The sequence below is a fragment of the Cetorhinus maximus genome, chromosome 6 (assembly GCF_964194155.1).
Source record: "Cetorhinus maximus chromosome 6, sCetMax3.hap1.1, whole genome shotgun sequence".
Classification (NCBI taxonomy): domain Eukaryota; kingdom Metazoa; phylum Chordata; class Chondrichthyes; order Lamniformes; family Cetorhinidae; genus Cetorhinus; species Cetorhinus maximus.
In genome coordinates this window covers 49,935,757-50,007,845 of record NC_135884.1, presented here as the reverse complement: position 1 = coordinate 50,007,845, position 72,089 = coordinate 49,935,757, and positions in this window count along the sequence as shown.

Sequence of the window (72,089 nt, the reverse complement as noted above, 5' to 3'; positions counted from 1 at the left end):
TTGTTTTATTTTTTCAAGAGCTGTAGAAGATCCTTAAGTCTATCCTCTTTTTTTGCCTTCTGTACTGGTGTGTGTGACATATGAATGTTGGTTGTGATTTACCTAGTCTTTCTTTTAATTTGGAAAATAGTTTCAATAAACTTATTTGTTCTTTGTTTAGCCTAAGAAAATCTGTCTGACTAATTCTTTACAACCTGAAAGTGTAAATCTTGGGACATCTACAGAATTGGCAAAGTACATCATCTCTAAATTCACTAAAAAACCCTGCTCTGGTCAGACGTGGAGCTGGAGAATGGGGCAGTCATTTCACCCTTCCTCGCATGATCATAACAGGAACCTATGTAGTCATTAGAAAAGATGTGAAGGTGCCAATGTGTGCAAAGGTGGTTAATTAACAACACATTCAGTTTAAAGTCAAGGCTTGTGGAGCATGCATTCTTTGAAGATTTCCTTTAAGTGCTTCCTGAGAATAACTACAAGGTCAGTAAGACTTGCTATGCCAGACGAAGGAAAACTTGTCTCTATGTACAAATAATCATGCTTATGGGCAGAATATTCTGGATGGCGGGAGGGACAGAGCAGGAGTGGGCGTGGGCCGGCACAGACCCAATCGCCACTCGCAATTGGGTCTGCGCCGCCATTTTATGTGGGTGGTCCAATTAAGGCTCATCCAGCGTACTTCATGACTCCCTTGCATAGCGGGAGTGGGCCTCTTTTCTTCTGCATATGTATGGTTTCCAAAAATGTTAGGAGTGCTTTGTGGGACATTCAGCTTTATTAACACGGCCTTTGGTTACTATTTCTAAACTGGAAGATTTGGCATTGGGTATCGAGTATGGAGCCTACAGCCCAGGCTTGTCCTGGAGGTCCATCTGTGGTGTGCCAGCTGAAGGTTCGTTGGATTAAAGCTTCCCGGGTATCCCTGTCTCCCTGGAGTATGCCCGGGTCAGCGACTACCCCCTCAGCATTTCCCTGTGCCTGCTCATCCTCGGACTCACTGCTGGACTCATCGTGTGCAGCTACAGCCACTGAGTCGATGTCTTCATCGTCCACTGCGTCTCCCCTTTTCGGCGCAGGATTGTGGAGAGAGCAGCATGCAACCACTATCAGTGACACATGATCTGGGAGTACTGGAGTGCGCCCCCTGAGCCCCCTACCAAGGAATCTGCACAGTGATATCCATTAATAGGCAGCAGATGTGGCAGCAGGTTGCATTGTCTGCATCGGAAGCGCATCTTGAGAAGACCAATGGTTCTCTCTGCCACAGCCTTTGTGGAGGCGTGTCTCCTATTGTGCCGCTGCTCAGCCTCTGATCTTGGATGGCGGAGGGGCGTCATGAGCCACCTCCTGAGGGGATAGCCCTTGTCACCCACCAGCCAACCATCCAGCCGAGCCGGAGCACTGAAGAGCCCCGGCACCTGAGAGTGTCTGAGGATGTAGGCGTAGTGGGAGCTGCCTGGGTACCTTGCACAGACTTGTAAAATCAGCATCCTGTGATCACACACTATCTGCACGTTCATGGAGTGGAAGCCCTTCCTGTTGACGAAGGCACCGGGCTCACCTGCTGGCACCTTGCTGGCCACATGTGTGCAGTCTATTGCACCCTGGACGCGGGGGAAGCCAGCAATGGCCGCGAAGCCTCTAGTTCGCTGTGTCTGGCTTGGTCCCAGCGGAAGTGGATGAAGGTCAATGCACGCCTGAACGGAGTATCTGTAACCTATTTGACAGAAGTATGGACAGCTGATTGGGAGACACTGCAAAGATCACCCAATGACCCCTGGAAGGAGCCAGAGGCACAGAAGTTGAGGGCAGCTGTGACCTTCAGAGACACTGGCATGGGGTGTCCACCCACAAAGTTTGCGGAGATTTCAGGCCCAATCATCTGACAGATATAGTTGACTGTCTCCCTTGAGAGACGGAGCCTCCTTCGGCACTGCACCTCAGACATATTGAGGTAGCGGCTTCTCCACCTGTATACTCTGGCAGCAGGATAGTGACATCTTCTGTGGCCCCTTCTGCCTTGGACAACCTCTTGGCCCTGCGCCCATTGTGCCTGCGCCTGTCCTCCCACATGTGGCTCCACTGGAGGCTGAATGTGCACTCCTGGCCTCCTCCCCCTTCTGGCCCTCCCTTCCTCCTCAGAGGAGGCACCTCCAGTGGAGAGTCCAGCTCCCATTCCCAGGCTAAGGGAAGGCTTCCTGAAACCTGCAGACCCAGAAAAGATTCCTCACTGCAGAGCGCTGACCTGAGGGTTAAGAGTCCAGACAAAGCAGCTGGTATGCGTTTTGCAGTACTGCAGATCACATAGGCAAGTTTCAAAAACTTTGAAAAAACAATATTTGACAGTGCACACTCGTGACCTCATTGAGCCCTCTTATCCTGCCCGTGGATGAGGTTTATACAAATGTGTCCTACCTGCTTGCCCATTGCGCCCGTACACCGACCCGTAGATTGCACGGGTGCCGAAAAATCGGCGTTGATTGGCAAGACAAGGGCCTCAAGTGGCCCATTAATTAATTGCACGGGCGCAGCGGATATCATTGTGCGCCCGCCCAATGAAATATTGCGATGGTGCGCGGTGATGTTGAGACGCTTGCCCGACGTCACTGCATGTCATTTTACGCACAGACATGCGGGGCCCACCCCCAAACGCCAAAAGGAAAATTCTGCCCTATGTTCTTATGCAGCACTACAACGACTAGCTGTACTCAGTCCTAGAATTAGCCCCTATTTGATAGAATCAAGAGGTGTATCACACTGTCATGCAGAACTCAGTGGTTGCATGTAGGAAGTGTGTGTGGGCAGCACTCAGAGACCAGGTGGTAAGACTTATATCAGCAGGATGACTTGTGACTGCTTAAGCTGCTGTGTCTCTTCTCTCAGCCTCTCTATACTTTCTTACAGGGTAGAAACTGGCTATGACACCCAAAGCACCCAAGGCAGCAGGGTGACCAGCATTGAATTTGCACACATTGGTTGTATCTCAGCACCAGGATCGCAGGTGAGGATGGGGGCGTGGTGGGGGGTTGGAGTGGGGGGTGGTGGTGCAGAAGCTAGTCCTACATCCTCCATACCAAGGAATCTGCACAGTGATATCCATTAATAGGCAGCAGATGTGGCAGCAGGTTGCATTGTCTGGGAAGCACAACAAGTAGGAGCAGGAGTAGACCATATGGCCTGTCGAGCCTGCTCTGTCATTCAGTATAATCATGGCTGGTCTTGGGCTTCAACTCCCCCCCCACCCCCCCCACCAAATATTCCTTAATTTCCTGATAGATTAAAAATCTGTCTATCCCAGCCTTAAATATATATCCTTCCTTCTCTAAAATGTCACAATATGCACCCCTCCAAGCCACAAACTTTCCTGACTTGGAATGACATTGCCATTCCTTCACTGTTGCTGGCTCAAAATCTTGGAACCCCCTTCCTAACTGCACTGTGGGTGTTCCTACACCAGATGAACTGCAGCAGTTCTAGAAAGCGCCTCATCACCACCTTCTCAAGGGCAATTAGGGATTTGCAACAAAATGCTGGCCTAGCCAGCAATGCTCACATCCCATGAAAGAATAAAAATAATTGAAAAAAAAACACTGGCTGTTGAATAATCTCGTCAGGTGCCAATTGTGTACTGCTTACACCAGCTGAGCTGATAGAAAGACAAATGAGCTGGATTTTATGCAATGCCCACAGGCGGTGTTCATTACTGGGCAAGACAAATCCCAGGGCGAAACCTGGTTTATGGGCCACGACCTTTTTTTTTGTATTCTGATAATGAGAAGAAGACGTACTGACATCAGCATTAAGAGGTCCAGTAATGCTTTGGGGTTTTAAAAAAATTATATGTACAAGTTTATTAACAAAAAAAAACTTAAGCACACAAGATTACAGTTACACAATTAAGGTTAGTCTTACAAAACATTTCCCCAAGAATCTCTACTTGGTCAAACTCACAAGTAACCACTTTCCAGGCAACATTCCCTTATAGATGTTTAACTATGAAATCCAGTAACATTACATAATGCAAACTGCTGTAGCTTCAATAAAGGTGTTCTACCTTTATGGTGGTGGAATCCACTTCAAAATAAAATTGCTTGCTGCAGCCCAAGACTTTTCCGGCTTGACTGGATAGGTGATTCAAATTGCATTCCCTCCCAGCACACAGCTCCAGCCATCTCCAGCCATCTCTAGCGCAACAGATATCCAGCTCAACAGCTAAAAAACAGCCACCCACAGTAACTCTAATATACCTTTTTCCCTCTTTCATCTCAGTTCCACTGTTCTCGCACCCCTTTGAAACTCAAACCCTTCCAAATATAAGAGATTTCATGTTTCCATCTTGTCTTTGCTTTTGGGTCAATAAAATGTTATATCCCCACTACTTGTATATCTATGAATTCCTGCAAGGTGCAAACATTTTCCTTTTTACCTCTGATTCCTCTTTGATATTCAAACAACCTCTCAACTTATCCAAAAATGCAAATGTTAGATCTAACCTATTTACCTGTACCTCAACTTAACACCTCTATCCTTTCCATATTTCCTATCTGACTCCTGACTCCTATCAAACTCTTGCCCAGCATAATTAAATTACATACACACAGGCACAGACACACAGCTTTCTTTACAGAATAACACAATATTCCCCCAAAATATTAAAAAAAAACATCCATTCTCATATATACTTGTTGCCATGTATGTGCTGTCATAACAATATAACTGACATTCAAGGAAGACCTTCATGCATTTCAAAGCTGTTGAGGTGTGAAATTCAGGGGCCCTCTGAGTGAGGGGGGGGGGGCTGCACCCCCATTCATTTCTGGCACAGCTTGCATGGCGCCACTGCTGGAAAGGGCATTCACATGGGCATCCCCTGTATGCACTGGAAGCCCCTGGTGCTGCATTGACATCGCTCAGCCCTACCAGCTCATTTGATGCTCTATTTGTGAATTTGGGCCATGCAGGTTCATTCAAGTATTTGTTTGTCACTCACCAATGGACATACGTTCAACTGCAAGAGGATCACCTTGAGCATAATTTAAAGGGACCAGTACCCAACTGGGTCAGGTAATATGGAATTACAAAATTTGGATAACACAGTCTCTGGAAGTACTGTGATGTGTTTTTGGAGATGCTGTGGTGAGTTCCTGGATTTGGCAGGGAGTGTTGCCATAAGCTCCACATCATATTGTCTGCCAAGTTGTAGCTGGACTCTTTCATACTCCTTGATAATGACAGGTTGCTTCTAGCAGGCCAGCCAATACACTCAGCATCTCAGAGTGCATCTGCATCAGACTGAGGACTTGGTCTGAGTGCCCAGAGCTTATCTGTGATTTCACCCTCTGGTGAGCTGGCACATGAACTATCTTTTCCCAGGGACTGGTTGTACCCCATTCGTGCTCGCTAACCCACCAAGTGCAGATCCCAATTCTATACTGTACTCAAACATGCCAATATCTGAGCTGGTGACTGCAAGTGTCAGATTAAGTGAGTGTTGTACCAGTGCTCTTTCTCCTCCTCCTGGAGCTGCTTTGACTGGGCAGATGACAGTTCTTAAGTGCCTGAAAGCAAAAACCCGAAAGGGGAAGGATGGGGTGAAGAAAAGAGGTTGGGGATGAAATCAAGAGGTTCAATGATTGCACCGTCATCATGTCAGATAGCAGGCTGAGGGTGAGGTGGGAATTGAAAAGAGGCATAAGGCAATCAGAAGGAAATATTCGTTTGAATAGTGACTTGTTGACTAATATCTATATCAACAGAATTGAAAGCTACTTCCTGCTGGCTGCTGAAATGCTTTATGTTGGCTGTGTTAATCATTAATATATGGCTGTTAAATAAAAAAATTAAGGGAAGTTGAAAGTGACATTACTTTGATAATATTAATTGGTAGCCATTTTTAAGAAGAGTGGCCTACACATGCACAGAAAGTCTTGTCAAAGGCATCAGGGGAGATGAAGACAAATATGTTCTTGGCTCCATCCTTCGGCCAGAATGATGAGGTCATTGGGCAGGCGCAGCAGGCAGGTCTGGAAGCGGCTGGGAAATTGTCCGCTGCCTGTGATCAGGCCCTGACAACGATTTCATGGCTGACGGGCCAATTAAGGTCCGCCCAGCATGAAATACAGCTCCGCACTGACCGAGAAGGGCCAAGTGGGGGCGGGTGCCTGTCAGCCACTGGGTCCAATGGCGACCCGGCAGTCAGTTTAAAAGCGGCCCAGGCAGCCCCTGGAAGGCTGCCACAAAAGTACAGAGAGTCTCCTGTACTTTCACTATGGACCCGAGTGCGGCTGGACATGGCAGGTAGGGAGGGCAGGTCAGGTGGGCACTCGGCCCACTGGTTTTCTGATGAGTGCCTCGCCGCCTTCCTGGAGGAGGTGGCTGCCAGGAGGGACACCCTTGACCCAAGGGTTGGGGGAGGAGGCCACCACACCTCATCAAGGAGGGCATGGGAGGAGGTGGCAGCAATGGTGAGCAGCCATGATGTGATGCGGTGGGTGCAGTGCCGGAAGCATTTCAGTGACCTGCTGCACTCAGGAAGGTTGAGTACCATGTTGGCGTGAGTCAGTGTGATTAAGGTCTGGCCTTCCCCACCGTGGAGCTCAGGAGTGTTAGAGTCTGAGTATCAACTGTCAATGATTCTGAAGCTAGCCAAGGGGGTGAACCCTGGCTGTTTGGACTGAGTGCATTGCGGCTCGATGCCCGCGACTCAGATGTGCCCTGCCAAGTGCTCCTCAGCTGGGGTTGGCCAGGCTGCAATGGCGCTGCAGGCACAGAGCGGACTAATCAATGCTCCTCTGTTGTTTCAGGAGAAGACGACCCACAACAATGTAGAAAGGTCGAGGATTGGTGAAGGCCCTGCTGGCCTCCTAATCTTGTCCAGATACGAGCAAGATGCCCTGGAGCTTGAGAGCTGGCACGCGCCACATGCAAATGGGCATGGAGAAGCAAGGGTGCCAGGCAAATGTAGTGCAGTGAACAGAAGTGAAACTTTCGGCTTGTACAACCATTCTAGTGTAGTCTCTTCACTGATGTGAGCCTCAAACCTGGAGTCCTCATTGATCATTAGAAGACAATGGCACTGTGTTGCTGATCTCTATTGTCTCACCAGGGTACCTGGCATGCACAGTGACAGTGTGGTGACTTTAACTAATGACATGTCCTTGTTCTCCCTTTTAGATTCACCAGCAGGCGTGGAATGTGGAACACCCCTGACACCGGAGGACCACTGAACTTCTGTTGCACCTGCATCACACTCACTCTCTAAAGCAGGCACCAACGTAGATACCAGCACCTCGGTGGCCATTAGATCGGCGGCTAGCATCTTGGTGCACAGCGGTGAGGGCACTTCACACTCGCTTGAAGTGCAGGTGGAGGCAGAGAGTGCTCAGGGCACCGGCAGTCGGAGGGCTGCTGGAGACCAGGACGATGCTCAGTCGAAGGCTGATGATGAGCCTCTGGAGTCATCCATTAGGCGGCAGATGTCCAGCGAGGTGTGCAGGAGGATCTGGAGGAGATCCATGAGGGTGTGCATGCCATGGTCTCCGTGATGCGGAGCGTGAGCACTGTATTGACCGTCATGGCCGAGCGCACTGCCTCCTCCATTGAGAGAGTGGAAACTCTCATGGAGAGGCAGCTCCAGGAACAGAATCAGGGGCTCCTGGGGTCGCACTCGGACCTGCAAGCCCTCACACAAGCACTGCCCTCAGGTGGTCAGTGTCAGTGTGGGAAATGGATGAGGCACTCAGTATCCCAGCTAGGTGCCCATCCATCAATGGTGAGCAGGGAGGTCCAGAGCGACCTCATGTTGGCACATGATCTGCTTGTCATTTCTGCGGGCTCCTCTTATGGTGCCCCAGATGACGGCAGCAGCTCCTCCACCCCTCTGCCAGTGACTGTGCATCTGATGAGGTTGCAGCAACTGGGGAGATGCCAGCTGTGGCACTGGCCACTCGGGGCCAGCAGAGGCTCTACTGGCCAGAGGACGACCGCCAAGGTCACAAAGGCCAACAAGACGGCACAGCCAGCAGACTGTCTCCAATGCCAGTGCCTGCGAGGGGGGAGCACCAAGACGTAGCACTCACAAGCGGAAGTTAAAGGCACCATGAGCAGAAGAGGGACAGGGTGATTTTATATTCATTTATGTTGACTTTATGTATACTGGTCTGGGGTTGAAGACCAGAAACGTTTATGTAAATATTATTTAACTGTCAGAATGAGATAAATTGTGTTTTTGTCATCATGGACTGAGTATGCTTCACCTTTTCATTCCATTGGTGCAGGGAATGCCTGTATGTAATGCTGGACGTAGGTGGCCCTGAACTTTATTGCACAAGCACTTAATGTTCTTTGGGTTCAAATGAAAGGGTCCTATCAGACATCTGGGATGGAGGCAGCAGCCCTGGCATGTGGCTGAAGCTGATCTTCGGTAGCCTAGCTGAAGGAGCGTTGGATCAAGGTGTCTCTGCCTCCCTGGAGGTTATCGAGCTCTGCCTCCACGCCCTCAGCATTCTCCTCACCATGCTCCTCTTCGGACTCACTACTGGATTCATCATCTGTGGTCTGTGCAGCTGTGTCAAGATTCACTTCCTCCAGAGGCTACCCCCTTGCCAGTGCCAGATTGTGGAGAGCACAGCAGGCAACCACTATCAATGATATCCCCTCTGGGGGTATTGTAGTGCTCAACCTGAATAGTCCAGGCATTGGAAGCGCATCTTGAGAAGACCTATGGTCCTCTCTACCACCGCCCTTGTGGAGGCATGGCTCATATTGTAATGCTTCTCTGCCTCTGTTCTTGGGTGGCAGAGAGGCATCATGAGCCGCCTTTTCAACGGATAGCCCTTGTCACCCAGCAGCCATCCATCCAGTCGAGCTGGAGCACTGAAGAGCCCCGGCATCTGGATGTAAGCGTCATGGGAGCTGCCTGGGTACCTTGCACAGACTTGCAGAATCTGCATCCTGTGATCACACACTATCTGCACGTTCATGGAGTGAAATCCCTTCCTGTTGACAAAGGCACCTGGCTCATCTGCTGGTGCCTTGATGGCCACATGTGTGCAGTCTATTGCACCCTGGACACAGGGGAACTCAGCAATCGCTGCAAAGCCTCTGGCTCACTCAACCTGGCTGGCCTAGTCCATACGGTAAAGGATAAAAGTCTGGATCCACCTTAACAGATCTTCTGTCACCAGCTTGATGCAACTGTGGACAGCTGATTGGGAGACTCCACACAGATCCCCCACTGACCCCTGGAAAGAGCCAGAGGCATAGAGGTTGAGGGCCACTGTAACATTCAGAGCCACTGGCATGGGGTCTCCACCCACACAGTCGGAGCTGATCTCAGGCCCAATCCTCTGGCAAATGGAGGTCACCGTCTCCCTTGAGAGGCAGAGCCGCGGTCGGTATTGCGCCTCAGACATATTGAGGTAGCTGCATCGCCGCCTGTAAACCCTGGCAGCAAGATAGTAGCGCCTCCTGCGGCCCCTTTCACCTTGGACTTCCTGCTGGCCCTGTGCCCCTTGTGCCTGCGCCTGTCCTCCCATAGGTTGCTCCCCTGGAATCTGCATTGGGATACCTGGCCTCCTCTCCCTTCTGCCCCTCTCTTCCTCCTCAAAGGATGTGCCACAAGCAGAGACTACAATCCCCATTACAAGGGTAACGGAAGGCTGTCTGATACCTGGAAGGATCCACACAGTCTGAACCCTTTGGGGGCCTTGCAGACACCAATAAGTTCTGAGATGAAGCCTGGAAATGCTAAGAATGAAGCTCCGAATAGAGATGAGGCTGTCAAGCATCAATAAGCAACCAGCAACAACCTATCTCTAAAACTCCTCACTACTGACACTGACAATTCTGCTCACCCCTTTTATCCCACCCATGGATGAGGTTTTTGAAAAGGTCAGCTGGCTGCCTGCCCATTTTGCCCATGCAGTGAGTGCGAAATCATACGGGCAAGGAAAAATTGCCATCAGTTGGACTGTTAAAGGCATTAAGTAGCCTCTTAATTAATGGCAGGCACAGCTCTGGCACTCGTGCTCGCCTGCTGCTCGAAATATCACACTCACCCAATGTCATCACGCGCAATTTTACACCTGATTGGGTCGGGCACACGCCCGCCTACATGATGTAAAATTCTGCCCTTAGCATCATCAGTTTGTGTGTAACAAAGCCATAACAGCGGCTTTGGGCCTGACCTAACCTGAGGATGTGTGACATTGTGTAAAGAATAAACTGCCTGCAGTGTTGCATGTAACAAAAATAAATTACCCACTGTCCCATTTATTAATAAATTACTTTTGGTTTGTACAACAGTATTCTATGCTCCAGTCAAACCTGAGGCATGGTTACAGTGAACACAAAGAGAGCTAAACATGTTGAAAAGATCCATCTGAGTCCCCATCACAATTCTGCATAGGTTTACTGAGAGGAAGCTCCAGAATTTCATTAACCATTACCTTCATCTTTCCTTCAGTAATACAGCAGCAGCCTGTGCACTGAGATGACCCATTTTCCCAGGAGACCCTGACAAACAGTATGCTGGAATAAAAAAAAATCACCTTTTATATATATTTTTCAAACTCACTTTGATCCTCTGCATAATTTATTCAGATGATTCACATACTACAAAATTCAGCTAAGTAAATGTCAGAGAGGACTGTTTTGGGTTATTCATGGCCATCCCTGGCCTTTGTTTTTGCAACTAATGTGTGTTATCAGTAAACAATCTAAGCTGTTTCTTCAAAGTTGTACATGAAAATCCATTAGTGACACTGTGCAGCAGTTAATAGGAGTCAAGGTTTAAATAGCACACACTAACCTTCTTTCATAGTACAGGTGCAAATAACATACATCTGTGGGTAAATGTAAATCAACAATTCCAGCAATCAGCTTGCGAACAAGACAACCGCATCACAACAACAACTTGCATTTATACCACAAATTTTCAATACAGTCAGGCCTTCTGGTCTTAATACAGATACTAGGAAGCCAACCAATGTTTTATTTGACTAGTTTTGCTATGTAGGAGTGAATCATTTCCTCTGGGTATGGATTGCAGCCAGAGTTTTCATTTTAAGATCAAGTTGCTCAATTCTGTGCTCAGATAAATTGAGATTTCTTTTTAATTTGCTGAAAGTTTGCATTTATGGATGGAAGCTCTTGATACAGGAAAATGTTGATGAAAAGCTACAAAGCCAGTTACACTGAGCACGCTACCAGTGGGGGTAATTTTGAGCTTGGGTGTTTGTGTATAATAGGCGTTATTGATTCAGACATCCATTTTAGATCTCTCCCAATTTTAATTTCCACTGATTTTGATATTGATATTGATATTGCTCATGATGGATCATCACACAAAGTCAAAATTATCAAATCCAAAGTCATTTGAAAATCAGAAGAATTTTGCTCTGGGTTAGCTGTAGAAGTTCCTTTGTACAAATGACCTTGCCCATGTTCAGAAGAACGGTTTACTGGTTGCTGCTCCCCATGACATGTAAAGTATTACCATTTGTACCTTTGTGTTTATCATCAATGATGTCATGAACCCAGAGATGTGTGGTCAGATGGCTATGTGATTTCTGCTCAATGTTGGGCTAAAAGCAGTGGGTCTGTCATATTCCTTGGAGTTTTAATAATATTAAACATGGAATTATCTTGCAATCTAGTGACAGATGTTTCATGATGATTTTTTTTTCAAATAAGTTTCTGAACTAGTAGGGTAAAATTCCCAATGTTGGCCTTAATTACTCATTCAAGGTAAGCTTGCCTCACTGAACCTCACCTTTAAAAAAATAGACATTTTTGTGAAGCTTTGTTTCTTTGTTACTGAATTTAGAGATTTCATAGATATCGTTACACTTTACACCAAACTTGGTGTAAACTGAAAACTTTTCAGTTCATAATTAAACCACAATTTTATGCCCTTTTGTAACCTGTAGTAGTAGGGTCTGGTACAGACAGGATTAATGTGGGACAGAGTACAATATCGCTCACACAATTCTGAGAAGGCACGTGACCCAGACCAGGGGCAGTCTAGAGATGGATAGAGATCTGTAAAGACCTAGGATGGACTCAGCTCCATACCTGTACCCTCTACTATATATATGTAGAATGTAATGAGTTGTTAAAAAAGACTTACTGTTAATATACTCAAGACTACGAAGCCTACTTCCTCGTGTCCGAAGCAGGATTTTTCATGGTAATAGTGTCCGGATCAAAAACCCTTATCCTTACAAGAAACCAGAAGAACTAAGCAAAAGGACACCTTCAACTGAACCTGAACTGAAACAAGCTCCCAACTGAACCTACAGACGCAGAGAAAATTCAGCAGACAGAGAAAACTCCAGAGGGAGAAGAGCCTGGAAGTAAAAAGGTAGAAGTTTTACTCCAGCGTAAGACTCCATTGAATCTCCCTTTTTATTCATTAAGTCAGAAGCGCCGTTTGAAAGCAACCCATTGCTAATCCCAATTCCCAACTCTGAGTCTCAACACGTGACTTCCGAGTTCGGCAAAAAAAAAAAATTAATTTAATCTATTTCGGGTACCTCATGACCATCCTAAACAGCAAGTCTGCAGTTCTTCTCTACGCGCCCCAACTCACAATGCTAAACCACTGATTAAATTAAGTCGGCAGCCATCCAACCCTTGCAGCAATTACGAACCCTTCTTCTTCAGGCAGAAGCATGCCACTACTGGAAAGCCCAGCAAAAACCAGCAAGCAATTGTTTAGCAGTGAATGGCAATGCCATCTTGGAAGCTTGCAATCTCTTAAAGCTGGACCTACACCTCTGAAAACCTTCAAAATGGAACACAATTCCACATTTCCAGCTCCACTGGGATTCACCCATGGCCCAGGCCAGTCACAAAATTGGAACCTTTGGAGGAAAAGATTTCTAAGATATAGCATTGGTACAGGTCTAAATAAAAAATCAGAAGCAGAACAAGTCAATATACTTCTTTACTCGATTGGACCAATTGCAGATGACATCATTGTACAACAAGCTATTAATGAGTCATCTGCCAAATTTGATAAAATCCTTTCAAGTTTATTTTAACTTGAGTTCCAATAAAATATTGAACAGAACCAAATTTAATAAGTGCCCAACCTCCAAGCCAACAGCAAGAACTAGAACCACTAGAGCCTACCGCTCTCCCAACAGAACGGCAAACAAGATGTTAAAGGGTTAGATGGCTTCCGGGCCCTCTGAACCTCTAACCTCAAGGACTTGAAGGGGCAAGATGTGGTAGAGAGAATGTTGTTAACTTTAATTCTGTACTAGCAATAATGTTGGAATAGCATTAAGGTTGTAACAAGAAGGTAAGTGCACAATACTTATAACAATGTAAGACTTGAAGTGAACTAAAGTAACTCTTTATCCATGGAAAAAAGACTTGGGGGGAGATGTAGTAGTAGGGTCTGGTACTTACAGGATTAACGTGGGACTGAATACCACACAGTGATGTAAAGTACATGACCCAAAGTCAGGGGCAGGCTAGAGATGGATAGAGATGTATAAAGACCTAGGATGAACTCAGCTCCATACCTATGCCCTCTACTGTATACATGTATATAGTTATGAGTTTTAATAAAGACTTGCTGTTAATATACTCAAGACTACGTAGCCTACTTCATGGTGTCCAAAGTGGAATTCTTCATAACCATCTGATGATTGATTGCATATTGTAAACATGAAAAAATGTATGGCTGTTGTGTTTTCTAGAAGCTCAAAGTCACAAGTCCTCAAGGCTAGCTGGCACCAAGATAATTCACGGCCATTTTTTGCAAGTGGCAAGGTGGAGGTGGCAGGGACAGCAGAGACCCTGTCTTTCCTAGGTGTCATTGCACATATCTGCTCCTTCTGGCCCCACCAATGAAAGTTTTTGATTTACCTTAATTAGCCTTCCCTTCTTCCCCATCATTTACTGAGATTTTACAGAGGTGGGCTCCTACTGTTGAGGTCCTTTGTACATCATGGGGCCTCAATTAGCGTAAATTACTGAGGTTTCCCCCTGGGCTAGGTGCACACCTTGGCCATCTCTCAAAAGGTTGAGTTAAGATTGTGATGGAGTGAATCGAGTGTGAACGGGGGGATGAGCCCCTACACAGCTATTTTAACAGCTCTCTTTCCATGGATTATAATTCCCACATTAATTTTACCACCTGCGATAAATGGCAGTGACAGTCAGAAAATAAACATTAATCTCCCCTATCATAAAAATAGCAAGGGAGTAAACAGATTCTATAATAAAACCAAAGTTGTATATAGATTGGTTTCCACTCAGCTCCAATATCTTTTCTCTTTCCTTGTTTATCCCTCGAGCCGTCTGATAAAATCCATTATAGTGATGCATCTTCCCGGATGCTTTTATCGTTAAAAGTACAATTACAACAACACATTAAGATTTCCCTGGTTTCACAGTTATTGACTCAAAGTCAAGCCACTAAACATGATGAAACCACTAAACAAAAATCAAGAGTGCCCTGTTATCCCCAGAAAAACATCCTAAGATTTACCATAACACATTTCAGACCCTTAAGCACCTCAAAGCACTTCACAGATAACAAATTATGTTTGCAGTGTTCTGCTATTAATTTTTAGGCAAATGGTCTGCAATAATGTTACACAACAACAATGTGATGAATGACTGGATAATCCATTTGTTAACTTACTCATCGCAGCGTTCACCTGAAGGTTGAATACAAACATACAAATTAGGAGCAGGAGTAGATCATTTGGCCCCTCAAACCTACTCCACCATATGATAAGATCATGGCCGATCTGATTGTGGCCTCTACATTCCTGCCTCTCCCCTGTATCCTGTGACTTCCTTGACAGTCAAAAATCTATCCAATTCAGCCTTAAACATATTCAATGACCCAGCCTCCACTGCTCTCTGAGGAAGAGAAATCCACAGTCTGATGACCCTCTGAGAGAAAGAAATTCTCTTCATCTCCGTCTTAAATGGGAGGCCCCTTATTGTTAAACTGTGCCCCCTAGTTCAGGTCCATCCCACAAGGGGAAACATCCTTTCAGCATCCACTCTATGAAGTCCCCTCAGGATCTCATGTGCTTCAATAAAACCACCTCTCATTCTTCTAAACTCCAATGGATACAGACCAAACCTGTCCAACCTTTCCTCATAAGGCAGCCCCTTCATCCCAGGAGTCAGCCAAGTGAGCCTTCTCTGAACTGTTTTTAATGCAATTATATCCTTCTTAAATTAGGAGACAAAAACAGTACACAATACTCCAGGTATGATCTCACCAATGCCCTGTACAACTGTAGCAAAAATTCCCTAATTTTATATTCCAATCCCATTGCAATAAATGACAACATTCCATTTGTCTTCCTAATCACTTGCTTAGCTGCACACTGACTTTTTGTAGTTCATGCACCAGGACATCCTGATCCTCCTGTACTGCAAAGTTCTGTAATCACTCTCTATTTAAATAACATGCTGTTTTTCTATTCTTCCAGCCAAAGTGGATAAATTTACATTTTCCCACATTATGCTCCATCTGTCAATTTTTTGCCTACTGTCTTAACCTATATATATCCCTTCACAGGCTCCTTATGTCCTCTTTACAACCTATTTCCCTACCTATCTTTGTGTCATCAGCAAATTCAGTGACCATACAATCAGTCTCTTCACCCAAGTCATTTATGTAGATTGTAAATAGTTGAGACCCTAGCACTAATCCCTGTGCCCTGTAGCATCAACTCAATACATCTTGCCAAACTAAAAATGACCCGGTTATCACTACTCTCTCTTTTCTGTTAGCTAACCAATCCTCTATCAATGCTAATATGTTATTCCCTACACCATGAGCTCTTATTTTGTGTGGTAAACTTTGATGTGGCACCTTGTCAAATGCCTTTGGGGAATCCATGTGCACCGCATCTACAGGTTTCCCTTTATCTAGCTTGCTTGTTACTTCTTCAAAGAACTCTAATAAGTTAGTCAAACACAATTTCCCTTTCAGAAAACCATGTTGACTTTGCTTGATTGGATTAAGATTTTCCAAGTGCCCTGCTTTATAATAAATTCCAGCATTTTCCCTATGCTAGATGTTAGGCTAACTGGTCTGCAGCTTCCTGCTTTCTGTCTCCCTCTCTTCTAGGATATTGGAGTTACATTAGCTATTTTCCAATCTGATGGGACTTTTCCAAAATCAGAGTTTTCTCTTTCTGCTCTCTTCAGAATCATACCGCCTCTTTTGAATTCTCTCTCTCTTGAGGGCATTCCTATTGCTGCCATCTTTCAGTCAGGGTTGGATGGACTTATATGCACAGATTCTGTTTTTGAAAAAATACCACATTTCCTGCCTCAAACTTTGCAACACATAGGAGTTGTTTGCACAGCTACAACAAATATCGCTCTGTGTTGGGAGTTCCTGCCATCATGGTAATATATTTTTCAAAATCATAGGCACCCTATTGGACAGCAAAATTGAGAGAAAAAAATTGTCCTTCTGTTGTCTGGGATAATTTAACCATCAATCTGGAGTGTTGGAACCCCACTCATCCAAACAAATGGAGAGAATTCTACTGCACTCTGGATTGTAGCCTTTGGGGAATCAGGAAGCGTAGAGTCATCACAGACTACATTGTCTCTGACCTGCTCTTGGAGCCACAGTAGTTATATGGCTAGTCCAGATAACTTTCTGGTCAAAGGTAACCCCAGGATGTTGATGGTAAGCAATTCAACAATGGTAATGCCATTGAATATAAATAGCAGATGGTTTGAGTCTTTCTTATTGCTGCCGCTTATCAGCCCAAGTCTGAATGTTGTCTATGTCTTGCTGCATACGGGCACAGATTGATTTACTATTTGTGATGCTGTGAATGGAACTGAACATTGTACAATCATTAGCGAACATCTCCATTTCTGACCTTATGACGAAGGTAAGGTTATTGATGAAGCAGCTGTTGATGGTTGGGCTGAGGGCACAACCCTGAGGAACTCCAGAAGTGATGTCCTGGGGCTGAACTGTTTGGCCCCCAATGAGCACAATCATTTTCTTTGCGCTAGCAATGACAGCAACCAGTGGAGAGTTTTCCCCTGGTTCCCATTGACTTCAGTTTTATTAGGCTCCTCGATGCCATACTCGGTCAAATGCTGCCTTGATGTCAAGCGCAGTCATTTTCACCTCACCTCCAGAATTCAGTTCTTTTGTCCATGTTTGGAGCAAGGTTTTAATGAGGTCTGGAGCTTAGTCACCCTAGTAGAAGCTAAACTGAGGTCTGGGGAGCAGATTATTGGTGAGGCAGTCAGTAAGTGTGAAACATTGATTTAACACCAGCACTGCCACTATTGAAAGACCTGCTCTAGCCTACACCCTCTCTTAATTCAATACAACATTAAACAGCATGAAGGATACCCCTCTCCCTAACTGCCACCCCCCCACACTCCACCACCAACCAGAGTTAATTAAAAGGATCACGTAGTTTAATTGCTGGGTGAATTCTTCTGGCTATTGGTGGAATTGTACATGTCTTTGGAATTTTCCTATACTTGGCTAAAGTTTCAATACCCACAGGCTGTAGGCTAACTGATGCTGAAGTACTTTTTGGTTCATTTAAAAGCTTGCTTCCAGATATGGGCAGCCTGATAGAGTTTCCTATGGGAATGGAACATGATTAGGAAAAAGAAGCATTCCATTTAAAGCAGAACAAGATGCTAGAACTGCATTATCTGTGGCTGTCAAAATGACCATAGCTCTTAGCATTTATGCATTTGGCTCCTTCTTGTTGCAATATAAGCAAGATCTTACAGTTTGCAATACTCTGCTGCATAATGGAGGTCACCACCTCATCTCATTCTCTTTTGCCAGAGACAAGTATGCAGAGTGAGCACAAGAGTTAGCTTGGATTGCAAACTTCCCCAGGGTGCCATTGACTTCATGCACATTAACCTGGTTGTGCCTCATGAGCTGTTACTTTCTTAAATTGAATTCCACCCCCTCAATGGACAGCTGTGTAACACCACATCCATTGCAACAGGTGAATGCCTATTATCCTGGCACCAGTCATAGTTCCTTCATTCAGTGGCAGCTCTCTATGACACCATATTTGAACCATAATAGCATGTCATGGTCTAGTTACTGGGTGATAATGGTTATCTAGTCATGACATGGTCACGACTCAGGTCCTGAACGCATGCACACATGCAGGCCTAGAATGAGAACTAATTAGTCACAAGGAAAGTTATAGAGCAAGTTGTCAGAGTCCTCAAACAACACTTCCATTTCCTGGACTGCTCTGGGGGAGGGCTGCATTACTCAGCTGAGCAGCTATCAAGATTTGTGATTAATTGTCAGTAACTCAACCACACCTCCCCATTCGCCATACTCCTTACCCTTCCTCTATCATTGATCATCTTACTGCCTTCTTTTCAACAACAGAAAGATAAAAGACAGCAGAAAATGCACATTTCAATCCAAGTTTATAAGTTCAATCAATGTATAATGAAAACAAAAATAAACTAATCACCTCTGTGCATTTCCTTAGCATCTGTCTTCCATGTGTCTTTGTCTATCAAGAATTCCTGTGAAGTGCTTCCCCAGTAGTTGCAGCATAGGTGGTGAAGGCTGCTGACTTTCAATGAAGGAGACTGCAGATGGCCTAGGAAACCTTGAGCTTCTCTGGGCCTAGGTGGCCTGATGTGGACTACACCATCTCATCTGGCTACAGCAGTCTGGGCTGGATAGAGGATAGGCAACAGCAAAGGAACAGGTGAGGTGGCAAGGCGAGGAGCAACAATGCTGTCATCCTTGGAGAGAACAACAGGTTTGTGCTCATTGGGGCCATTGCCACTCTCCCAAAATGGTTCTTCAGCAATCTTGGTGATCTGTTGGAGAACAGATCGATGGACTGCTGTAGCATGCTTAAAACGTCTTTGAACAGTGATATCCACAGCCGTGATGGCAGCTGTATGATCTTCCACTACAGGACTCACACCTTTGATGGAAGCTGTGTGTGCTTTAATAGAAGCTGTGATTTTGACCATCTAACCCTGCATCATGGTGAGGTAGGTCAAAATATTTTCCATATTGGAAAGGATGGGCTGCAAGCCTTGTGTAAAGTACCATGCCAAGTTAGTGCTGGGCTACTCCATATTTCTTGACATTGAGCATAGCTTTCTGGCAGGCTATCCAGTGCACCAAGTGTTTGCTTTTGCACATCCATCAGCTGCCTTCTGACCCATTGAAGTTTTCATCTGACTTACCTGTAGCAGAACTAGTTTGCAACATTGCCCTTTTGAGCTGGCAGATGGAGTATCATTTATCCTGCACTGCTTCCTGCACACTTGTGTCTGGTGTCTCACCACATTCTGATCCATTCTCTCTCCTCTCTTCTAAAATACGTGCAATGCCAGTATCTTTAGCTGGTGGCTGTGACTATAAAATCAAATGACATTGTCTACTCATACCTACAAATTTTGCAGCTTCTCAGTCAGGAGAGATTGAGGGATCAGGGAGAAATGAGATGAGAGAAGGAGGATTAGGTATGCTAATAGTCTCATCATCACATGCTTCAGTGTTGCCAGTGGCCACAGCCTCAGTAATGCTCCTTTCCACAGCACTGTCTCCCCCATAGAGATTGAAACATACCAATATGGTTGTCCTCTTACAGCTTGCTACTGCTAGCTACAACTGTTCTCCTGCAAGAAAGAGGAAAGTGTGTATGATTGTCCTGCAATATGTTTGGGTGATGTGGTTATCATAGAAACATAGAAACTAGGAGCAGGAGTAGGCCATTCAGCCCTTTGAGCCTGCTCCCCCATTCATTATGATCATGGCTGATCATCCAACTCAATAGCCTGCTCCTGCTTTCTCCCCATACCCTTTGATCCCTTTTGCCCCAAGAGCTATACCTAACTCCTTCTTGAAAGCATACAATGTTTTGGTCTCAATTACTTTCTGTGGTAGTGAATTCCACAGGCTCACCACTCTCTGGGTGAAGAAATTTCTCCTCATCTCAGTCCTAAATGGTCTACCCCGTATCCTCAGACTGTAACCCCTGGTTCTGGACTCCCCCACCATCGGGAACATCCTTCCTGCATCTACCCCGTCTAGTCCTGTTAGAATTTTATAGGTTTCTATGAGATCCCCCCCTCATTCTTCTGAACTCCAGTGAATATAATCCTAATCGACTCAATCTCTCCTCATATGTCAGTCCCACCAACCCAGGAATCAGTCGGGTAAACCTTCGCTGCACTCTCTCTATAGCAAATACATCCTTCCTCAGATAAGGAGACCAAAACTGCACACAATATTTCAGGTGTGGTCTCACCAAGGCCCTGTACAATTGCAGCAAGACATCCCTGTTTCTGTACTTGAATCCTCTGGCTATGAAGGCCAACATACCATTTGAATAGCTGCCAATGTGTACAAGTCGAGAATTGATTGTGATAGATTGCTGGTGTCTGGATGCTGGGAGTATAGTAAACTGAGCAGTGGATGAGCCCAGTGGTACAGTTGGCAGGAATCGCCATTTGAAAATGACCTCTCGACAACTCATGTGACATCATGAAGCTTCTTCCTGCATTTGGTTCAGGTTGTAGAGCAATACTCCTCATGTTGACTGCCACTGTTACCTCTTCCCCTGCCTCTTCAACATGTGCATGGAGGGTGCACTCCTGTGGATATAGAACATCTCTCCTTCTTTCCACCTCTTCCAGCAAGGCTTCCAGTGCATCATGACAAAACTTTGGGGCATGATATTTCACATGAACAAACCTTCTTCAATCTTTCATAACACAAATTCACTTCACAAATTATTCGCACAACTTTTTCCAACCATAATGTACTCCCCCTTTAAGAAGTACAGACTCCATTTAGTGCTAGCCACTCATGGTATCAAACTCCCTGCTGTGCATACAGCTTATAAGCAGCATGCATAGAGTAGCATTCATGTCTTCAGTGCAATGAGGTGGCATTGATTAATTGCAAACCACAATCCATTATAAGTATGGGTCATGTTTTGTGTGAAGATCAACTTCCTAATATCAGTAATGAAATTTTCAAGCAGTGTCCCCTTATCCTATGCTCCAATTTAAAGTTATATTCCAGATTTATCTTTTAAGTATTTTGTCCAACCCCGATCAGATAATCTCTCACATGCCTTCTTTCCAGAATGGAAAGCCAAGTTTCTCCTTCTAACTCCAAACTTTGACACAAGGAACCATTCTCATTTATTATTTTCTCATTTCTTCATCAATTAAATGTCTCTCCTCTTTCTCAGTGACCATAACCGGGGACAGTAGAGTCATGACATGATCTAACCGCTGCACAGTTTGATGGTGACTTCCTCCAATTTACATTCAACTGTTTTGGTGTTTGAACTCGACATTCAAAGGAAGATGCTTGTGGTTGTTGGAGGTCAGTCATCTCAGCTCCAGGGCATGACTGCAGGAGTTCCTCAGGGTAGTGTCCTTGGCCCAACCATCTTCAGCTGCTTTATTAATGACCTTCCTTCCATCATAAGGTCAGAAATGGGGATGTTCACTGATGATTGCACAATGTTCAGCACCATCTGAAACTCCTCAGATACTGAAGCACTGCATATCCAAATGCAGCAAGTCTTGGACAATATCCAGGCTTCGGCTGACAACTGGCAAGTAGCATTCGTGCTACACAAGTGCCAGGCAATAACCATCTCCAACAAGTGAGAATCTAACCATCGCCCCTTGACTTTCAATGGCACTACCATCACTGAATCCCCCACTATCAACATCCTGGGGATTACCATTGACCAAAAGCTGAACTGGACTAGCCATATAAATACTGTGGCTACAAAAGCAGGTCAGGGGCTAGGAATCCTGTGACAAGTAACTCACCTCCTGACACCCCAAAGCCTGTCTACCATCTTCAAGGCACAAGTCAGGAGTGTGGGAATACTGCCCACTTGCCTGGATGAGTGCATTTCTCACAACACTCAAGAAGCTTTATACCATCCAAGACAAAGCAGCCCACTTGATTGGCACCACATCCACAAACATTTACTCACTCCACCACCAACACACAGTAGCAGCAGTGTGTACCATCTACAAGATGTACTGCAGGAATTCATCAAGGCTCCTTCGACAGCACCTTCCAAACCCACAACCACTGCCATCTAAAAGGCCAAGGGCAGCAGCTAGATGGGAAGACCACCACCTGGAAGTTCCCCTCTAAGTCGCTCACCTTCCTGACTTGGAAATATATCGCCGTTCCTTCACTGTCGTCGGACATCCCTCCCTAACTGCGTTGTGGGTGTACCTACACCACATGGGCTGCAGCGGTTCAAGAAGGCAGCTCACCACCACCTTCTCAAGGGCAACTAGAGATAAGCAATAAATGCTGGCCCAGCCAGTGAAGCCCACATCCCATGAGTGAATTAAAAAAAAATAAAACTTTTTCGTTCCTATGGGCTGTCATTGCTTTCATCTGAATCAAATATTCATCCCCATTGCTCTGTGCATACACAAATTCAGTCCAATTCATTCTACAGTTTTTGAGCTTCATCTTTTGACCCTGCTTCTCCACCTAATTTGGTTCACTTGTAAGTATGTCTAAGATATAGGGAGTTTCTGATATCAAGTTAGTTGACAGGCCTGAAATGCACAGAGTGGAAGAGATTTTTGTAAAATAGGTTCTAGGGCATGCTGGCCAAGATTGACAAGATTAAGTAGTTTCATGAATTTATCTTTTATTCTTTTTTTAATTGTTCCTTAAGCATGGCATTTAATAATTGGATTTTCAAGGCCAAGGAATTATCCTTTGCAAAATGTGTCTATTAACAAATCATACATTGGAGCACTGTCTTTCTTAGTTTCTAAAAAGCTTATTTGACATTTGAATTCCGTTTTATCTGTACATTGTTCACTAAGTTGAATGTAAATGGCATTGCAGTTCAAATTTAAGTTTAATAGATTTAGCAACATTTATTGTTCTCAAAATACATAGAATGCAGTAGAAATGTTCTCAGCTTCCCAGTGTAGAACAGGATACATCACTGCTGACAGCACTTATAGCTTTTCTTTTACAAGACTGTCCTTTCATGTGAATAAAAAAAAACTGAAATCCATTAGCACCATCAAAATATTCAATTTAATCCATGAACACATTTCCTCAAAGTGCCTTAACTCCTGAATATTTGCAAGTTTGCCAATCATAAAGGAACAGTTCATCCAATATAGATAGTTTGATGGAATCCTTGGTTTCAAAGCTTGTATTTTTTGACACAGATTGAAAAGGGAAACCAAAAAGAGAAACTGAGAAAGGAAACTGACCCTCCCAGTTTCCAAGGAAACTAAGACTGAAATAAAAACAGGAAGTACTGGCAAAACTCAGCAGGCCTGGCAGTGTCTGTGGAGAGAGAAAGAGAGTTAATGTTTCAAGTCCAATATGACTTCTTAGGTTCTGAAGATGAATCACATTGGACTTGAAATGTTAACTCTGTCTCTCTCCTCACAGATGCTGCCTTTCAGTGCTTTTCAGCACTTCTGTTTTTATTTCATATCTCCAGCATCCACAGTATTTTTCTTCTACTTTACTGAAACTAAGCGTGAAACTGAGTTGGAAACCACAATTTTTGGGGAGGCTGAAACTGGTTGAAACATATGAAAAGGAAACAGAGCCATCAGAGCCCAAATAATGATGATGATGATGATGATGATCCCAGTGGTGCAGTACAGGCAGGCTGAAGAAGATGAGAGACTAGATCCAGAAGCTGAGAATAGGCACATATGCAGTTGCTGCAGCTGTTTCTGTTACTTGAAGATAACATTGGTAGATCTCTGTTGTGAGCAGAATTCAGGAGATTCTGCAGATGTGTACCGTTTTTGATGAGGACCATGCTAGTGGAACTCAGGTTGGTTGTGAACCGTTGTCAGCTGGGGATCAGGCTAAATTCTAAAAAAGAGGAGCTGAAATTCTTTGTGAGGAAGTCAGAATTTTTAAAGACTTCGTGACTGAAATTGATAACATATATGGTGAGTGACTGCCAAGCCAATTCAATTTGTCTTACTTATATCTGCCATTTAATCTGTAATGTATAGTTTATAATCAACTGGACCTTGCCTGTTAATTTATGTTTAACTATGTTGATTCTGGGTTTTAGAGTACAGGTGGTTATCCAATATAGTATCGAGTGTTTGCTTTGTTTGACTCTTGTATAGTAAAAATGCTTTTATTTTAAACTGTGGAATCTTGTGGTTTCATTTTGCCAGTAAATAACTGGGATTTCAGATTTCTATTTTTAACAAAAAAGTTACTGATCTTGACCAAGATCAAAACATTAAGCAATGGTCTTTATTACTAAAGTTATGGAACTAACCTACTTGAATATTGCTGAAAAGAGAGATACGTTGCCAAAGCTTTTCATGTTGCACTCATCAGGACAATTGTGAGAATGTCAAAATTCAAAAAATCACAACAATTTATACCACAGGAGAAAAGGAGTGCCAATTGGTTGGCAAGTCAACTCTGATTGGTTGAGGCATTGCCATGGAGAAGGCAACAGGGAACTATAGGCTTCCCCTGCTTCTGTGTAATTCAGAAAAGCTGCAAGTTTTGAATTTTTTTCCTTTTGTTCGCAGTGAATGGCTCCCTGTGTATGAATGTATGTAGCTTCTAGCAAGCATAAATGGGCCACATTATGAGCTTGACTGATTATCTTAAACGCGTTATTAGTGTAGCTATTAGCATACTCAAGATTGTTCAGCAAGTGCTGCCTAATTACAGAATTGCATCTAACAGTAGACATTTTGTTTTGGGCCTTGCAATTGTGGGCTGGTTGAGTATTGCCTGTACTCAACCTATTATCAACAGTTGAAGAAACATGTTGTTTGACTCAACCCAATCATTGAGGCAGACAGCCTGTGTACTTGGCATCACACCAACAATGAAATCCATACACAACGTTGCTCAATTGTGTGGTAGGCAGAACGTCTTTTTGGACTAATGGCAGCATCCTATGAGTGGAAAATACCATACACTTAACCTGCTCAAGTTTTTGAGAGACTTTGCCTATCCAGGGTAATTTTAGGTAGAACTGCACTTTTTAAGCCCTAACGTGCCAGCATTTGGCCCATTTGTGAGTTGAATGATACACAGTGATCAACGATCTGATCAGGTTAGCTTTGAGGCACTCTATTTCTGTGTTAAGCTTGCAGGGTGAGTAAATGGCTAGGGCCCTGTGTACAAGGTTGCGGATAAGGTTAACCTTAGAGTGTGTGGAGCTATATGAGTCCCAAGGCATATATTGAGTATTGAAGATAGGCTTGCAGTGGACAGTCGTGGAGGAACTCTTAGCGGATTTCTCAACTAGTACATTGAGGAAAGGGAGTGTGTTAGACTGCTTCATCTCACAAGTGAATTGGAGCCCAGGATGGAGCTCATTAAGGGAATCCTTATATGTGGCTGTAGATTCAAAGATTGTGAACATACCACCTATGTACTGCAGCTGTACAGGGCCTTTGTGAGACCACACCTGGAGCATTGTGTGCAGTTTTGGTCTCCTTACCTAAGAAAGGATATAGTTGCCATAGAGGGAGTGCAGCGAAGGTTCACCAGGCTGATTCCTGGAATGGCAGGATTGTCATATGAGGAGAGATTAGGCTGACTAGGCTTGTATTCACTGGAGTTTAGAAGAATGAGAGGAGATCTCATTGAAATGTCTAAAATTCTACCAGGGATGGACAGACTGGATGCAGGGATGATATTTCCTCTGGCTGGGGGGTGTCTAGAACAAGGGGTCACAGTCTCAGGATACGGGGTAGACCATTTAGGACTGAGAGGAGGAGAAACTTCTTCACTCAGAGGGTGGTGAATCTATGGAAGTCTCCACCACAGAAGGCTGTGGATGCCAAGTCATTGAATATATTTAGGAAGGAAACAGATAGATTTCTGGACTCTAAAGACATCAAGGGGTATGGGGAGAGAGCAGGAGTATGGTGTTGAGATAGAGGATTAGCCATGATCATAGTTAATGGCGGAGCAAGCTTAAAGGGACAAATAACCTACTCCTGTCCTATTTTCTATGTTTCTATGTTTCTATCTTGCAGGACAATGGCTATCTTGATCAGATCATTGTTTGCTGTGTATCGCACAAATTCGCAAATGGGCCAAAAGCTGCCACTATTGGACATGTAAAGTATCTGGTCTTTCTGAAGTTACCCTGGAAAGGCAAAGTATCACAAAAATTTGAGCAGCAAGTTAAGCAAGCGGATTCGTGCTGCTACTATGCAATGGCTACTCAAGTTGTATTTTCCACTAATAGGATACTTCCATCAGTCCAAAAAGACACCATGTCTACCACACAATTGAGCAATATTGTGTATGAATTTCAATGCCATTGGGATGCCAGGTACATAGGCCATTTGTCCCAATGATCGGCTGATTGAATCAAACAACAAGTTCCTCTGGCTGTTCATAATAGGCAGAAAACAAATTGTACTCAGCCAGCCCTCATCGGCAAGGCCCAAAGCAAAATGTCTAATGTTAGAAATGGTTCTGTTATTAGACAGCACTTGCTGAACAATCCTGAGTGCACCAACAGCTACACTAAGAAGCAATTTAAGATAATCAGTTGAGCCTGTAATGTGACTCATTTATGCTTGCTAGAAGCGACATGCATTCATATGCAGGAACCCAGTTCTCTGTAAACAAAAGGAATATGTTCAAGCCTTGCGCCTTCTTTGAATTACCCAGAAGCATGGAAAGCCCATAATTCCCTGTTGCTTTCTCCATGGCAATGCCTTAGCCAATCAGAGTTGACTTGCCAACCAATCAGCATCCTTTTCTCCTATGATATAAATTGTTGTGATTTTTTGAAAGTTGGCATTCTTGCATTTGTTCTGATGAGAACAAAACATAAAACTTTGGCAACATGTCTCTCTTTTTAGCAATAGTTAAGGTCTTTATTACCAAGCAACTAACTACCTAGCAACTAACCTGCTGTTAGTTGCTAAGATGGTGACTAATAATGGAATATACTTCCTGTACTCCCAAACCTCAATGGTAGCCCTTTCATTTTGTTTGTTGCTACTTTTGAGTCAGAGGTGTTGGCAAGATTCCTAACATAAGCACATAAAAAATTATCGGAGTAAACACCTTTTAGTCTCTTAAGATTGTCCCTTCTATAGCTCTTGCACAACTTTGTCGTCGGTGAGGGTTGGTGGGTGGGTGGATATGAATGCACATTCACTCAAATGCAGGTTAAGAATGATAATGTTAATTGGTTTTTGGAGGTCAACTCCAGCATTAGAAGGAAATGTTCACCTACTTTCTCTGGATTATATCTGAAGGTTTGCTTTTACTAGAATGTGGAACATAAACCATCGCATCAGCAGTGACTCAGTTGGTAGCAGCCTTATTTCCCAAGGCAAAAGGTTATGGATTTAAGCCCCACTCCAGAGATTAGAGCGCATAATTATGGCTCACTTTCCAATGCAGTACTGAGGGAGTGCAGCACAGTCAGAAGTACATCTTTTCTCTGGAAAATGGCCTTCAGGAACAGAGAAATGAGAAAAATTGGCAAAAAGGGAGAAAGATAAACGATAAAGCCTTATGTTATTGAATGCAGAATGCTACAGGAAGCTTGTCTACACAGTGTATTCCAAAATAATCCTAACAACCTTGTATACATTCTAATTCTCTGTGCCCAGCACAGTCCAATAAAGAAATATTGGCCCAGATCTACCAGTCTCTGGACATAAAACATCAGAAGCACATAGACAAGTTGGTGGAGTGGGCAGATAGGTGGCAGATGAAGCTCAATGCAGAGAAGTGTGAGGTGATTCCTTTTGGTAGGAAGATTATGGAGAGACAGTATAAAATAAGGGGTAAAAGTCTAAAAGGGCATGCAGGAGCAGAGGGACCTGGGTGTATATGTGCATAAGGCATTAAAGGTGGCAGGACAGGTGGAGAGATCAGCTAATTAAAGCATACAGTATCTGTGGTAATCTGAGGTGCAATACACCTTTAAGAGAATGTGAGCAGGTTGACTATGTGACTGCATTACCCAATTGCTGTGTAGCGCGGGCCACAATGTTAATCAGTAGTTTAGAATAGGGTCTGGTTTGAGAAGAACACATTGTGCTTGTGCCCTGTTACTTGTAAATAAACAGCATGTGCTTCGCCTTATATTGGTCTCTGCATCTTCAGTATATTGTTTGCCAACTCACCCACCTGTAGGTAGGTGTGCAACTGTGTTCATGAGCAAAGTGACCCGACAGAAGGAACATAACAACTGGCGACGAGGGAAAACATGACCAGTCAACAACAACAAGGAAAGCCGTGAAAATTCCACTGAAGTGAATCAGCCATGCCCTGTAGGCTGATTGTAAGTACAACCCTCGCCATAGTTGTCGAAGTTATCTCCCTCCAGTATGCCACAGTTTGGCCGCATCGAACTGTTTGATCAGACCAGCGATGACTGGTCACATTACATTGAATGCCTCGCGTTCTTCTTTTTGGCCAATGACATATCGGGGGTGGGGGGGGGGTGGAGAAGAGGCAGGCGGTCCTTTTATCGACATGTGGCAGTAAAACATACGGCCTAATTCGTAGTCTAACAGCACCCAACGCCCCAGATTCCAAGAGCTTTGATGAGTTGGTAAACCTTGTGAAAAGCCAATTTTAGCGGAAACCCTCGGTAACAACGCAGCGTTTTAAATTTAATTTGAGGTGTCATGCCCCTGGAGAGACAGTTACTTGCTATTTAGCAGCCTTAAAACAACTGACAGAGCTGTGAGCTTGGGACATCGATTAACGGCATGTTAAGAGACCGATTAGTATGTGGGATTAGTAAAGACGCCATTCAAAAAAGGTTGTTGTCAGAATTTAGACTTCACTAAGGCACTGGAGTTGGCGCTCGCAATAGAGAGTGCAGTCAGGGATTCGGAAGCAATCAAGGGAGCATCAGGAGGGAAGCACCAGTTAGAAATGGAGCGAAAGCGCAGGGCTCCACGGAAAGGTAGGAAAATGCCGCCATTAACAGACCAGCAAAAAGCAATGGTTTAACAGAGAAAACCCACAATAATAACAACAGAAATGGAAGCAGACAGACTGCAAACGAATGACAATTTAAAAGAATTGAATGTTTCTACTGCCATCATAATGGGCACATTTTATGATATTGTAAAGACAGATTAAGACAAAATTTTAAACAAAAAGGTAGAAATCGTGAAATCCACATAATAGAGGAACCAGACGAAACAGTCATATATTTACTCACTACACAACTTAAAAGTGGGCAATACAGATCCAATCTACGTGACAGTGGAAGTCAATGGGAAACCCAACCAAATGGAGGTGGATACAGGGGCACGTACGGCAGTTATAGCGGAACATACATTCAAATAGCTGAATTGAAAAGACCACTCACTACGACGTTCAACATGTTTGAAGAAGCCTCCAGAAAGACTGAATTTGTAAATAGTTAATTTATGTGAATAGTTGAGATATTGTAACGATTGTAAATTGTACTTTAGAGTAAAGGGGGAGGGATGTGGTAATCTGATGTGCAATACACCTTTAATAGAATGTGAGCAGATTGACCATGTGACTGTATTACCCAATTGCTGTGTAACGTGGGCTACAATATTAATCAATAGTTTAGAATGGGCTCTGGTTTGAGAAGAACACATTGTGTTAGTGCTCTGTTACTTGTGTAAATAAACAGCATGCGCTTCATCTTACATTGGTCTCTGCATTTGCAGTATATTATTTGCCAACTCACCCACCGGTAGATAGGCGTGCAACTGTGTTCGCGAGCAGAACAACCCAACAGAAGAAACATAACAGTATCCTAGGCCTTATTAAGAGGGGCACAGAGTTTCCAGAGCAAGAAGGTTATGCTGAACTTGTATATGAGACTAGTTGGATCTCAGCTGGAGCACTGTGTAATTGTGCACAGTTCTGGGCACCACACTATAGGAAGGAAATGAACACATTGGAGAGAGTGCAGGAGAGGTCTACAAAAATGGTTCCAGGGATAAGAAACTTCAGTTATGAAGGTAGATTGGAGAAGTTCGAACTGTTCTCCTTGGAGAGGAAAAGGTTAAGAGGAAACTTGATGGACATGTTCAAAATCATGAGGGGGCTAGACAGAGTAGATAGGGAGAAACTGTAACCGTTCATTAAAGGACCGAGAACAAGAGGGCACAGATATAAAGTGATTTACAAAAGAAGAAAATGTGATGTGAGAAAAAACTTTATCACACAGTGAGCGGTTTGAGCCTGGAATGCACTGCCTGAAAATGTGGTGGAGGCAGGTTCAATCGAGGTATTCAAGAGGGCATTAGATGATTATTTAATTAGAAACAATGTGTGGGGGTACGGGGAAAAGGCAGGAGAATGGTACTGAGTCATAATGCACATTCAGAGAGCTGGTGCAGACACAATGGGCTGAATGGCCTCCTTCTGCACCATAACAATTCTGTGATTCTGTGTCCCAGAGGTACCCCAGAAGATGCACTGGAGATCCCATTGGAAGTGCCCAAGCATTGACTAGAGGAAGTTTCAATTTCTGTTGGGCAATTCCCCTGCATCATGAACCCTCTGAAACTCTGATTTAAAGTCAGAGACTTTTGATACTTCTGACTCACTTAGCAGGACAGTTACTCAGAAAAAGTTAGAAGGATTAAAACCGGTTCTATCTCTTGGGTAACTATACAAATGAATTCTCCCAAGTCCTTGCTGGACACCCTGACTATCCACTTCCGACTACTGAACTGACTACCCCACAAGTCCCCCCTTGACTATCTCCCCTGACTCCTCCCAACCTCCAACTACCTCTGATCACTTGACTACCTCAATCACCTGACTACACCCCGATTACTCCCCCGAATCAACTATGCCCCCCCGATTACCCCCCGCCGATTACCCCCAACTACCCCTGAGCCCCAACTATCCCCCTGAATGCCCAACTATTTCCCAACCCCTGGCTATCCCCATTACCCCCCCAACTAGTCCCCACCTTGGCTACCCCTATCCCCAACTACCCCCTACCCCCGACCACCCCCCCACCCACCCTACCTCCTCACCCACTTACTCCACGTACCTACCTTCTCTGCCTAACTTGTCAAATTAGCATTTAAACAAAGGGACATTTAAACTTATCGGAATACAGCAACTAATGCTATAAAAAGAAGGCGTGGCTTTGCCTCCCCTAACGCCCCTACACTACGAAGGAAGGGCACCAGGAGCAGGCATGTTCCACATTTCTCAGGAGGCCTGATTCAGAAGTCTGGCTTCCGAATCAGGCCTCCTGAGACATGCGGAGTTCCAGTAGATGGTTAAGTGTAAAGGGGCAGAGCAGCAATCCAACCGTGATGGCTACTCCTTGGATGATTCAGCCCATTATTTGGTGCTGTGCTCAGTTCTGGCCACCAACTCTCAGGAAACATATGCTGGACTTGGATGGAGTGCAGTGCAGATTCAGCAGAATCTTCAAGTGAACCAGGGCTTAAAGCATTGAATTAGGAGGGCCAGTTGCAAGGACCTAGTTCATATTCCCTTGAGTTTAGAAGGATGAGGGACGATCTAATCAAGATTTTTAAAATGCTAAAGTAGTTTCAAATGATAGATAAAAAAAACAGCTATCTGCTCTGGAGAGGAAATCACAAGGGGATGAAATTTTAAGATTAGAGTTAAGCCATTTAGGAATGAAATCAGAAAGCACTTTAGCGCTTTAGCACACCAAGGCTATTGGAAATCTGAAACTCCCCTAAAAAGCAGTGAATGCTGGGCCAATTAAAATTGCTTTTTATATGCACTATTATACTGAGCTTTTTTTTTGGAAATTAAAAGATATACCAATAAAATATCTAATGAAATTATTAAGTACATTCTACATTCATCCATGTACACAATCATTGAATACATTTAATCATTTAGCATGACGCAGAAGCATAAAAATTCAGGGCAATGGTGGCCTTGATGGCTGCAGGAAGGGGACTGTCATGGGGACTGTAAAGCATCAGGTCATCGTGGAACAGCACACAAATGTCTGAGACCAACTGCCTAGATAGGCTTAGTCACCTGCAGTACTGGCGCATTCCAGGCGAATGCAGGTAACTGACATCTAGGCAGTATATCCGACATCTTAGGCAGTGCCTTCTTCCCCTTGCAGCCCATCGCAGTGCTGCTGTAGCCTCGTCCTGGCCAGTAGAATGAAATGACTGAAGCTTCTCCTCATTACTCTGTCCAATCTCGGAGTAGCTTGCTCCCATTTCAACTCTCTCAGCTCGTGCTCATTTATTCACCAAGGATTTCCCTGCTAACCTCTTTTGCCCAAGATACGCCAGCATCCTCACACCCTTCCTAGGAGTCCAACCTCTCAATGCTTATGAACAGTGCATCCATAGCCTTCATGGCTTCTTGCTGTGTGCATGGCAGCTGCACCCTAATGTTATCCAGGCACTCCGTGTTCCCTGTGCTTTCTGATTGAAAATGTGAAACTGCTCCTCTGGGACCTTTTAATGAGCTCATCAATAAGCTCAGCAACCATATTCAATTGGAGGCATGCAGATTCCCAGCTGCCAACCTCCCTTTGAAAACTGTGGCATGTTCTGGGGGATTCGAGATCCAGTGAGGTCTTCCAGGAATGAGATTTTCAATGGGAGCCCGCACCCATGCTCACCCTACTGGCAATTAAAAATCCAGCTCCGGTTTCTCATTTGGTGCAGGGATGCAGTAGCTGTTGGGACAAATAGAATACTATTTTCTGCTCAGCTACACATTCCTTTCCCAGTCAAGGTTGTGCTGCACAGAATGCTTCCTTTTATTCTTATTGAAGCTGACGAATCTTATTTTAGCCGTTAAGGTACATATTTAATGGACTGCAGAGGATAGCTTTACTTCACCAATTCTTCAGCTGGGGCTAAGTGAGGACAGGGTAACCTAAGAAATGAAATATGATGTAGCACACATGACCTGATTCTGGGACATTATAACTTGTGTCTGTTGTCAGGGAACAAAGTTAGAAAATAGACACTTTGCTGAAGTTTCCTGCCCATCGGTGAAAGAAAGCTCAGTGATGCATTCAGACTGAGCAAATTAACGGCAGTTGACTTGTATGCTGATTCCAGTTATAATTAGAATGAAATTGAATAATTGACTTGAGTAGCTTAGGTGCTTTGACTTATAACTGTGAAACAAACAGCAATACACAACATACGTTACTAATTCTTGCTAATCTTGCACTGAAATATTCTCTGGTAACAGCCAACCTGATAGAGTAAATAAGGGAAAACGGTTTCTAGTGGCACAAGAATCGGTAACCAGGGAATACAGATTGAAAGTATTTGGGAGAAGAAGCAGAGGTGAGATGATAACGTTTTTGTGCAACCAGTTGTCATGATCTGGAATGCACTGCCTGAAAGGTTGGTGGAAGCAGGTTCAGTAACAACTTTTGAAGGTCAATTAGATAAATACTTGAAAGGGAAACATTTGCAGGGCTACGGGGAGAGGAATGGGACTAAGTGGATCGATCTTTCAAATGGCCTTCTTCTGTGCTGTATCATTCCATGATTCGAGGTGGTGATGTATTAGACAAAGTGATGATTGCCTGTTGAAGCAGACTGGAAACTTAAGTCATCTTCCTTATATTCCAGCCACATCAAGAATAAATAACGTGCACTTCCTCGTACCTTCAGTCATGCTTAATATTGACCATAAGAATTGTATATTTTGAATGTATATTTTATCATTCATATGCAGGATTTTGCCATTAACTCTTTCACTCTGTCCAAACCCCACTCTACTGGATATTTCAGTTCAGTTCAATTCATGTGTCATGTGGGGGACAATATTTTCTGCCTTAAAAACCTGATTAATGACATGTATTCTAAATCCACTTTGTTCCTTGAAACACTTGTATGCTCCAGGAAATTTGCAGTTTTATTAAAAGAAACTTTAAGTGCTTTAGTTGATGTGAAGTAAACATAACTATACTCCGGTAATCTGCAGTTTGCCCAGAAACTAAACTAGTTATATAAATACTGTGGCTAGAAGAACAGGGCAGAGGCTAGGAACCTGCAGTGAGTAACTCACCTCCTGACTCCCCAAAGTCTGTCTACTATCTACAAGGCACAAGTCAGGAGTGTGATGGAATATTCCCCACTTGCCTGGATGAGTGCAGCTCCAACAACACTCAAGAAGTTTGACACCATCCAGGACAAAGCAGCCCACTTGATTAGCACCCCTTCCATCCACAAACATTCACTCCCTCCACCACTGATGCAAAGTAGCAGCAGTGTGTACCATCTACAAGATGCACTGCAGGAACTCACCAAGCCTCCTTAGACAGGACCTTGCAAACCCACGACCACTACCATCTAGAAGGACAAGGGCAGCAGACTCATGGGAACACCGCCACCTGGAAGTTCTCTTCCAAGCCACTCACCATTCTGACTTGGAAATATATCGCCGTTCCTTCACTGTCGCTGGGTCAAAATCCTGGAACTCCCTTCTTAACAGCACTGTGGGTATACCTACACCACATGGACTGCAGCGGTTCAAGGAGGCAGCTCACCACCACCTTCTCAAGGGCAATTAGGGGCGGGCAATAAATGCTAGTCTAGCCAGCGATGCCCACATCCCATGAATGAATAAAAAAAAGTTCATGTCTATACTCTGTCACATCCCCACCACTCAGCTACTCATGAATAGATTAAGTTGTGATCATAATGGATTTCATGAACAGCATGCTGTGCCCGTAGGCTGGAAAGCAATAACAGTTTTATTGAACAGCAATTCAGTTTTTTTCAAAATAACCACATTTCAGAATGATCCTTTTCCCTCTCTTCCTTTATTCCTGAAATCATGGCTCTGGTCTTCTAACCAAAGTAACGGTGAACATTTAGATGTTCGCCACTGTTGAGCATCAGGAGAGGAAATTCCGACACACACATTTTCAGGGTACTTAAATGGGAACTTCAAACTTCTGGAGGGCAGAGTTAAACTGCCTGGACCCCACCTTGGTTCCCTCCAAAGTTTTGACCCTGCAGTCAGAGACTTTGGCTAGGTGCCCTGAACTTCCAGCAAAAATTTACTCCAGGGTATTAAAACCTGTTAATCACCAGCATAGGACCCGGATTGGAAGTATTACAAAGGAAACTGTATTTGGAAGGCTTTCCTTTCTTATACAAAGTATTTAAAAGCAAACTTGCTGAGCAATCAAGAACTTTTGTGCTGTTACTCCTGTAACTATACCTTTGGGACTTACAGGGTTGTCACTGCTATACATAAATGCTGACAGCTACTAGGATGATGCTGATGTTTGTGTTGTCATGGGGTAAACAAAAGAAAGTGTCACTCTGACCCCAGAAAATTCCACACATACCCTTAGATCAAAGCAAAATACTGCGGATGCTGGAAACCTGAAATAAGAACAGAAAGCAGCTGAGTTTTTCCAGCATTTTCTGTTTTTATTTCACACATTCCCTTGTTAGGAACATTATGACCAGATGCATCGATGGAAGTGATAATAGTGGGGTTGTTGATCAGAGCTTGGTGATCCATGGTATTTTTGGCTAGAAAAATGTCTGATTCAGCAAATACACCTTGATCTGTTTTCTAGTAATCTGCAATATCAAATTGTTTCACAAACAAGGTGCTGACATCTTTGACTCTACCCCATTTTGTCCGCAAGAAAGAGGGAGGTATGTCAGTGAGTGTAGCACAATGTGTTTGTGTGATGTGGCTGTCATTGTTGAATTGCTGACAGCATGTGCAAGCAATGAGATCTGAATGTGAGGTGTGCAGCAGTGCTAAGTCTATGAGGGTGATGTGAGGCATATGAATGTTAGGTTTGAGACATGATGAATAGAGATTGTTGGTGGGTGAGCGGTTGTGTGGTGAACTGCATGGCTCATGAGGCTTGTTGGCATTTGAAGATGCATTTACTGACCTTGACCACCCACATGAGGTCATTAAACCCTTTGCAGGACTGCATCAAGGTCCATAGGGCCACACTGCTTGCATTGACAGCAACAATTATCTGCTCTCACTGCCTTCTGAGAGTTTGTCTGGAGTTTCACTAGGCCTCCCCTAGATAGGTGACATCTCTCCTGCTCTGCACCTCATTGACTGAGGCCTCCAGTGCAGCGTTGGAAAATCATGGAGCTACCCTCTGCTATATTGTGCCATCATTCAGTGTTCTTCTCACTCACGCTCTCTTCTGCAACCAGCTCCAGCAGTTGCTCCAACCAGAATGCACCTCCCCTTTAAGAGGTCCAAGCTGTTTTAAAGTAGCACAGGCTAGCTTTATGTGGTGCTAGACCTTCGCAATTTTGTGCCCCCTCCTCATGCAGCCACACAGGAGTGCGTTTAGTGCTGGCAACAAGCAATTAAATGAGCAGGCAGCACAAAGTTTGCCAGCTGCCTGCTTCAGAAGTTAATCGCACATTCTGATTCCCCTGCTGGTTTTTGTGTTTTAACAAATTGTGTAGCTAATTTATTTCCTCCATTTTTTTCCAATTTTTCTCACCCCCCTCCTTTCCCTTTTGATCAAGTATAGTCCATGGATACTCTGATTTATCTCCTCAGTGGTCAATTTCCATGAGTGAACCAGACCTTTAAGTATTGGCAAGCTGTTCAACTGCAGGTGCCATCAAAGCCAAACTCAATCTTATTCTCTCTTCAGTTCCAAAGAAGAGTCATGCGGACTTGAAACATTGGCTAGGACTTTCCGTGCCCGCCAGTGTCAGGCATGTTTGGTGGCGAGCAGACAATATGGCGCGATCATCCACTCAGCCCACCGATGGTGGGCCGTGTTTCCAGCCATCAGACGTCGGGAACCTCATTGTAATACATCAGCATATCATCATAAGGCCAGCCTGCCGGATTCATCCCGCCCTGGCTGGATCGTCCGACCACAACGGTGGGAAAACACGCCGACGTGTTCACAATGGCACATATGCGACGTGCATCAGGTGGGCTGCACTTCACTTGGGACTTCAAGGTTTGTTTCAATACCTTGCTTCAGTTACCACTCACAGTCATCAGCACTTCACAGACAGCACTGCATCACTTTTAGTGGGGACTCATGGGTAGGTCTCTACCTACCATATCAGCCATATGTAGGTGGCTTTCCAATGGCTACAGGGCAAGGTCTTCCTTGGGGAAGGGGGAGAAGTGGCCTCAGGCAAGGGAAGAGTCTGCAGGACGAAGGCTGTACTAGGGAAGGAGGGTATCCCAGGGTGTGTGTGGGGGCACATGTTGATGTGTGCAAGTGGTTTCAAGATAGTGAGGGCTGAGGAGGCAGCCTCCAGAGGAGATGAGGCCAGATGGACATGTGAAGGTGTGTGTGAGAATGGGTGGTGATGTCTCTTGAGCTGGCAGTGAGTGAGATGCCAGCGAATGTGTGATGGGCTTGAGTGTGTGAGTTTAGAGTGCTGAGATGGTTGCCAAACTCTGGCTGCATGGATGAGATCATTCATCCTCTATCTGAATTCAATGACCAACCTCTTCTGTGCAACATTGGCCTGACCACTGCTGCTACCATCTGCCATGCTGGACTGGTGATGCTGTTGCTTGTCCTGCAGCAGGAGCAGGGGCAGAGGACATGACAGCGGGCCTCCATGGCGTTCAAATGGCATTCCAGTGATGCATCATTAAACCTGGGGGCTGCAATCTTTTTGCTTTTTGTGGACATCTTCCCAGCACTAGTCACGGACTGGAAGCACTGAAATGTGTGCAGGTGGCTGGGCTTTAAATATGGCGCCCAATGCAATGAAGCAATGAGGTGATGGTGTGGCGGGCGAATGAGAGCCGGCATGTTTCCAGGGAATGCATAAGTAATGGGGCGGGTTTGGGACGATATGGTGTGAAAACCCGATATCGGGGCCACCTGCTACCGCACTTCGTGCAAATCCGGGACAATTCCGCCCATTAACTCTGTTCCTCTCTCCACAGATTGCTGTCAGACCTGCTGAGTCTTTCCAGTACTTGCTGTGTTTTTTTTCAATCCTGTCCTCATCCAGTGCCTATGTATTTCATTAGAGATGACCGTACTTTAATTAAAAGTGGAAACCATTCCTGCTTTTCTCCTTTCTAATGCCATGACAGGGAATGAAAATAATTCTAAGTTAACAAAAATTTTGATTATATAAAACTAGTCTAATTCAAATTCCTACTCATGTCATACTCTGTTGTTTGCACAAACACCTAAATTAATTTGAAGCATCTTATACTGGCAGCGGAAATCAAATTTTATTCAGGTAAATGTAACCAACATTCAATCTGACAGAATAACAAGCTGCATTAGGGCAGAAGCTGTTCGTAGTTGGCAAATTTAAAACATTTTCAAAATTAAATTCTGGGAACCAACTTGTGTGATTGCTTTGTCACATGTGTTTTGAGTTTTGGCATGTGAAAAATGTGTTAGTAAGAAGTAGCAATTTGTTTATTGCCAGATCAAGTATCATCATGACTTAGATAGGTCTCTGGAGACATAATGAATCATAATTAGCTCACAGCTATTACAGTGGTTAAAGAATATGACAGTTCATTTATAATATAATGTGAAGGCATAGATATGAAAATGTTTTAAGTATTCCTGTGAAGTTGCCCACAGGTAAAATAAAGTTCATATCTCAATTAATTTCACTGTCCTTTCCTGTTCCAATCTCAAATTCCTTCGATATCCATCTCTATGATTAGTTTGGTTTCCACTCTTAAGGTATCTCTAGAACCCACACACTTTCTTCTGTTGTCATATCTGCTTTCACTAAGGCTATGACTTAAAAAAAATTCTCTATTTCTTACATAAGATCAAAGGAGTTACAGCTCAGATCATTCAACCAATTTATCCTGTGCTGGTGCTAATTCTCCAACTGGAGCCAGATTCACTCTAATCACATTTATTTGTTCTTTCCCATCATTTTGTGTATGCTTGTGCTTCTGTGTGTTTACTTGCTGTTCTGCATGTTCCCCACTCTCACACATGCTCCTTAACTGATGACTGAATTTATTTCAGTGGGGTAAACTATGTGGAAGAACTGGAAAGACCTTGGTGCTTCAGACTGAAAAGTGACTGAGAATGAATGTCATAAAGTTATAAAGGACAATAGAAAGTATACAAAATGGTATTCTTTAAAAGTAGGACAAAAGGAGACAGATTAAAACTGGTGAAAGACAGAATGATGAGCAACAAAGTTCTTCTTCTTGTAAAGACTAATTAACATAAAATGTGGAAGTAAAAGTTAGCAAGTCTTGAATTTTATCATTCTGTCATTGCACTATTGTAACTTTGCCAGGAGTACAACAGAAAGCAGCGTTTACATGTAAACAAAGTTTTTGTCATAGTTCCAGTGGGCAGAAAGTTCGATGAGCTCAGGTCCATAAATCTAAGAGGTAATCCGATGCTGTGATGGGAGCACAGCCGCATTTTCGAGATTGATGAGCTAAAATGCGCTGATTAGCCTGTCTGACATGTATTTATCCTATAAATAGCAAAAGCATTTCCATGTTATAGCTTGGGCAAGATAAGGCAGATGCCCACCTTCCTCCATCCGACCTGCATTAGTTCCTTCCATTTTGTTACAGTTTGGCTTAGGCAAATATTGAATATTAAAAGATAGAGTCACAGGCAATTTATGCAGCAATTCAGCTAAGTTCAACAAGAGAATATATGAAATTGTTTTGTCATGAAACACTACTTAATTTCTTGCTGTAAGCTTTAGTATTTCTTATTCCATACATCAAAGCTACTTGTATTATATTTAATTCTTGCTGCAAGAACAACTTTGGCATCCCACTTAAGAAAATTATCTTCAATATAAGTACATTCTCCTTACATCTGATGTTCTTTGTCTATAGGGACATATCATGTACATGAAGGAAACAAGCCCTTAGCACAATGTCTATACCTAGATTTTAAAATGTAACAGAAACTTCATTATTATATGTAACTAATTACAAAACTACATTCATGCTGGAAGGAGGCAGCTACATGCGGTTTAATATTGTAAGTCAGTTTGGATATATTCAGCTGTGTTCCAGTGATTATGAAAGAGGCTTTGGGCTACTTCCAATATCAGATCAGAAGGTTATACCCCAATTTTCCTCTTTTGAGTGTCTTGGCTTGCATGTTGAAACGTCAAAGAGCTTCACACAAAGAATTGCTTTGGAATTTCAGTACGCTGTTTTGGGAATGCATTCTACAAGGCTGTGTCTAAGAATTCTAGGCACCCAAAAAGAGATAGGCGACCAACAACTGAGCTTGAGAGAACCATGGCAGACATCAAACAGAAATAGAAATTACAAGATTATAAGAGGATGAGCATTTTTAGAAAAAGGAACCGGTCATTGGTTCAACATTGCTCCCTTTGATTCATCAATTTACCTCATCTACTCCTTCCCTTACTTTGTGTAATGTATTCATATAATATGTTAATGAGATAAGATGGCAGAGCATGCTGAGTATACATGATGCAATGAACTCACACATTAACTGGCCATGTTCCGTGCCTGCCTTCATTATCTGTGATACCCAAATATGTGGCGCTCTTCAATTTCTTCCCTTCATAAATACATCCAACTCTCTCACAAACTCATGCTGTCTGCTTCATTGGCCTTCTCTGGCAAAAAGGTTCTGTCGCATTACCCTCCTTATTCCTAACTTGCTTAATTTTAATTGGAACTCTGCTTTGCAGTCAACATTTGCCTGGTTAGGTTTCTTTAAGTCCCCTTCATAGACTTAAAAACTTTGCTCCTTTTGAAAGGAAACAAGCCCAACTTCAATAATCATTCCTGATACCCAGAATCATTTGCTCATCTCCCTCAGGACAATCATATACTTCCATCAATTCAATGATCACCACTGCATGTTGCATACTTCAGACCTGGTATGACCAAAGCCTTATCCAGCTGCAATCTCTTTAGGTTTCTACTGCGCCCCTGTACTAACGCTGCCTAGGTTTTCTTGTTAACTGTGGCCAAGCTCTGGGTTGACAGTTTTACACATTTATCCATCATAACCCCTAGATCTTTCCTGATTAGCAGCATGTGTTCTGTTTAAAGCATATAGCGTCCTTAGGTTTACCATTCCCACTGTAGTTACTTTACACTCTAGATTATATCTTACTCTGGCATGCAGCTCCTTGTAAATACCCAGGTCAGAGAAAATTATTAGGATTTGATGGGCTTTCTTTACTTTTCATACTTTTGTTAAATTGTGATAGATAAATTTGCCTGTGGAACAAAGTACATCACCTCATGTGACAGACTCATCTCAAAACTTTATTGTCGATCTCCAGTAGTGTCGTTCCCAGTATAGCAGGGGAGGTGCTGCCTCACAATAACAGAAATATTGGCCCAGATCTTCCAGTCTTTGGATCGTTGGAGACTGGACATACCCCTCAAGATGCGCTATGGGACCCCCTTGGAAGTCTCAAAGCGCTGACTCTGTGGGAAATGCCTGTGAAATTTGAACTTTCAATGGGCATTTCCCCTACTCCCCGGGATGCTCTGAAAAAGTCTCCAACTCAGAGTTAGAGTCAGATGGTTCCAAATTACTTACCTGAACAGTTACCCAGGAAATGTTCGACAGAAAAATCTAACTCCTAGATAACTATACAACTGTCAACCCCCCAATCACTCACACTGACCCCCCCTCAAGTCCCGCCTCAAACCCATGAATGTAGCCCTGATCCCCCTAACTTCCCCAACCCGGCCTGACCTGACTTCACCAGCTGCCACCCTACCCAGCTGCCACCCAACGACCTCACTCACTTACTTCACTCATTCTACTCCCTTACACACTTACCTCTCCCACCCTACAACACTCATTCACTAACACATTCAAAAGCTTTGGAACATTCTGTTTAAATGTCCCAAAGCCTTTCAGTGTGTTAGTGAACACTTGCCAGAAAACGGCAGCTAGTGCCATAAAAAAAGGGGCGTGGTTTCTGCACGGATTCCCTTCTTTGTTGTCATCTCCGAGGTTCCCTGCACTGACTGAGTTCAGAAGATTGGCCAGAAAAATCAAAGGAAGATAAGTAGGTAATTTTTTGTCTGACCAGGATCGGAAATAAGGGTCCCAATCCTGATTGGAAGATTTGAGCCAATATAACATAAAACGTCAAAATAATTATTATTACAGTAATTTATTGTGGCACTATTTTACTCAATTCCCATGATTTTAACCTAGAGGACAAACTTCTCGATCAGCCTTTTCACTCACCTACTTTGGGCTAGATTTTCAGCACCTGTGGGCCGGGATTGGAGGCAAGCGGGATATAAAAATAGCCCTGCCGGCCAGCAAGCTGGTTTTCTGGCTCCACCAGGCCTCTGTGCTATTTTTAGGGGGGCAGGGTCAGGGGCTGGAGGGCTACCCACCCACATACGATGAGTAGCCGGTCAGGCTCATTTAAAACCTAATCGAGGCCAATTGACGGACGCCCGGTGGTATTTTCCAGTCAACCTCCAGCTAAGTTCCCGCAGGTGGTGGGAGCCAATTTATGTGCCTGGGAGGAAGGCACCCAGAGGCAAGCTGGGGTGTTAGGAGGTTGCAGGGGAGGTGCAGGGAGGCAGGAGACAGCACTCCAGGCCAGCCTTAAGGCCTTCAGGCCTCCCCTCCATGATTGCATGCAGGAACAGCCACAAGCCATCCTGGTGGCCTGACTGCTGAATCTATTTTTAATGAAAGATTTTAAAGAAGTTGAGGGAAAGGGCACCTACATCTTGAAGTGTCTTCTCCCTTACTTGCCTTTCACTGCAGCCTGTTGCTCTTCTCAAGCTGACAGGCCTCTGATTGGCCGTCCAGCTTCGAGAGCCCACCTGCCACCCTTGATTGGATCATGAACCAGCCCTCTGGTCATTAAGTGGCCATCCTGGAGGAAAAATCATAGGCGAGTGACTGTTCCTCCCCCCAGGGTGATGGGGGTTGGATGGTTGGGGTGGGCGGGGGGTGGGCGTTCGGCGCTTGGAAATAGACCTGACCTCTGTTTCCCGCCTTCGTGGAGAGAAAAGCTGTCCTTTTTAAAATTGGTGTTTTAAACTACTAGTCCTTGTTCTCTCCACATGCCTAACCATAAAGACTATTTACAGTTGGTAACTATGAAAGCTACCCCTACAGTTGGCATACACTCTGGTTATTTTTGCCACTCCAAATCACCTAACTAAATTATAGCTTTCCCCGAGCGGATTTACTCAGGATAGAATTGGAAAAAAAGTATCTTCCTCTGACAGTCCTTCAACTCCTCATCTCCCATGCTCAATTTATTTCTCCCTATCTCTCTCTCTCTCTTCCTCACTGTCAGTTTTTTTATCATTCGTTTCTTTTCTCTCTTTATGCTACTCCATATGGCAATCATTGACTTTGTACCTCTCAGTCTGCCAACAAATGTCTCACACACTGTCTCTCTAAAGTCTGTCTCATTTGCCCTTCCTCCAAGTATGTCAAACAGTTTGTGTTTCTCTCTCTTTGGCTCTGTAAGTAAACAGCTCCTTGAAAATATTTTTCCTGTCAAAACCTACTTCAAACTGTTCTCAGATTTATGCATTGCCTTGTTCTAATGCCTTTACACAAAACTCACAACTATTGTTGTAACTATGATTCCTCATGCAGGCTTCAAGCAGAATATCTTTCCCGCAGGGTGTTTGGTCCCTTTAACTGACAAGTGGTGAATGGTTTGAAAATGGAAAGCTAGAAACTCCAGGGAGTGTTCAGGAGAAGAGGTGTCCGGGATGAGGTTTGAGCAAGACAGAGGGAGTCGGCTCTTCCTTTGATGATAATGGTGAAGGGAAAGATGGGGAGCAAAACTAGAGCAGCGGTTGAGATGTAGCTGGGTGTTGTAAGCTCTCTTTGCGTTGCAGAGCATATGGGGTTGGAAACTCTGGGGTTTGTGGCTGCAAACAGTCTAGTTCAGTCTGAGATAAGTGCCCAGAGAGGGAGATGTAATCAATAGCAATGGCACAGAGTTTGTTAAGGGGCCGAAGGCAATGATTTCTGTCTTATGTTTAACCAGAAAAAATTGTTGCTGAGAAATTTGGCCTTCAGCAGCTCCCCTTCTTTCCATCCCCTCCCCTGCCTATCACTTCTGCTTTCCCCTGTGAACTCACTCCTATTCCTACTCACACTTCTACCCTTTAGAACTGTCTGCTCAACCCTTCTATCCTCCCTTCCCTCTCACTCCACCATCACTCAATGCACACTTCCTTCCATGGATACATTAAGTAAAAGTAAACTGATTTTAATGTCTTTGGGCTAAAATTCAACTTCAGCAGGGTGCAAAAAAGGCAATAATGGATTGACTGCCCATTATGCAGCCTGCTCAATTCTGCTTTCCACTACAGCCAATCAAATGGAAAAATAAATCAGGCAGGGTCCGTAAAGGTGGCCAATCTGCTGCAGCCTTTTCTGCAACTTGCTGAAATTGATGTTACCACCATTGCCCTGTCTGAGAATTTAGAGATAGGCAATTGTTAAATGTAATTATGTACTGCATTCCTAACTGAATAATCTTTTAACTTTAATTGGGTTTATGGAGGAATTAGAACAAGCTAAATGCTGTACCTTGTATAAAACTAGACAAATATACACTCTGATACCTCTTTTCCAACAGCCAAATATGGTATTATGTTCTATATTCGTGAAGTGGTGGCAATTCAGAAACGATGATGTGATTTATGCTGCAGTTCTAACACAGCTAATATATTTTAGCATGGTCTGAATCTGTCCTTTCTCGCACGAGTGACTGATGCAGGCTTTGGCTGCTTTCCATCTCAGCATGAGGGAGTCAAAGTTCCCATTCATAGTGAGGTCATCACCTGTTCCATCAAATAAAATCTCTTTGCTTCTTTGGACGCAAACTGAAAAAGAAATTGACATGTGATGTGGTGTTGCCAAATTTCCAAAACAGAAGGTAAATGTATCAGCATAAATCAAAATAATCTATACAAAATAATTTATACAAAACAGAAGGTAAACGTATCAGCATAAATCAAAATGATCTATACAACAATGGCTTGAATGATGTCTGTGATGGAAGGTCTTAAAATCCTTTTGCAAGAGAACACAAGAACCCAAGGCATAGGAGCATCAGTTGACCACATGGCCCATCGAGCCTGCTCTGCCATTCAATGTGCTCATGGTTGATTTTGGGCTTCAACTCCACTTTCCCCCCTCTTCCCATATCCCTTGATTTCTTGAGAGACCAAAAATCTGTCCACCTAGCCTTAAATATAGTCAACGATGGAGCATCCACAGCCCCCTGGATTAGAGAATTCCAAAAATTCACAACCCTTTGAATGAAGGAATTTCTCCTCATCTCAGTCCTAAATGATCAGCTCCTTAGCATGAGACTGTGCCCCCAGGTTCTCAATTCCCCAGCCAGGGGAACACCCTGTCAGTGTCTACCCTGTCAAACTTCTTCAGAATCTTCTTCAGCGCTGCTCTTCTGCTCTGGAGAAGTGTTGTACAGACTTGAAATGTTAACTCTGTTTCTCTCTCCACAGATGCTGCCGGTGCTGAGTTTTTCCAGCAATTTCTGTTTTTATTTCAGATTTCCAGCATCTGCAGTATTTTTCTTTTATTTCTTCAGAATCTTGTATGTTTCAGTGAGATCACCTCTCATTTTCTAAACTCCAGAAAATATAGGCCCAATTTACTAAGCCTCTCATCATAAGACAATACTGTCATCCCAGGAACCAATATAGTGATCCTTCACTGTCTGCCATCAATGCAAGTATATCCTTCCTTAAATATGGAGACCAAAATTGCACACAGTATTCCAGGTGTGGTCTCATCACAGCCCTGCACAATTGTAGCAAGACTTCTTTATTCCTACACTCCAATCCCTTTGCAAGGCCAACATGCCATTGCCTTCCTAACTGTTTGCTGTACTTGCATGTTAACTTTCTGAGTTCCTTGCCCGAGCACACCCAATTCTCCCTGAACATCAACATTCACAAGTTTCACATCCTTTAAATAATATTCTGCTGTTCTATTCTTATGACCAAAGTGAATAACCTCACATTTCCCCACATTATACTCCAGCCACCTTGCTGCCCTTTCACTTAACCTGTCTATAACTTTTCGAAGCCTCTGTCCTCCTCATAACTTATATTTCCACCTAGCTTTGCATTGTCAAAAAACCTACATACATTACTCTCTGCTTCTTCATCTAAGTCATTAATATAGGCTGTAAATAGCTGAGATCCCAGCACTCATCCTTGCAGCATACCCTTAATGTCCTTAAGAGGCACTCGTTACAGCCTGCCAACTTGAAAATGTCCCATTAATGCCTGTTCTTTGCTTCATGTCCATTAAATAATAATTTATTCATGTTAAAATGTTACCCCCAACTCCCTGAGCCCTTGAGTAGAATGTCCTTCAGTAATTTTATCAACCACAACATTTTAATTGTTGTGAAATAAACATGTCTGTATGGTAAACATATAAATATATTATATATATATATAAATACAATATTCTGGAATGTCATAAGAATCTGACCTCCCCCCCGCTGACCACCCCCAACTGACCACACCCCACTGACCACCCAACACCCCCCTACTGACCACCTGACCCCCCCTACTGACCACCCTCACGCTGATCACCCCCACCACTGACCACCCAACCTCCCCCCCCAATCCTTCCCACTTACCTTACAAACTTACCTTCTCCCTGGCTTCTCAAAGTGGCTAGACTTCTAAATTACCTGCTTTACAGCAACTGGTGATGTAAAAAAAAAAGCGGGTGTGACTTCCTTACCTCTGATTCCGCTGCCCTCGGCTCATTATAGCAAAACGGTCAAATCATGAAAAAAGTGCAGCAATTGTCGTGGGTAAAATGGACTTCAAAATATTAAGCCAGAAATGTATTCAAATGGTTAAAGGAGGTTGTTGGGAAAATAATACCCTTTGGGCCAAGTTGGCTTGTTAAAAATTAATTGTCAGCAGTAATACCTGAGGAGTATTTGTATCGTATACAGATCTCATGGCAGAAGTATTTTTATATAGTGGGATGTTTTGCAGTCTAACTTGACATCAGCCCAAATTTAATAGAACAGAAATTAAAATCTTATCATTCATCGAAGAACGTCCGTCAAAGCTGCTTCTTTCAGAAAAATCAGAGGACAAGATGATTATCGCTATTAATAAATCTTCTAGCAATTAGTTTAGCTACAAAACGCAATTGCAGTTATGGGTGTGACACAGTGAGAGGAAGAAGAATAAATCAAAGTTCGCTGTTTATCGCTTAGTAAGATAATAACCTGCTAATATTGCCCTAATTGTGGTTTGGAGACCCTCAGATGTTGCAAGTAATTGACTCAATTTTAAATATATTAATGCCCCATAAAATGAGTTTAAATACACAGTTTGACTCAGAGTCTGCAGCTTCATTTATTCCATCTACCAACGTATATAATTGGTATAAAATAATTTGCTGCAACCATCACTTCCTACAAGCATTCATATACAAAACTACATTTTGCACATTAGGCACAATGGAGAGAATGGAGGCGGGTTTTTGAGATGAGGATGTGAGCAAAATTAGACAAAAATATTTTGGATCTGTTTGCCAATATGTTCCCATCTCTGGCCACTTATCCCAGGAGTGGGTTGAGTCCAATGTTGGCAACCCACCTGGAAGCCAGTGGAGGTAGATAATTAGCCAATTAACTGCAATCTTCCATCGACATTGCAATTTTCCCAGTGTCACATGGACCCCACATTGAGTAAGCACTTAGCAGCTCAGAGGAGGTGGCTGCACAGTGGAGTTTGGAGCAGCATGAGAGTTCAGCATGTGATTTTCTAACCTTTAATGGCAAAAAATGGCAAGGTTAATGCCTTCCACTGACTGAGGCTTACCATTCCGTGAGGATCTCCTAGAGACTGATGTCTCTGATGCTGCTGAATGTGATGTATTAGAAGTCACTCCAAACAGACTGACCACACTTCCATTTGTCCCTCTTACTGATGCTACACTTTCCTATAAGCAGCACTCTCACGGCATTCACAGTGAAGGGTGCCGGCTGCCCTTGCATTAGGGTGTGCTTGTATTAATTATGGTTTTATTTAGTGTGTAATGTACATTAAAGAATAATACTTGTTAAGGGAGATCACATGATCTGTAGTAGCCAATAAGAGAGTAGCACGGGCTACCTCTGAGGTCAGTGTAGAGATAGAGTTGGAGTTAAAAGCACACATGTAGTTGCTGTTGAGTACATTGTAAATAAACTTAAGGTTTCCACCCAAGAAGTGTCTGCAGATCAACTCTATCAATAATAGTAGCAACTCGGCCACCCTTGCAACATTGACCTCCCAGCTCCTCAGGCTGCCCACTGTCCCTAACTGAACAGTGATCTTGAAGGTAGGTTCTTAACTGGCTAACTTCCAGAAGATTGAAGTGGAAGGCCGCACTGCTGCGAACAGAGTCGGGACCCGAAAATATTCCTGAAGGTCGAAAATTTTCTTAGCCCAGAAAATTCTGCCCAATATGTCTTTCCTTTAAACTTTATTCAAAAGAACTTGAGTGGTAACTTTTCTCCTTCTTACAGTGCTACAGATGCTGTCTTTTGTGCCAAAATGGTGTCCGCAATGTATGTACACCCTCCTGGGTTGCCAACCCTCCTGGATTGGCTTGGAGTCTCCAGTAATTGAGGATCAATCTCCAAGGTGCTAACGTGTGCAACCCTGGAGAAAAATATGACAGGGATGTTAAAAAATACTTTTTTTATCATTCTCTTTGAACATTTCTCTTTACCAGATATAAAAATATTGAAAACGGGTGTTAAAAAAAGGCTGTTTGGCTGACAGTCAACCATCATCCAATTGGGTAATGAGTCTTTTTGATTTCCAGCTGGCATAGGAAAGCAGTGTGTCACAAGGATGGATGTGTTGTCCAACTAATAGCTGGAGTGTAGGAGAAAGTCATGTGATGAAACCTCCAGGAATACATTTAATCACGATTGGCAACCCTAGCACACTGCCAGTTGTCAAGAAATCCAGGCTTATCTCGCCGGGAGGCTGGAAACTACAACGCCTCATCTTTCTGACCTTGTATGGTAAAGTTTATTTTGGTTTGTGCAAAAACCCATGGAATCTTGTGCCTTTATTCTCTTAGCATGCATTTTTAATCTCAAACTTTGTCTACTTTAAACAAGGATTGTACCAAAAAATTGGGGGTCTGGTCCAGGATCATAACACAGTGCAAACCATGCCAGACGCCATTTTGGTTAGTGCATTAGCGTGAGTATTTGGAGTGAATGCTGGAAGTATACAAAGTGGGAAGACTGTGATGTCAGTCAGCATGTAGCTCTGATTTAACACCAGTGCTGCCATTTTTCAGCCTTGCCCTTCCAGCTAAGATCTTTTCTTAAACACACACAGCTGAACATTCAATTAGCAGCAGGAAGAACCCCTGCCCACCCCCACAGACACCATTTAAATGGTCAGCAACAAGTCACAGGTTGCCATTGATTCATTTCTATTGGTTCTGTCTAAGTTTGTGGAAATGTTGGAAGTTTTCTCATGCTGAGAAATCACAGAGTGGTGATGCATGTGCTGAAGACCATGGTTCTGGCTTCAGAAGTTCTGGCCAGGCCATTTTCCCCCAGTCATGGGTGCTGTAGTTACTATCCGCTTTGGTTTGCAGTATGACAGGGTGATAGAGCAGAGGCAGCACAAAGGGTGACAAGGTGTTCACAGAGGAAGAAGAACAAGGTGGAAAAAGACCCTCAGGTAGAAGTTTATCCACCCAAGGTCTTTGGGAGCAGTTCCCTTACTTCAACCTAAGCCAGGAGCAGTGTGTGCGATGCCTCTGTTTTATGAAGAAGGTACTCATTGAAATCTGTCAGCTCTTGCAGGCAGATCTGTAACCGCAGAGCTGATTGAGGATGGTGCAGCCAATGGTGGCGAAGATGACCATGGTCATGAGCTTCTTCGCAACAGGATGCTTCCAGACTGGAGCAGGCAACAGCTCTAACATCTCCAGTTTGCCATTTACTATCGTATAAGGGGGGTGACTAACTCTCTTTACACCAGGAGAAGAGAGCACTTGATATTCTACCTAGTCAGAGAGAAGCAGAGTGCACCTATGGCTTTGGAGGATAGCAGGATTCTAATGATATGTGGCGCCATCGACTGTGCGCACGTGGCTTTGCAAGCACAGCACCTAAATGCTGAGATATGCCCCAATTGCAAAGGCTCCCACTCCTTGAATGTGCAGTTCATGAGTGACCACGCTCAACACATCATGGAGGTCAATGCCCATTATTCTGGCGGCACCAATGATGCCTTTATTCTGCACCAGCCCACTATATCATCAATATTTGAGCCATTATGTAAAATGAGAGTGGCTACTACATGGCAAGGGATTTCCACTGACCCCCCTGGCTTGTGACTCCATTGTGCAACCAACCACACATGTGGCCAGCTGTATATAATGTGAGCCACATTGCAACACAAGCTATCAGTGAGCAGACTGCTGGGGTACTCAAATACTTATGTTGCCTGGACCACTCTGGAGGAGTCCTGCAGCGCTCAACAGATGAGACATTATGAGTTGTCATGGCCGGCTCCATCTTGCACAACCTGGCTGTCATGAGGGCACCAAGGACACAGCAATCAGCTCAGGAGAAGGAAGATGATGACAAAGAGGAGGAACAGGAGCGGGGAAGAGGCCCCCACCACAGCCCCTTTCTGGCTGGGTTGCCTGTGATCAGCTTATCTAACTGCAGTGCCAGTGAATGGAACACCAATTTCACATTATACAACAGTCACACATCATGCTTCCCTCTGTGTCAGTTGGTAGCACTCTTGTCTCTGAATCAGAACAGATTATCTGGTAATTATCTAATTGCTGTTTGTGTGAGCTCGTGATGTGCAAATTAGCTGCCATGTTTCCTACATAGTGACTACACTTCAAAAGTCCTTCATTAGCTATAAAGTACTATAGGACATTGTGTGGTCATGAAAGACACTGTATAAACCCAAGCCAATTAATCATCCTTGTTCATTCTCTTAGCGCTTAGTGCTTCTGTGCAGTGTTAGCCCAGTTCCTGCAGCATGGCTGGTGCTGACTGTCACTGGATGAAACTGCAGATGGCCTTGTAGGACATTCTCAGCCAGGCCCTAGAGGACTTGACTTCAGACTGCACCAATTTGACATGGATGACAGAGTCTGGGATGGCTGACAGGCAACAGCAGGGGCACTGGTGGAGCGGTAGTGGTGGAAGGGTGAATGCTGTAATCATGAGAGAGGAAAGCAGGTTTGTGCTTCACAGGCTCACTGACACTTCCATGGAGCAGGGCATCAGAAATCCTGATAATCTGCAGGGCAGGTTCCTGGACTGCAGTAAGACTTGCAAGCCCCTTTATGTACTGGTATCCACAGCCATGATGACAGGAATCTGAACAAGCTGATAGTTCATGGCCTCAGCCTGAGCTTTTTCTATAGCACTCAGATATTGGGTGATATCTGCTTGGGCTACAATGGAAGCGGAGACATGGGTCATCAGACACTATATTATGGTTGGATCTGCAAATGTTCTCATGGAACTCACCACCTGTTCTGTTGTATATATCAAATCTCGGATCAATGCAGAGAAGGCACTAGTTTCTATGACCAGGACTTTGTCCACAGTGCGTCATTCCCGACATCATAACTGGAACCATGCACCACTTCCGCTTTCTCCCCTTTTGCCTTTTCCCACATAATTATAATCAAAATTCTATGCACTGAAAGCATGCATGGAAAACTCATTCAATTTAGCAGTGGAGGAAGCTCTTCATTGGTGAAACCCACTCTCAGCTGACAATACTGCATCTACGTGCGGCCTATTCAAGGCTTCCTGTTCAAGCGGGAGGAGCTGTGCATCGCTACCAGAATGATCCACATATTCTTTGGGAAGATGAGTGACTGCCAAAGCAGACCAGTCCCACAATTCAGTGATGCTACCCTGCCCATTCTCCTCCAGATGGCATCAGAATGGATAGATGTTGCAGAGAAGGTGAGCAACCGTGGGGTTGCCCACTGAACCCGGGTCCAGTGCAGGAAATGGGTCAAAGACCTGCTCCGATCCTCAAGGGTAAGTGCCAGTGTCCCATCTTCAACAGGAGTCTCTTGTGTTGTTATTAATAATGTATATTCTGACAGCTATGCCAGAAGAGTGAATGTGTGATCAGACTTAGTGCCACTTGACAATTGAGGTCGAAGTGTCTGAGAGTTTGCCTTTTGTACACGCTTGGATGCAACATGTGACTGACAGAGCAGTATGTGTGATGGGGATGTATGCAGTCAAGGGGGTTAGGCGTCACTTGTCATGTCACTAACTGCACTTTGTCATGCAAGACGAGGAGACACACAATTCCTGTGAGAGGAGACGGACAGAATGAGGGGTTCCTGACCTCAGGCTCCGCACAGCTGCAGTGGAGGTGGCGGTGGAGATCGCTGGTGAAGGGTTAGTGTGATCTGTTACAGACGGCGAGGCTGGACCGGCCAAGATTAAGAAGGAAGAGGCAACCATCCTGCTGGTGGCATATGGGCTCACAGGATGGATATGATGAAATCTGACTTGATCATACTGAGATGATTCTTAATTTGATTCTGTTTGTTCATCATGAGAGGTCATCACCATCCAAGGACCAGGGCACAGACAAGACAGGAGCCGGAAGACTCCATTCCTGGGGATGAAGTCGCCAGTGCCCCACAGAATGCACTGTCACCAGCATCATCATCCACCTCTGCCAGCACAGTTATACCCACACGGTCTGCGGAGGGTTCGTGTGTAGATTCTTGAGCATGATCTGGTGAACAACCGGACACACCGAGCAGCCAAGGAAGATTTGACAGCCGAGTACCCAAATGATCAAAATATTGCTGAGGATCAGACCCCTGCTGAGCCCTACATTTTTCTTTATTCATTCATGGGATGTGGGCTTCATTGGCTGGGCCAGCATTTATTGCCCATCCCTAGTTGCCCTTGAGAAGGTGGTGGTGAGCTGCCTTCTTGAACCGCTGCAGTCCATGTGGTGTAGGTACATCCACAGTGCTGTTATGAAGGGAGTTCCAGGATTTTGACCCAGCGATAGTGAAGGAACGCTGATATATTTCCAAGTCGGGATGGTGAGTGACTTGGAGGGGAGCTTCCAGGTGGTAGTGTTCCCATTTATCTGCTGCCCTTGACCTTCTAGATGGTAGTGGTCATGGGTTTGAAAGGTGCTGTCGAAGGAGCCTTGATGAATTCCTGCAGTGCATCTTGTAGATAGTACACAATGCTGCTACTGTGCGTCAGTGATGGAGGGAGTGAATGTTTGCGGATGGGGTGCCAATTAAGCGGGCTGCTTTGTCCTGGATGATGTTAAGCTTCTTGAGTGTTGAGGGAACTGAACTCATCCAGGCAGGTGGAGAGTATTCCATCACACTCCTGACTTGTGCTTTGCAGATGGTGGACAGGCTTTGGGGGGGTCAGGAGGTGAGTTACTTATCGCAGGATTTCTAGCCTCTGACCCGCTCTAGTAACCACAGTATTTATATGGCTAGTCCAGTTCAGTTTCTGGACAATGGTAACCCCCAGGATATTGTTGATAGTGGGAAATTCAGTGATGGTAATGCCATTGAACATCAAGGGGCAATGGTTGGATTTTCTCTTGTTGGAGATGGTCATTGCCTGACATTTGTGTGGCATGAATGTTACTTGGAACTTGTCAGCCACAACCTGGATACTGTCCAGGTTTTGCTGCATTTGGCTATGGGCTGCTTCAGTATCTGAGGAGTCGCGAATGGTGCTGAACATTGTGCAATCATCAGCGAACTTCCCCACTTCTGACCTTATGATGGAAGGAAGGTCATTGATGAAGCAGCTGAAGATGGTTGGGCCGAGGACACAACCCTGAGGAATTCCTGCGGTGATGTCCTGGAGCTGAGATGACTGACCTCCAACAACCACAACCATCTTCCTTTGTGCTAGGTATGACCCCAACAAGTGGAGAATTTTCCCCCTGATTCCTATTGACTCCAGTTTTGCTAGGGCTCCTTAATGCCACACTCAGTCAAATGTGGCCTTGATGTCAAGGCAGTCACTCTCAGCTCACCTCGGGAGCTCAGCTCTTTTGTCCATGTTTGAACCAAGGCTGTAATGAGATCAGGAGCTGAGTGGCCTTGGCAGAACCCAAACTGCTCATCAGTAAGCAGGTTATTGTTAAGCAAGTGCCGCTTGATAGCGCTGTTGATGACTCCTTCCATTTCTTTACTGATGATCGAGAGTAGACTGATGGGGCAGTAATTGGCCAGGTTGGATTTGTCCTGCTTTTCGTGTACAGGACATACCTGGGCAATTTTCCACATAGCCAGGTAGATGCCAGTGTTGTAGCTGTACTGGAACAGCTTGGCTAGGGGCATGGTAAGCCTTCAGTACTATTGCCGGAATATTGCCAGGGCTCATAACCTTTGTAGTATCCAATGCCTTCAGCGTTTCTTGATATCACGTGGAGTGAATCGAATTGGTTGAAGACTGGCATCTTTGATGCTGGGGATCTCCGGAGGAGGCCAAAATGGATCATCCACTCAGCACTTCTGGCTGACAATTGTGGCAAATGCTTCAGCCTTATCTTTTGCGCTGATGTGCTGAGCTCCCCCATCATTGAGGATGGGATATTTGTGGAGCCTCCTCCTCCAGTGAGTTGTTTAATAGTCCATTACCATTCACGACTGGATGTGGCAGGGCTTAGATCTGATCTATTGATTGTGGGATCATTTAGCTCTCTTGCTTATGTCATTTGGCACGCAAGTAGTCCTGTGTTATAACTTCACCAAGTTGACACCTCATTTTTAGGTATGTCTGTTGCTGCTCCTGGCATGCCCTCCTGCAGTCTTCATTGAACCAGGGTTGATTCTCTAGCTTGATGGTAATGGTAGAGTGGGGGATATGCCAGACGTGAGGCTACAGATTGTGTTCGAGTACAATGCTGCTGCTGCTGATGGCCCCCAGCGCCTCATGGATGCCCAGTCTTTGAAATCTATCCCATTTAGTACGATGGTAGTGCCACACAACACAATGGAGGATATCCTTAATGTGCAGGTGAGACCTAGGGATGGTAATGGTGGTGTCTGAGACATTATCTGTAAGGTATGATTCAGTGAGGATGACTATGTCAGGCTGTTTCTTGACTCGTCTATGAGACAGCTCTCCCAATTTTGGCACTAGCCCCCAGATGTTAGTAAGGAGGCTTTGCAGGGTCAACAGGGCTGAGATTGCCGTTGTCATTTCCAGAGCCTAGGTCAGCTTCATTCCTTTTTTGTGCCTTTGTAGTGATTTGATACAACTGAGGGAAGGGCATTTAAGAGTCACATTTAAGCCAGGCCAGGCAAGGATGACAGATTTCCTTCCCTAAAGGACATTAGTGAACCAGATGGATTTTACAACCCCTGGTCACCAGATTTTTATTGAATTCAAATTCCACCATCTGCCGTGGCAGGATTCAAACCCGGGTCCCCAGAGCATTACCCTGGGTCTCTGGATTACTAGTCCAGTGACAATACCAGTACGCCGTCGCCTCCCACTGATGACAGGCCTCTGGTTGGGGCCACAAGAAACCTTCTGGACATGCAGCAGAGGTTAGGGGAAAATATGATGGAGATGCCAGTAATTAAGCGCAGGTTTGTGTAAGGTATGGAGGAGTCCATGAATGCTATGAGTTCTGCCATGCCTCAGGCATTTGAGCCCATAGCTTCATCCATGGAGAGGATGGTGACCGTCATGGAGAGCCAGATCAAGCACTTGATCCATATGTGTTCAGACCTGAAACCCATCGCGCTAGCCATGGGCTCAGTGCAGCAGTGGCTAGGTAAGAGGGGCATGAGACACCTGGACCTCCCTCCAGGAACCATTACCCTTAGGGAGACAGGGAGGTGCCATCACAGAGAGGAGGAGCACATCCAAGCTGCTTTGAGGCCTTCGTTTCAGGACAACCACAAGGTTAGTGGCATCTCCTCGCCCCCTCCACTATTGACCCCAACAGCTCCAGTCAGTGAGGCTGAGGAGGATGCCCCTTCACCAGTGCAGGAGACCCCTAGTAGGCTGGAGCCCTCAAAACCCCATGCTTCTAGAGGATCAACATCCGCCATGTTCATCCAAGGCAAAGGGCATCACATTAAGTAGACTGCCTCCACCCCTGATGTTGGGGTTGTCTTATTGGTATTAAAAGAAAATTGAAAAAAGCACAAGCGCTGAGGTGGCATGGATAATTTTGCCATGTCTGTTTCACTTGTTAAAATATGGACAATATAACTTGCTTTTACAGAATTCTCTGCCTCAGAAGGTGGTGGAGTCGGGGTCATTGAATATTTTTAAGGCAGCAGTAGATAGATTCTTGTTAGGCAAGTGAATCAAAGGTTATCCGTGTTAGATGAGAACGTGGAAATAGAAACACAAGATCAGCCACGATCTTATTGAACGGCAGAGCAGGCTCGAGGGGCCGAATGGTCTACCCCTGTTCCTATTTCTTATGTTCTTATGTTATGTTTCCTATAATCATTCACAATTGTTGAGACTTTTTGGGGCCTGCCCCTTGTTTCTCATAATGTGATGGTGAGAAAGGAGATAGGGGCACAACATTATTCCTGAATGAGAGGTGTTGCATTTTCATGCATTCTTTATTGAAAGTTCATGTGAATTGTTACATCTATGATGATCATTCTATGGAACATGCCTTTAAATACAGGCACAGATGGAACCCCATCTATGTACTATGAAGGATATTAATGATTTAGATGAGGGAATTAAATGTAATATCTCCAAATTTGCAGATGACACAAAGTTGGGTGCGAGGGTGAGTTGTGAGGAGGATGCAGAGATGCTTCAGTGTGATTTGGACAAGCTGAGTGAGTGGGCAAATGCATGGCAGATGCAGTATAATGTGGATAAATGTGAGGTTATCCATTTTAGTAGCAAAAATAGGAAGGCAGATTATTATCTGAATTACTATAAATTGAGAGAGGGGAATGTGCAATGAGACCTGGGTGTCCTTGTACACCAGTCGCTGAAGGTAAGCATGCAGGTGCAGCAGGCGGTAAAGAAGGCAACTGGTATGTTGGCCTTCATAGCCAGAGGATTCAAGTACAGGAACAGGGATGTCTTGCTGCAAATGTACAGGGCCTTGGTGAGACCACACCTGGAATATTGTGAGCAGCTTTGGTCTCCTTATCTGAGGAAGGATGTACTTGCTATAGAGGGAGTGCAGCAAAGGTTTACCAGACTGATTCTTGGGATGGCAGGACTGACATATGAGGAGAGATTGAGTCAGTTAGGATTATGTTCGTTGGAGTTCAAAAGAATGAGGAGGGATGTCATAGAAGCCTATAAAATTCTAACAGGACTAGACAGGGTAGATGCAGGAAGGATGTTCCCGATGGTGGGGGAGTCCAGAACCAGAGGTCACGGTCTGAGGATATGGGGTAGACCATTTAGGACTGAGATGAGGAGAAATTTCTTCACCCAGAGAGTGGTGAGCCTGTGGAATTTGTTACTGCAGAAAGCAGTTGAGACCAAAACATTGTATGCCTTCAAGAAGGAGTTAGATACAGCTCTTGGGGCGAAAGGGATCAAAGGATATTGGGAGAAAGCGGGAGCAGGCTATTGAGTTGGATGATCAGCCATGATCATAATGAATGGCGGATCAGGCTCAAAGGGCCGATTGGCCTACTCCTGCTCCTAGTTTCTATGTTTCTACATTTCTGTATTGGCCCACTTACCTCTCAGAGGCTATAAATGAGACAGGTGCAGTTGCATTCAAAACACTTGAAGATGGTGCTGGATCAGAATACTTGAGCAAGGCAGGCTGTTACATGGATGCCCATGTTCCCCTAGGATGTCCTTGGTAACAGCACTCACTAGCAAGTGCATGTGTCAAAGCTCCACTTCCCTTTCTGTTCCAGGTGGTAGAGGCCCAGGTTTATGGTAAATTCAACATGGGAGGATGGCAGGGCTAGGTCTACATACCGGGAAGGCGATGAAGGTCTGGTGATGGAGCGATGATCGTGCAGATGTGTGGTTGTTGTGTGAACCTTGTGTAGATCAGGTTGTCCCTTGCAAACCTCTTCATGGGTTTGGCATCCACGAAAGGCTCATTTGGACTTATGGCCGCCTCCTCATGCTCCAACAAATCTTCGTCACCTGAGAAGGGCTGATCTTCCTCACATTCTTTCCCCTTGCAACATCTGCCTGTGTTGCAGCACCAGATTGTGTGGTGCACAGCAGACCACGACTATTTGTAGCACCGTCTGGGGTGTGTATCACAGAGTCCCTCCAGGCTGGTCAAGGCTGTGGAAGCGCATTTTAAGAAGCCTAATGGTGTGCTCGATGATGGCTTTAGTGGAGGCACGAGCTTGATTGTAGGGCTCCTCTGCCTTGATGCTTCACTGGTATCATCAGCCATGTACACAGGGGATGGCCCCTGTCACGGAGGATCCATCCATCCATCAGCCTGGGCTGGGGCTTCAAAAAGCTCTGGGAGTCATGAGTTGTGCAAGATCTTGGCGTTGTGACAGCTCCCTTGGGAAACAAGCACAGACTTGTATTATTCTTCTCCTGTGGTCATGCACCAGTTGCACGTTCATGGAGTGAAAATCTTTACGATTTACAAATGTAGCTGGCTGTTCCCAGGGAGTTTTTATGGCCATGAGTTCAGTTGATGACACCTTGCACTCAAGGAAACCCAGCAATGACACCGAATGTTGCTGACATTGCAACCTGGCTGTCTTCATCGGTGGTGAAGTGGATAAAATCATTGGCATGATTAAATAGGGCATTAGTAAACAAACTGTAGAAAGAGCTGGAAGCCAGAGCTGAAGCATGGAGCAGACATTTTAAAGCACTGTGAATAAAACCTGTTACACATATTGAGGGGATTTTTATGGAGCCTATGGATGGTTGAGGTGCAGAAATAAAGCCAGGGGCATGTTTGTGGTGTGTCAAAAGTTATACCAACATGTGGTAGGTTTGTCCTTGTATTACATTTGCATGCCATGAACCTGAAACAGTTTTCAATAAAGTTCTTCCCTTGGGATAAAGTCAGTGGCACATGAAAATCTCGTGGCACCCAGTTCAAGATCGTTTAAAGGTGGCATGCACCAGTCGGCTCCATGCAGTTGTGACTAAGCTGAGCACATTTCCAAGTTGAACCCTGTGGCACAAGATGGTGAAAGGTTGGTGTTCAGTTGTAGGGAGGTGTGGTGAATTGAAGGGCCTGGGTGTGGTGGTCCATTAAGGGGGTGGGGGGTGGGTTAAGCAGGGATTGAAAGATGCATGAAGGGCTGAAAGGTCAAGATCAGTGCTATCAATAGTGGAGTCCTGAGGCTGCTGGGTGATGGAGGGAACAGTTACTGTCAAAGGGAAATTGTAGTCGGTATGGGGACAGGTCCAGAGTCAGTGTCCGGCTTGGAAGGTCTCATGTGGTGGGTCACAGGAGCGAGAAAAAAAAACACTGAGGAGGATAACAAAAGGATTCAGGTCAGAGTGGGCATTGAGATGGTCACGGGTGTAGGCACGGGGGTGAAAGATGGCACATGCAGGGAAATGGAATTAGCATCTATGGTAATAGGGTTCAAGGTAACAGAAGGGAGAGGAAAGTTTATGTTAGCTGACGGAGACAAGCTGAGGGTGACAGGAGGAGGGTAGAAGGTACAGGATCAGGTTTCAAATGTAGCATGCACCATAACCTGGGATTCGCTGAAAAAGCACATTTGGTTGCAAAGATTGCATAACAAAGTAGGAGGAGGACCATTTTGCATGGGTGGAGTTAGTGTTGTGCACAACTGGCTGATTAAAGGGACTCCCTAATAGTTAAATGGATGAGAACCATAGAGAGCATACTCTCACAGGTATGTCTACCTTCTTTACACAGTGCAATCACTGCTATACCCATGGGTCTCACTCACCTGACATTACTGCAATCTTGGCATCAGGAAGAGAGAATGCGACAAGGAGAGCTCTTGCTGTCCAACAACAGAGGCCGTATGGCCCACAACAGGCATCACCGGGTGGAATGAGGGTCTAGACGCAGACATTCAGGGAAGACATCAGTGAAGACGGGCACCGGCGTGTCAATACTTCCAGAGAACAAGACAAACTGCTCCCAGATGCCAGAGAGGTGACGCCAGAGACATCTGAAGATGTCCCGTGAAATGTTCACTGAGATATGTCGGATTGTTCATCAAGACGTGCAGCCACATGGATTTGGTGGCAACCCCATGGCTGTGGCCCTCAAGGTTACAACGGCATGACGGGCAACATATGTAGGAACTCACAGAAGAATCGCATCGATGGGAAGCGTCCCGGGGCTGAATTTTCTTGTTGGCTGGGGGACGGAGTGGATGCTGGTGGGCTGGGACCAGATCGCCGCTCGCGATCAGGTCCACGCCGCCATTTTACGTGAGCAGGCCAATTAAGACCTGCCCAGCGTACTTCACAACTCCCATGCATAGTGGGAGTAGGCAGGTAGCAGTGGGCGCGCTCAGGCTGCCGGGTCCAATGGCGACCCGGAGACCTGTATAGAGTAAGGCCCTGGCAGCCTCAGAAAGGCTGCTCGCAATGGCTGGGCGAAGGGCTCTGCAGAGGGGCAATGAAGTTAATGTAAGTGTGGAGGGTAGGCCATCAGGGCAGGCCAGGCTGGAGGGTAGGGCGGGGAGCCAATGTGCCCCTCGTTTTTTGGATGACAGCCTTGCTGCCCTCTTCGAGGAGGTGGCAGCACGGCAGGAGGTGCTGGTTCCCCAGGATTGGAGGAGGAGGCCCCCCCACATGATCAAACGTGCCTGGGAGGAGGTGGCGGAGGTGGTGTGGTGCACCTTGATCCAGTGTCGCAAGCGCTTCAATGACTTATTGCGCTCTGGCAGGGTCAGTACCATGTTGGCATTGGTCACTTAACCCAGCAGGTCGGCTTACCCCCCATTCCCCCCACCTCAACAAGTCTCAATGTAGTGACTGCATTGAATTATTGACAGCGTGTGTCCTTTGCTGGGTGGGCAGGCTGATATTGCCCATGCCAAGGTCAGCCTGAGAAGGGGGTGAAGAGATGGATTCTGCGCCCGCAGCATGTGGTACACAAAGACCCACGTAACTGTTCTGGGGGCAACCTGGAGGAGCTGTACCTAGGTGCTGTGCTTAAACTGCAGGACATGTCCAAGTCAGGGTGATGGCATGCTGGGAGGGGAGCTTCAAGGTGGCAATGAACCATCTGCTGCCTTTTGCGCTCCACGTGCTTGCACCTCCTTGCTATGGAAGGATATACCGTGTGGTTCCTAATGTGATGTAGGCAACATGTGGCCAAAGGCGTGGGGGTGGGGGGGTTGGGGAACAGGCCTAGCATCTTTGTGTGAGAGTTCGGCAGCAGTGGGGTGAGGAGGCACTGGAGCCCTGATATCTCCCACTCTGGTTGGGGTGGGCCGTGCGCAAAGAGAGTCCATGTGCAATTTGCACAAATCAATGCTTTTCTCTCATTTTCAGGAGAAGAACACTCATAACGCGGCAGAGGGTGCGAGGACTGGTGGCGGCCAGGCGCAGATCATCATTCTCAACCACTTCGAGATTTGGAGAGGCGCCATGCGCCCAGGTCCATCAGTGAGGTTGGGGTGCGACGACCAGGTATTTATGCCGAGCAGTGAGGTCAGCATTGTTCTCCCAACAGCCATGGCAGTGCTGAATGTTAAGTGATTTAATTTTGCAACATGGCTTGGCCATTGGCTATGGAAGGATGAGCACATAATGATCCGAGGGACAGGGATGCACTTTGTCATTATCTCCACGTGAACTGATCCAATGTCCTTGTTCTTCCTTTCAGCATCAGCAGAGCAGGGCCGGGAGGAGGGACAGCAGAGGCTCCCTCTCATACCTGAGGGCCCTGAAGTCTCACCACATCACACCATCTCTGCCAGGCAGGCACCAGCACAGATACTAGCACCTTAGTGGAGATTAGAACATCGGCTAGTGTCCCAGGGCACAGAGGTGAGGGCACTTCACAGTCACTGGAGGAGCTGGCAGAGACAGAGAATGCCCATGGCGCCAGCAGTCAGAGGACTGCAGGGGACCAGGATCATGCTCAGTTGGTGCCTGATGATCTGCCTCTGGAGTCGTCCACGATGCAGCAGGGGCAGGAAATGAGGTCGGGTGTGCGGGAGCAGCTGGGGGAGATACATGAGGCTGTGCTTGGCTTGGTCTCTGTGGTGGAGGAGTCTACGTGGACGATCGCCAAAGCAATGAGCCACACGTCCGAGCGCCATGTGTCCTCCATTGAGAGAGTGGTGACTCTCGTGGAGAGGCTCCTCCAGGAGACCCATCAGGGCTTCCTGGGGATGCGCTCGGACTAGCAAGCCCTCACATTGGCGTTGACCTCGGCTGGTCAGTGCCAGTGTGGGAGATGGTGTGGGCACCAAGTTCGCAGCTCGGTGCCCTTCCACCGACGGTGAGCAGGGAGGTCCGAAGTGACCTCACGTCGGCGCACCAGTTGCCTGGGCATCTCTGCGGGCACCTGTCAAGGCACTCTGGATGAGGGCAGCATCTCCTCCGCCCCTCTCACAGTGACCGTAGCATCCGGTGAGGCTGCGACGACTGGGGAGGTGCCAGCTGTAGAACTGGCAGATCCCTCCCAGGCGGGGCCAGCACAGGCTCCATGAGCCAGAGGACGACCGCCAAGGTCATCGAGGCCACCAGGACAGCAGAGTCAGCAGGCTGTCTCAGACGCCAGTCCCAGCGAGGGGGCAGAACCAAGACGTAGCACCCGGAAACAAAATATAAGGCACCTTAGGCACACCACGGGTTTATCACTGGTGCTTTTGTGTTGGCCCGAGATGAGGCTTTTATGATTTGCTTTGATTTCGAACACCCTTGTCATTTTGTTTCATTAAGTTTCTTTGCCTGTGATATTAAATTCAGACATGTGACCATAGCTGAGGGTGCCTCTTTTCTTCTGCATATGTATGGTTTCCAAAAATGTTACGAGTGATTTGTGGGACATTCAGCTTTATTAACAAGGCCCTTAGTTATTGTTCCTAACCTGGAAGATTTGGCACTTGGGTATCGAGTATGGAGATTACAGCCCAGGCTTGTTCTGGAGGTCCATCTGTGGTGTGCTCGCTGAAGGTCCGTTGAATTAAAGCCTCCCGGGTGTCCCTGCCTCCCTGGAGTATGCCCGGGTCAGCGTCTACCCCCTCAGCATTTCCCTGTCCGTGCTTATCCTCAGACTCACTGCTGGACTCATCGTGTGCAGCTGCAGCCACTGCGTTGATGTTTTCATCGTCCACTGCGTCCCCCCTTTCCAGCACAGGATTGTGGCGAGTGCAGCATGCAACCACTATCAGCGACACATGATCTGGGGGCTAGTGGAGTGCGCCCCCTGAGCGGTCCAGGCATCAGAAGCGCATCTAGAGAAGACTGATGGCTCTCTCCACCACAGCCCTAGTGGAGGCGTGGCACCTATTGTACCACTGCTCAGCTTCTGTTCTTGGATGGCGGAGAGGCGTCATGAGCCACCTTCTGAGGAGATAGCTCTTGTCACCCAACAGCCATCCATCAAGCTGGGCTGGAGCACTGAAGAGCCCCCGGCACCTGGGAGTGTCTGAGGATGTAGGCGTCGTGGGAGCTGCCTGGGTACCTTGCGCAGACTTGTAGAATCTACATCCTGTGATCACACACTATCTGCACGTTCATGGAATGGAAGCCCTTCCTGTTGACGAAGGCACCGGGCTCACCTGCTGGCGCCTTGATGGCCACATGTGTGCAGTCTATTGCACCCTGGACACGGGGGAAGCCAGCAATGGCCGCGAAGCCTCTGGCTCACTGTGTCTGGCTTGCCTGGCCCCCACAGAACTGGATGAAGGTCAATGCATGCCTGAACAGAGCGTCTGTAACCTGCTTGACACAAGTGTGGACACTGCAAAGATCATCCACTGACCCTTGGAAGGAGCCGGAGGCATAGAAACTGAGGGCAGCTGTGACCTTTAGAGCCACTGGCATTGGGTTTCCACCCACACAGTTCGCAGAGATCTCAGGCCCAATCATCTGACAGATAGAGTTGACTGTCTCCCTTGAGAGTCGGATCCTCCTTCGGCACTGCACCTCAGACATATTGAGGTAGCTGCTTCGCCACCTGTATACCCTGGCAGCAGGATAGTGGCGTCTCTTGTGGCCCCTTGCACCTTGGACAACCTCTTGGCCATGCACCCCTTGTGCCTGCGCCTGTCCTCCCAAAGGTGGCTCCCCTGGAGGCTGAATGTGCACTCCTGGCCTCCTCCCCTTTCTTGCCCTCCCTTCCTCCTCAGAGCAGGTGCCTCCAGTGGACAGTTCAGCTCCCATTCCCAGGCTAAGGGAAGGTTTCCTGAAACCTGCAGGCCCAAAAAAGATTCCTCATTGCAGAGTGCTGACCTGAATGTTGTGAGTCCAGTCCAAGCAGCTGGTATGCGTTTTGAAGTATTGCAGATCACATAGGCAAGTTTCAATGACTTTGAAAAATCAATACTTGAGAGAGCACACTCGTGACCCCACTGAGCCCTTTAATCCCGCCCATGGATGAAGCTTATAGAAATGTGTCCTACCCACCTGCCCGTTGCGCCCGTGCGCTGACCTGAAGATTGCACGGGCGCCGAAAAATCCGCATTGATTGGTGAGTCAAGGGCTTTAAGTGGCCCATTAACTAATGGCGGCCGCACGTCAGACATCATCGCGCGCCCACCAACGAAATACCACAATGGCACGCGGTGATGTCGGGACGCTCGCCTGATGTCACCGCGCATCATTTTACGTGCAGATGTGCAGGGCCCGCCGCCGGCCACCAACGGGAAAATTCTGCCCCCGGGGAACAAAGCAGGAAGATCTCGGTCAGAGATCACTCCAAAGCGACCTACAGTCATCTCAGATTGACCACCTGGGGGTAACTGTGTAATTTTTTGTATAAAATTCTCAATAAAGATTTAATGTGAGATTGTACCAATCATAATTCTCCCTATCCGGACTTAAGGAAGAGGTAAAATCGTCTACAGTTCTTTATACAATGGCACATAAACAATGCTCCCATGGGTCTTATTAGTTACAAGATTAAACAGGAGATTTTTGTGAACATTCCTTGTGAAGTAAAATGTTTGTTCTTTTTAATGTATGAAATCTTCAACTGGATTTGAGTACAAAAAAAAACCTTTCTTTGCAAATAGAGTCAGATGGTAGAAGTTTGTGACTGATACCATTAATCCTTTCTTCAAAAAGCAGGTTTGTAATATCATTTAGCTGTTTTATTTGTAAGAAATATCCATTATCAGCTCAGTTGAACAAAATCATAGAACGATTTGTGATTTAAAAACAGTAGCTTTATCTATTGATGAAAATGACAGCCTATGAATGGTAAGAAATTGGTCGGAATTGCCTGTGCCCACTGGTGTCAGGCATGGTCAGTGGCGCGAGCAGACAATATGGCGAGAAGGCCAAAAATCAGTTTCACAATGTTGTGAAACCAGTTTGCAATCGTCTGCTCCGCCCGCCAATGGCAGACCGCATTCTCCACCATTGGACGCCAGGAACCTGATTGTAATACATGTATCATTAAATGTCCAGCCCACCAGACTCACCCCCCCACTGCTGGATCGTCTGCCCATGTCGGCAGGAAAACATGCCAGTGCAGCACACGTCTTGACAAGTGTGACGTGCAGAATTCAAGACTTAACATCAGGGCCTTGCCCACATCGCAGACATCCAGAGAGCAGAAGATGCTGGAGCCTGACAGCAACGGCACACTGGAGGAATGCCCATGGCATGGTGGGTGGATTCTCATGGACATGGCTCTGTTGCGAAGCAGCTCGCGGAAGTTGGAAAGTCACCGTTGATGCTCACAATGGGTGATGGTCGAGGGGGTGGGAGAAGGTGGTCCAGGGTCGACTGGGAGAGGAAGAGATGTTGAAGGGTTAGATTGGGAGGGGGGGAAATGAAGGTGTCGGGGCTTGAGGTTGGGAGGGGGAGAATGAAGGTGTCATGGGTGAGATTGGTTGGGTGGGAGTACCAGGGTGGAGGGAATATTGGGGGAGGAGGGGGTAACAGGGGAGAAGATGGCAAATGTGGAGGCAGGTGTAAGGGGGGGATGGAAGATGTAAGGGAAGGAGCTTGGAGGGGAGAAGGAGTGCAGAGAGGGGTAGGAGTCCAGTGGGAGGAAGGAGTGTGGAGAGGGTAAGGAGTTCGAGGGAGGAATGAGTATGGAGATGGGAGGGAGTCCCCGGGGGTGGGGGGGGTGGGGGGGGTGGGGGGGGATGCGGGAAGGAAGAAATAAGGGTGGAGGAAGAAGTGAGGCTGGAGGAAGGAGTTGGGAACGGGGAAGGATTAAGGGTGGTGGAAGAAGTAAGGGTGTCTGAGAAAGTCAGGAAGGGGGAGGGACTAAGCAGCAGGGGATCCAGTGGGGGGTGGGGGTGGTGGTGGGAGGACTAAGGGCAGGGGGAAGGGGTTCTGGGAGCAAAAGGGTCTGGAGGGGGGAAAGCCTTCCGGGGGATGAGGGGGTCGGGAGGGGGGAAGGGTTTCTAGGGGGAGAAGGTATTTCGGGGGTAGGGGGAGAAAGGTGTTCAAGTGGGAAGGGGTCGAGAGTGGGGAAGAGGTTCCAGGGGGGAATGGGTCTACAGGGGGTGATGCAAAGGAGGGGTCTGATGAGTCCATGAACTGGGAAGCAAACTGAGGGTGGGCATGGTTTGAGGGAATGGTGAGAAAAAGTCCAAGTGAGGCAGTAGGGTGGGAGGGTAAGGGTTCGACAGTAGCAGTAGAAGGGACGGCGAGGGTGGTGGGTGGGGACTCGGAGACAAACGCAGACCCTGGGGGTGGGAAGGAGGAGGTCAGGGAGATTAATGTGGATGCAGGGAGGGTTTTCAGGAAGGAAGGGAACATAGACATGTTCATCTGGACATTCCCAGGTGAAAAGGGTTGTGGCTGGTAGGTCATGGAGGGGAGGTGAAAGGTCATGCCGGGGGGCCAATTGGGGAAAGGAAATGGCTGACTGGGGGAAGGGAAAAGACAGGGGAGCAAAAGTGAAACCGAATTAACACCATGCTGTCCAAATCGAAAGTGAAATGAGAGTCCTGGTGGGCGAGATCAGGTTCTGCATGGGAGTGTGATCAATGGGTGGGTGGAGATGCAGGTCAGCTCAGATGGACAACTGAAAACGAACCTAGCAGGCAGCATTGAAAGTGCTCAGGACATTGAGGTGAGTGTGATACGTGAAGGCTCCGCGTGCGTTGGAGCGTGCTTGCACGAGGCTCCGAAAGGCCCTGCCACACACACACTTCTCCCTCCAGAATCACTCGTTGGCCAGCTGTTCCCTCTGTGGTAACAGAGGATAAGGTTGAGGGGCTCACAGGCAAAGGGGACTCGGAAGGAGTGGACAGCCTCTGAGATTCCTGAGTGGATGACCCAGAGGTGTCCAGCTGCCACTCCAGCTGCCCCAGCCTGATTCATTGAGGGGAAGGAGCACCTGGAGGGATGTCGAGGTGCCCCGTTTCCCTCTCGTATCGCCACTGTAGGAACTCACCCATGGATCCCGTGATGGAGTGCAGGTCTGTGTGCATCTCCGTGTTTTGCTGGACTCGGGTCTCCATGACATCCATCATCCTCCTTGTGAAACCTCCATATGCACACATGTGGGCACCACTTCATCAGAGAGCAGGCAGATGCACTCCTCTTACTCACGAGCCTCTCTGTTGAGGGCTTCCAACAGCTCTGCATGATGTTCCCCCGCCTTCTGCTGACACTCCAGGATGAGTTGGAAGGCCTAACCCAGAGGTTCATTATCTGACTCCATCCTCACAGATACCTCTTCCCCAGTAGTCCCTCAGCTGAGCTCCCCCGGGGAGCTCGGCTGAACCTGTCTCCTCCTGCTGTGGACATGTGTCCATGCAGTGTCCACCAGATTGTGAACCCAAGTCTGCTCTAGATCTAGATTCCACTAAAGTGTATGTCTCTGCGCTGCTGCAGGGTGTGGGTATGCGCTGTGACGGGTCTTCCAGGCTGCTTATTTCCAGCTCTTCAATGGAGGAGGTGTCCTCTTGGTTGGAGGTGAGGATGTGGATGGAGCTGAGGGACTGGCTGGCTGAGGGTGTCAGCCACTTGGCAGAGCTCCCTCTGAACCAAAGTAGAGATAATTAGTGCATGGCATCAGAGTCAAAAGCAGGAGAGAAAGCACTCACTGTTTTGTTGAGAGAGGGATGATCTGGTGCAGGATCCTCATGAGGGTGTTCAATGCTGACCTCACCGTCACCACAGGCAGGATCCACTTCCTCACCAGTCAGCGTGATGGCACACTCCTCGAAGTGAATGAGGGGCCTAATGTGGGCCACTCCATCCCCGGTCTGAGACATCTCCCTCCTGCTGTGAGCCAACTTCTCCTGCATAAAAACAGACGGAGAGAGTGTGAGCAGGACGCATGGCACTGAGTGGAATGTTTGTGTGGTGAGCGGAGCCATGGACAGGATGAGGACGCGAGCTCCAGAGGATCTGAGCCTGATGGAGATGTGAGGATGTGTGTGAGAGTTAGTGGTGTTGTCTTGAGGTGTGAGATCCCTGTGGATGTGTGATGGGTTTGTGGGTGTGAGAGTTGAGACTGATGTGAAGAGTGAGTTACACTGGTTGAACGGACGCGAGCACTCACCCTGTAGCGGCACTGGGTGGCTGTCCTCTTCTTCAGGGCATTGGCGCTGACCACCACTGCCACCGCCTCTCATACAGGATTGATAATGCCACTGCCATCCTGCGGCCAGAGTGGGGGTAGAGGACATCTCGGCAGGCCTCCACAGCTTCCAAAAGGGCGCTTGAGGGACGCGTCACTAAACCTGGGGGCTGCGGTCCTTTTGCCTTTCGAGGCCATCCTGTCTTCCATGCAGCAGTCGTGGGCTGGAAGCACTGAGAGGCTGGACTTTAAACATGGTGCCCGGAGTGATAAAGCGGCAAGGTGATGGCATGGCAGGCGAATGAGAGCTCGCCCGCCATGGAAACGGCGTGTTTCACGGGAATGCATAATTAATGCGGCGGGTTTGGGACCAATATGGCATGAAAAGCCACCATTGCGGCCAGTGGGTAAGATGTTGTTTTACCCGCCCACTATCTCACTTAGTGCAAACCTGGGATGATTCCGCCCATTGTTTTCTGAGTTTTTTGTCCTGACGATCACATTTTCCACATTTCACTATGATTGTGACAGGCACAATAAATAGAAGGTAAATTGATTGGAAGATGTAGATTTAGAGAATGAAATAAACATTATTGCCAACACACATGAATATATAATGTTCTTCTAAAGCCATTTCTACTAAATTGATTTGTTTTTCTCAGTAGAGCATCTGCATAACTTTAATGTCCATAAATGTAATGACAGTGTAATGCTGAAATTTTAGGAGTCATAACAGTTTCCAAATGGAATGGTTTGCTTAAAACATCACCTTCTTCCTATTAGGCTTTTCTGCTTGAGAGCAAGTTCCTTTCAAAAACAAACCATTTGCAACCTATTTGCTCACTTGGAGGAACCCTCTGACAAGAACAAGTTATTCCTTGCGTGCGACAGTGCTGTCTCTTCAGTTCCAAAGCATAAGATGGGGTGAGAAGAGAGCAAAGGTTTTCATGCAGTGACTCGCTGCTGTGATTCAAGTGTTAACTAATGTTTCTCTCTTCTGTAGGGCTGAATTTTACGCTGATCCGGCGTAAAATCGTGCGAGATGACATCAGGCGAGCGTCTGGACATCATCCCGCGCTCGCGCAATATTTTGGTCAGCGGACGCGCGGAAATTTCTGAAGCGCACCCGCCAACAAGTAAAAGGGCATTTAAGCCCATTAACGGCGCAATCGCCTATCATTTTACATAGCCTGTCTAACCGATCGTGGTCGGCAGTCCGTTTCCCGGCTGCTCCCAGGCCTGCCAATCACGCCCGCCTGCTGAGCTGAAAATTCAGGCCGCGGTTTTTAGAACATTGAGCTCTTGGGTTTAAGCCTATTTCTTATTTTCAGTAGTATTCTTTGAATCTATTGCATCCATATCCCCGTGGAAATAATTCATATAATTAAAAAACAGATGACCCATTAATGTGCACTGTTTAGGCAAGTTAGATGTGCTTGGCATGTTATGAAACCCGGGAATTTCAGAACAATGAACCAAATCAAAAGGCAAGCCATAAGATATTTGGAGGGAACCATTCCTTCCAAAAACATTATGGAGGCAACATTGGGCTCAGTAGCACCGGGAGTTTGGGGCTCTATGGGGTCCTTTAAGTATCAAAATGGTGTTGTAGCATGCGCAGACAATTCCGATGTAAAGCTGACAGGAGGCTGTATTTGTGAAGAAGATACCACAACACACATAACATCAGCCAGCAGCATGCAAAGCAGATAGACCACGATGTTAGTCAGTTGTTTTGACACCGTTTCAGCGCTCCATGTTCCAGTTTACACCACTTAATTTCATATAGCTGAACGTGAGATTGAGCAGCGTGAGGGAACCCTACTAGCGTTATTTCAAAGGATCATCAACTACTTACAGCTTAAGTGCTAGTTTAGTTCTTTTGCCTCTTGCTGCAACTGCATGGCCTGAATTTTCAGCTCAGTGGGCGGGCCCGATCGGCAGGCCAGGGAGTGGTCAGGAAACGGACCGCTGACTGCGATCGGCCCTCGACCGCTATTTCGCATTGGCCAGCCAGCATGAAGTGGGCACACTGAAAAACTCAGCGCTGCCGGGGTGCGGGCGGGAGGAGGGTGGGCGATAGCGTTTCCGCAGGCGCGGTCGAGCGCTGAGAGAAAGCTCCCTGAAGACAGAGAGCTGCCTCACAGGGCTGCGGACCCGAAAACCAGGAAATAAAATTTTAAAAATCAAGAAAAAAATGTCCAAGCATCACAATCAGGCACCTGAACATATAAATGATAAAAACGCTGTCCACAGATTTTTATTCTTATTCTATTTAATAACCTCATCCCGTCCTTGGATGAGGTTTGATGAAAAATGTAAAGGCCGCCTGACTGATTCACCCATCCACCAACTGTAAGGTTGGACGGGCGACGAAAAATCGGAGACAATTGCGCTCTTAATGGGCTTAATTGCCCTCTTACTTGTGGGTGGCCGCGCTTCCGACTTTTGCGTGCGCCCGCCAAGCAAAATATCGCGTGATTTTACGCCCAATCGGGTCGGGCGCAGGCCTGCCCATGGGAGGTAAAATTCTGCCCTATGAGTTTTGGATGCTCTCTATCGATAGTTTAAATCTCGGTAATGTACAGAGAATGCTATGGCAGAGGTTGAAGTACTTTTTTGCTGACTCAAAGGCTTCTGCATTGATCTGTTGCTCCCAGGCATAGATGGATTATTAAGTATATTCCCCTTGCCATTAAGCATCACTGGGAGAACCAAGAGAGGTCATAGAGACTAGGCCAAGCTGCTAAAAGAGGGAGGAGGAGAGACAGAAAGACTCTCAGCAGGAGGCCTTATCTGGACCGGGTGTTTGGTTAGGAATTCCCTTACCTGAACTCAAGCCCCAACTGATGCTTGAGATCGGCACTTCACAAAAGAAATCATGACTGATATATGCCATCTGCTATAGCCAAAACTCCAACCTCACAGCAGGGTAAGGACTGCATTGCCTGTGGGTGTGAAGGTGACTGTGGCCCTGAATCTTTATGTGGCTGGCTCTTTCCAAACTGTTAAATAAGTAACGGATATAAGCAACATATCTCCAATTCCAGTGCACTTGCTGTTGCCTGTCAGTCAACTAGCACAGACTGCTGCCACCCAGGCCAAGATGGTGCCATCTAAAAGCGGGTCTTCTTCGACCAGAGATGCTCAAGGTCATCTGCCAAGGCCATCTTCAGCCATCTCCACTCTAGCCTTCCTCCAATCATTGTTACAACCAGGTGAGGAGGAGTTGAATGGCTCCCTTCTTTGCCCTCTCCTCGTTTGACTGCAACAGGTATTTTTGTTGGAAAAGGATATACTTACCAATACAGTGAGTATTTAAATACTTTACACACTGTGATCACAAACACCAATTTGACAAGTTTTCTTGAGTTTAACAAAGAAGGAGGTTAGCTTTATTACACTTAAACTGATCTAAGTAAAATAATAAAACAAGCATCAATTTGTACACACACACAAGCTTGAAGCGCACACACACACA